Below are 72,089 nucleotides of genomic sequence, written 5' to 3'. Positions count from 1 at the left end.
TTCATGCTGGTGCAGTTGGTCATGGTAGGTTTGCGCAATGGCCAGTTGGTTGTTATCGTTTGGTCGTAAATGACCAACTGCACCAGCATGAACACTTAATGACTTTTGTTGTTGGTGTTGTTTAGCAGTAGGTGAAGGAACACAACTTAAAACACAACACATGTCACTTAAGTTCTGTAGGTTTCAACGTTTGCAAGTGTAGGTGAATAGGAGTTATGAATAACAATATTTTAATTACTTTACTAGGAATAGGACTTTGCTTCATTATCTACCCTGAGGCTATAGCCAAGCTGCCCTTTCCTCAACTCTAGGCAGTCCTCTTCTTCTTCACACTGCTTACCGTTGGCATAGACTCTATGGTAAAATATGTGAACACGAAATTGGGTATTTCGATCACAATAGGCATTGCCAGTTTGTTGATTGACCATGCATGCTTTTGTTTAATACAAGTGTTGTGTCAAATGTCATATCCTACTGTAATACCAAGGTTGTAATACCAGCTGTTTCACAACTTGATTTGGCCTACATCAACGTGCTGTATTGTGTTTTCCCATTCTCTTTCGATTGTGTCTTCCCCACTTCTTCAAATTACGCAGTGGAAATACGATAATTCAATTGTTATATTGAATCGTAGGTACATCATTCGATGTACGTGTGATAAATATGTTTCCAATCGTCTTCTTTTTTATGTCTACATGCAGTATAAGACAAGTAAAGTCAATATCTTTTCTTACAGTTCGGCTTCATAGAATGCGTAACCTCGGGTATTTTAGAAGCACTTCCTCCGACTAACCATCACAAACGAGTGGTGGTCACTATTCCCTTTGTAAATGGGGTAAGTGCCCCTGTAACTACACTGAAAGGCATAAGAAACGTCACTTCTGAAAATACTGATAAAACTTAACAGACACTGGCAGTTACATGTTCTGTAGTCAATAAACTCAATTTATCGTTCCACTGCTTCTTTTTTTAGTTTAAAATGGAGTGCTTTGCCCAAACGCAGCCTACAAAAGTGCAATGGAACTCAGTTGCGGAACAGTCTTGTCAAAAACGTGATGCACGTGCATATCGTGGATGGTATGGGTATAAAAGACACCCAAAACTGTTAAGCTGGCTCTCGTTATTTCAATGAGAGAAATGAGAGACAACAAGCGATCGGAAGACTGCAAGCAGGCCAGGATGCACAGGTCGTTGCAAACGCATTCAATGTCAACGTCAGAATGATTTATCGTTTCCAACATCGCCACAACACCACCAACACCACCACCGACGACCGACCGCGTAGTGGTCGTCCTAGAGTCACTACTCCCAGACAAGATCGGTTCATGATACGCCAACATGTGCAGAACCGATTCCGAATGGCCACTGAAACAGCTCAGCAAACCATTGGCAACCACCAGCGTGCTATCAGTGATCGTACAGTCCGACGTCGCCTAACTGCCAACAACATCTCGTGCCACCGTCCTGTTCGTGTACCGACTGCAATGGGCCAGGCAGCATAAAAATTGGCGTCAACAGCAATGGAGAAGAATCATCTTCACTGATGAAAGTCGCTACTGTGTTTCAAGGTGGATGGCGAAGGGGGGGGGGGGGGGGGGGGGGGGGGGGCGAACGTTATGCTGATGCTTGTGTTAAGGAACGAGAGGGCGGCCCAAGCATCATGGTTTGGGGTGGAATCGGACTGAACCAGAGAGTGGGACCTGTGGTCTTTCAGAATATTGGTCCAGGCAGGGGGAATGGCATCACAGCTCTCCGCTACATTGACCAAGTCCTCAGACCCCATATCGTGCCTTTTTTGCCCCTCATCAAAACCACACCTTTCAGGAAGACAACGCCCGTCCCAACACTGCCAGAGTCACCAGGGACTTCCTCCAGCAGCACAACATCCAAATCATGCCTTGGCCTGCCCTCAGTCCGGATTTGAATCCCTTTGAACACTTGTGGGATGAGATCCAACGCCGACTCAACGACGTACGCCAAAGGCCGACAACTGCAGCAGAACTGCGTGTAGCGTTCCTGAGGATATGGGCCCATATTCCAATGGCCTTCATCAACAGGCTAGTCCACTCCATGTACAGGAGATGTGTGGCTGTAGTCAACGCCCGTGGTGGCCACACCAGGTACTGATTTTGAACCCCCCAGCTGTGATGTCTTCTGGTGCCTCCCCAAATTCACAATTCGCAAAAAAATTCCCCAGACTGTTAATTTCATGTGGGTCAAACACTGACTTTCTCTGATGTCTTTACTTACATATATACGCATTTGAAAATAAAGATATTTATATGATACATCCACATGACGTTTCTTTTGCCTTTCAGTGTACCTATAATGGAAACTCCTGATTCAGGTGAATGTTTTGTGAGTTATACAAATATATCGAAAGCAATGTATGGCTAGGAAAGTCAAATGAAAATGAATATTTGCGCTGCCGTCGCTACCAGATGCAAGTTCAATTACTGTTACATATCCAATTATTACAAACTTGGCATAGTCATCAAGTAGACATTCTTGAAATTAACTTGTGTTGCAGAGTTCCCCAACCAAATGTTAATTGGGCTTACCTTAAATGTTTGTGGATATTTGTTACATAATGACTTGTTCTGCTCTAGTAGGAGTTTACCTCTTCCAGCTGTTGGACTGGTACTCTTCTTCCTTCAACACACTTGTGATTGGCTTCCTCGAATGTGTGGTCATCTACTGGATCTATGGTAACTGACTCCAGTTTGCAGACTGATATGCTGCCAAATTCAGTGTTAAACCCAGCCTGGTCATTCATTTCCTCAAAACGTATGAAACTACTTATCATGTAGAAGTACTGAACAGCAAAAGAAACGCAAGTTTGATTTGTAAAACATGAAAACATGAGACATAAAGATCCATACATTTTAATTCATTTTCCTGACAGGTCAAACTTTGAGGGCATGTGTTTGATTACCATATAAATGTTCATTGGAAATTGTTATTCTCAACAAAGTACCTCTATTTGCCAAAATGAGAAGTGTCTTGCAGCCTCAATAACATCCATCAATAGCGTGTATGATGGTCTCCCTGAACAGCTGTACCAGCCATGCAGCGTTGCCTCATTGAGTTGATGTATCTGGAAGAAAGCCTTAGGAATCTGGTTAAAGACTTGGAGTTGAGGATGAGCCATGAAAAAAACGTTCTCCAAATAGACCACTGTTGTCACATGTTGATGGAAGACGCGTGGAGGAGTCCTGTGATGAAAACTAAATCCTCCCCACACCTTGACAGTCCCTGTTCCCCATCGGTTAGCGTTTAGATACAGCAGTCAGCATAACGCTCGTCGCGACGTCTCCATACACGTATGCGACCACAAGACTTTGACAAGTAGAATCTGTAGTCACACGAAACAATATCGTATTTCGTTTCTTTCCGGTTTGCCTTTTCATGTTTCTGAAAACCGGAAGTGTGTCTTTGCCAAAAGTGTTTGAAGGCACGTATGATGCTCGGTATCACGTAAAGATGTTTGACGAAGAGGTTGAAATAAATCCAAAGAAGTCGGAAAGCATAACAAACCTTAGAAAAGCTGGTAAATCTGCAAGAATCTTCAGACAGACGTTTCACGGCGATAGAACACGCAATCAGTGAAATTCGCGCAACTGACTGTAGAGTTGAACCTAATGTCAGCCATTGATCTAGTATGTCGTTGAATAAAAACAGGGACTCACATACGGATGAGCATGATTCTAGTCCATTTGTACATCACAGAGTTTCTGATAGAGATGAGAGAACATTTTATCAATGATCGAAAAGGTTTCGTTCGTGGCTTCGATCACCGGAGTCCCGGGAATGCGGGCCTCCAGTCTACCCGTTTCTACGATTCGACAATGGCTAGCAACACACGGCGATTAGGCGTCGTCGCAAGATCCTGGTAATTTGTACATTATTCTGCAAGCAGAGATAATCTGTATTTAAAGTGAATATGCTGGAATACCTGTGAAAAGTACTTTTGATTCTGAAACAGCGCGAGTATATAAAGTGCTAGAGCGCAATGCATTTGCACATCGAGGAGAATCCCTAGAACTTTTACGCAACCCAGATGAAATTTCAGCCGCCAGAGCCCGTACATCATCTGGTGTGACACCAAGAGAACGTAGTGGTTACCAGGGGTTTTGTGCTTACAGTGGCAATAGAGGTTTCACAAGCTACCAGCGAGACCGAGGTCGAGGTCGTGGGAGTTGGGACTCATCAGGTAACGAAGCGACACAACATACCTACTGTTCGAGGACCTGATGACACGTAACCCACTTAGACAACATTTTCAGAAGTGGAAAGATATTAATGCTTCTGAACAAGTGGTCAGTTGGATATCAAAAGGTGTGACTCTACCCTTCCAAAACGGTCCAGAAAAGTCTGCCAAGAGAACAGGCATTTTGATAAACCCGATGAGTGTTTTATTGTACAAGAAATCCATAGACTCTGTAAATGTGGAGCTTTGACACGTCTCACTGACAATTACACTACACCTCACAGTATGTCGCCTATTAATTGCGTTCCAAAGAAGAAAATTAGTTTTGGTTAGTTACAGATTTAAGCTATTTTAACCAATATTGTGTTTTCAAGATAGTTCAAAATGAAAGCATTGAAGATGTTGTTGACATTGAGAAGCCAAATGATTGTTTGGTTACTAATGACATTAAGGCTGGGTTTTTCCATGTGCCTATGAGTGTTGAATCTCAAAGTTGTTGGGTATAAGATTTCATGAGAAAACATGTTTTGACGTGTTTATCTTTCGGTTTGTCAGTTTCACCTTTCTGTAAAACTGTAAGACAAGTTCATAAATATTTTAGGTCTGAACAGTTAGGTTCTTGTGTTTGTGTAGATGACTTAATATTTTAAGCAAAAGTAGCTGATATTGAAAGACATAAAGAGTTCATGCTGAAGGCTCTGCTTGGTTTGGGTTTGGAGGTTAAGTTATCACTGGAGCCAGGGACTACACAATTGTTTGCTGGCTATATTACAAAAACTGACAATGATGATGGAATTGTACATTTTCCTATTCCTAGGCAGAGAATCACAAGATTGAGACATGATATTCGTTTGTGCCAAAAGCGAGGCCGATGTTCTGCAGGGCGTTTGGCGTCTGTTGTCGGGTCTCCATGGCTTAAGTAGTTGTGCCAGGAATATAACTGATTCATCATGTGTACAGATTACTGAAAATTAGACATAACTGGCAACATGTATTAATCCTAGACACTTGAACAAAACATGTCGGCCATGCTGGTTGCTGTTGGTTTCTGTGATGTGTCAGGATATGTCGATCGTGAGCTGCAGTTGTTATTCGTGGCCGACCGTAAACACATCGGTCCTATATACTTCCTCTCTGTTGATGACGAGATACTTATCATACTGGTCGTCACGTGACATGCAAGGTGACTGGCTACAGCTGTATGCGTTGATCTGCGATTTCTGTCTGTATTTGGTTCAGACGGGGCATGCATCTCAGATCGATTAAAGTCGCAGATTCAGCTGGTGGTGTTTTTCCTTTTACGTAGCTTATTACGAACTGGGGCGGTCGGGTAGCCTAGTGGTTAAAGCGTTCGCTCGTCATGCCGAGGACCCGGGTTCAATTCCCGACATGGGTACAATGTGTGAAGCTCATTTCTGGTGTTCCCCGCCGTGATATTGCTGGAATATTGCTAATGTGGCGTAAAACCACACTTACCCACTCATTATTACGAACTTTGACAACATTGCACATGCAAAATGTGCCAAAGGAGATGAAACTGCAGCGTTTCTGCAATGTTTTTAAAATGAATACTGGAAATATAATTCATTTCTGTTTTGAAAGTTACACAGTGAAAATATAATTTTGAAATCAACCATAATCAACACTTGCGTTTATCTTGTTGTTCAGTAGTTTAAACATCAGTGCCGGAGAATGGTAACACTGCTCAATAGTGGCGAGAACTGTATGTTGTGCTTTCATGTAAGGTTGTGTCTAATGCTTTTAAAAAAAAATAACATCCAAACAGATAGACAGTATAAGTCAACAGACACAGGACGTACATGTTACATCTACATGCAATAGACCGTTTCCTTTCTTGCAGGTTCTGATACGTTCAGCAATGACATAGAAAGGATGGTGGGCCGTCGTCCTCCACTTCTCTTGAGACTTCTGTCGTCTTATGTGACGCCCGTCATTCTGTTTGTGTGTACCGTTTGTCTGTTTAGATTTCCAATTTAAACTAATATTGATATGTGGCTGTGGTCCTACATAATTGCACTGTGAAATTTTCGACAGATTTAGATAATATGAAATATGTTTTTGTATGTACCCCCAAACAAGAACGCATAGATGGTCTACATGTTTCTTTCTTACTGATAAAACGGTTTTATTGTCTTTGATAGAGTTAATATAGATGGCCTTTGACATTTTACGTGTTTCGTGTACTTTGCAAACTGAATAGAAGTTTTCACGTGCAAGTCACGGAATTTGTCATGGACGTCTTGGGGCAGTTTTTGAAACATGTCGTTTTTACAAATCTTACAATTAATGATCTGAATTAGAAAATCGTCATTCCAAGATTCAATTAAAATGTAAGAATTAAGGCTTTTGGTAGAGTCTAAGCTGGTGCTCTTAGCAAAATGAAACAGGGTACTCACTGTAACGTATACTGCAACACACATTTTAGGATTACTTCCCACATCTGCAGACTGCCCGTATCCGTGTACGAGCTGCCGGAACCCAAGCAAGAAGGCCCTGGCATTATTGTACCTCAATGTAATCGACTTCGGTGGCTACAGTGGGGTCACATACCTCCTCGGTGTTTTCCCAACGTTGGCTTTACGTTTGGCGTAGTTATGAATCCCACATGATTCGTGGAGCTGTGTGTATCGTCGATAGAATGACTGCCTACAAGGATTCGGTGGAGAAATTGTCTTGATGTGGGGAGCCATCTCTTAAGGGCAAAAAACTTATTAATAATTTACCAGATATTTTTCGTCCTGACGAGATCGTACGTCCTCACATATCCCGACTCCGACACGCTATTTTCCCGCATGTCAATGCTCGTCCGTACTGATTTCCTGAAAACTCAGTGCATATATACAACATATTGTCGTGACCGTCATGGTAACCGGATCTCAAACCAATTGCACATTTGTAGGAAGAGCAAGACAGACGGTTACTTTAACTCTACGTTCTTCGGGAATGATCGGCTGCAATCCGCAGGTTTCTTGGTTCCTTGGGAAGGATGTCTCAGGCGGTCATTTAGGGAATTGTGCACACACATTGTACTTGACTTTGCGACTGCCTTGCTTTGGGTAGTGACGAAACAGGCACGTGCACATACATCTCCGTTAATGTTTGCTATACTCTGTTTCACTTTGTAATCTTCCAAAAACTCACAAGTCCCAGGTACACTCATTAAGGCCTTGTCGACGTCACGGAATAAAACACTTGAACGCCACATCTACGTTTCCTTTTGTTGAGTATATTAACTGAGTGAAAAAACAAGTTATACCGAATTGGATTATGTCTACTTAACCATCACTCATTCCTGCAACAGATTGTAAAATGTACTCTGTTGCTGGTAACCCTTGCTAAGAATAAATTAATAAACAAATTGAAGACTGGGGTAAGAAAATGAATTTACAGCCACGTGACCGCTACCATGTTTGAAATGTATATTCGTGCCGAAATTATTTTTTTTATTGATTTTCAAGCTATGATGTCTAAAACAACCATCAGCAGCGACCATTTTCAGGCGAAAATTTAAGATATTTTCAATTTAAAATGATATGATAAAATCATGAGGTATAGTTTCTTTTGCTCTTCAGTATATATCGAGTTCAACTCAATTTTTTCGGTTACTGTGTCCTACCACTGTTCTCTTATACTTGGTTAATTGTCAGTACGAAGTGTTCGCATCCTCGTAGTGAATGTCTTTATTTCTGTGTCGGCAGGCCGCTCTCATCCTTTCCGTGTTTGAGTATGAGCCGCCCAGCTATGGAGAATACATGTATCCGGAATATGCCAAAATAATAGGAATTCTAATGGCAGTCGGGATGTCATTACCAATCCCTATCATATTTCTCTACCAAACACTCAAACGGAAGGGAAGTTTACAGCAGGTAAAGTACACTCTACCACCCTTCACCTTCATATAACTGCTTATAGTAATCAAATAGGATTATATAGGACTTCAGCAACTAATGCTGGTCGTAACAGGCGACTATGCTTGTCGTAAAAGGCGACTAACGGCATCGGGTCGTCAGGCTCGCTGACTTGGTTGATGCATGTCATCGATCCCAATTGTGTACATCGATGCTCATGATGTCAATTACTGGATTGTTAGGTCCAGACTCGATTATTTACAGCTCACCGTCATATAGCTGGAATATTGCCAAACAAACAAGCAAACATATTTTCGTCCCCAAATTAATGGCTATGAGTTTCTAAATTCGTAGAGCTTCTCCGTGGTCTAGTGGTAGAGTGTCCGCCGGAGAGCGGAAGGTCCGGGGTTCAATCCCCGGCCGCGTCATACAAAAAGACGTTAAAAGATGGTACTTGTTGTTACCCTGTCTGGCGCTCGGCATTTCAAGGACTGTCGGCTCGGAGTCAGTATACTGTGTCTAAGTGGGGTATTCATGTTAAACTGCGGCATGGAATCTCAGTGGGCTAGCACTATAAATCGGCAACAGTCCGGACTAGTACAAACACACACACACACACACACACACACACACACACACACACACACACACACACAACATGCACGTCGCTATATAAGTGCAATAGCCTTGGACGCGACGTTAAACCCCATTTCACCTCACCTCTAAATTCGAAAGGCAAGGGGACTATTCACATTGCTGCAGCGTCATATTCCTTTTTATGATCTATTAAATATCACACAAGTCACAAATTGTAATCTAAAGAATGAATACACAAGTTCGTTAATCTGCTGTCAAGTAGGCCATCAATGACCATCATATTTGCACCTCATGGTTTATTCTCCCTGCAGTGTTTTATTGTACGATAAACAACGGCCACGAGTCGTTTATTTCTTATATGAGATATCAACATCATGTACAGCCTCTTTAGGGATGATAATAAAATGTACAAGCTTTAAAAATATGTACCTGTATTTTAATAATGACTCCCTGAATAGAATATGCAAGTTCGTTAAGTGTGACGATTTAGTCTGCCGTCAAGTATGACCATCATATTTTCAGCGCCTGCGTCTTGCCAGCAGACCGACACCAGACTGGGGTCCCTTGTGTGGGGAGGGTCGCTTCCAGCATCAGGCAGACGGACAGTCAGAGAACACAGGCATTGGACTGATACCCAAGACAAGTGCCTTGACAGATACAGATGATCATGAACCAATTGGAAATATATAAAGATATCTCATCGATAGTATCATAGTGCTTACCACAGATGTAGAAAGTCAATGTTTTTTTACATATGGGCATTCAAGGTGAAGGGAAATATTCACTATTATAATACATTCATTTTGAATATCTCTTTTTCACTTCCAACCTTATTTGATTTCTTTTCAGAAGTATTCTTGTTCAGCTTGTATGTTAGCATGATCAGCTTGCAAATCTTGGTCTAATAATGTCTTTCTAGTTAGTAATCTTTCTTGTTAATAAATTCTTTGTTTGTCGAAGAGTAATATAATGTTTTACCTCTGATCATCAATGATAGGGCTTCCCATAACAACCCATCATTTATAGTATGCTGGAATTCCATCTTTAGTATTAGTAACTCCAATGTTAGTCTTATCGTATCTTTGGCTAGTTTAATATATTCGTTATCTGGCAACAACGAATTATTGAATGTCCAGAATCCTTTTCCTTTACATACTTCAGAGTAAGATAATGATAATTCAATCACGGAATGGTCAGAACAGATACTTGGTATTATGTCACATTCATCAACAGATCCTAACGAATCATGACATATTAAAACCATTCCAATCTGACTTGCTTATTGCTGTATCTTCTCATTGTAATGTTGTTTTCGCCATGGATCTTTCAGGTCTAACTCTACTATTATTCCCATTTCTATTTTTTTGCTCTGGAGTTATTTATATGTTTGTAGTTATATGCAACCATTTTAGAGTCTAGCACAAAATTTGTCACTATGTAACTGTTGATGATATTTTAAATATTCCCAAAACATGGCGGGAAATCATCATTTGTGGCATACTAGTGAGTGAGTGAGTATGGTTTTACGCCGCTTTTAGCAATATTCCAGCAATATCACAGCGGGAGACAACAGAAATGGGCTTCACACATTGTACCCATGTCGGGAATCGAACCCGGGTCTTCGGCGTGACGAGCGAACGCTTCAACCACTAGGCTACCCAACCGCCTCCTGTGGCATACTAACACGGTATGAGTGATTGTATCAACTTCCACTGTTAATGCTGCATAGCTTCCAGCTTCTTTCACAAATGAATCTAGAATATTGAAGTTGGAATTAGTGCATGTTGAGTAGTATTGATGAGCCACGAGCATTGTTTGTGCCAGGAAATAAAGAGTGTGTTATAGCCACATTCCTGCTTTATCAACTGACATGGTTCACTAGTAAAATTAGTATCCTGTAAATGTGTGCCTTTTTCCTTCAAAAATAAATACCTTTTTTCTAAAACTGTATTTCTCATGCCTCTGTAGTTTAGATATGAGAATTTTACTTTTCCCGCAATTTTGTGCATGTGTTAAAATACATAGGATGACAATCAAATTGCCTTTCAAATGATAATAATAACATGTGTCCTCGGTGCAATAAACGACTCGTGGTCGTTGTTTATTGTAAAATAAGACACTGCAGGTAGAATATCCTTGAGCGCCTCATGAATCCGATCTCGGAAATGTCGGTCAAGTCCATTTTATGAACAGGTGGCTTTGTATTGGTATTTCCCACAAATTTTCATAATTCTCACGTCGATTATCTGTACGTTTTCTCCCAATACCCAATACCAATAGCTCTCCCACTTTTGGATACGATCGTTCGGCCACTGCGTTTGTCCGCGTTGCCCAGCTAAATCTATGGGGAACAGCACACCAGACACTTCCCTCTAAAAAATAACGTCGTTCAATGTACGACATCATCAAGTTGCGAGCGCATGTATGGCAAGCCGTTTTCACAGTTATTACGGAATTACAGATATCTTCAATTGTTTTAAAGATATCGGTATTTTATTTAAAGATATCAATAATGTTTTTAAGATATCAAAAAAAAATTAAAGATATCTTAAATTCATTTCTGATATCCATAATACAATTACTGATATCTTAAAATGTTACGGTGATATCAACAAATTAGTTTGTGATGTCTCTAAATGTAGTTAAGATATCATTAAACAATTACCATCCTACAGTACATAAATATATTAGAAATAAATTCAAGATATCTTGAAATAAGTTATGCATATCCACATATGCTTTACAGATATCTTTAATTCAATTAGAAATATTTTTAATTCAATTCAAGATATCATTAATTCTGACCGTTACTGATATCAAAAATCCAATTAAAGATATCATTAATAATTTTGATGATATCTTTATATCAATTATTGATATCAGTTATCTAATTTAAGTAACATTAATGTAACATCTTTAATAATGGCAACAATTGAAGATATCAATAATTAATTATTGATATCTGTATTTAGTTTCAAGATATCAGGAATTGAATTATTGACATCATAACAGAACATGACATTTTGATATCTTTAAATCATATTTTGATATCAATCATCGAATTTAAGATATCAGCAATTCTTTTCAAGATATCAGTAATACGCTTCACCATATCCTCAATTCATTTCGTGATATCTTAAATTTTATTGCAGATATCTACAAATATCTGCATTTAAGATATCTTCAATTCCATTCAAGATATCTTCAATTCGATTCAAGATATCTTCAATTCAATTCAAGATATCTTTAAAACAGTTTAAGATATCTGTAATTCCGTAACAACTGTGAAAACGGCTTGCCATACGCATGTTCGAATCTCCAGAAATGACGTCACGATAGAACAATGTTGTATCGTGAAATAAACCACGCTTCATTCTTTATTGTTCTTTGTCATTTATCGCGTAGCTGTCTTACATAGTAGTATTTGGGTAGATGAGATAATTTTACATATATTTTAACACATTTAAGGAAACATATGTCGATATGGGCCGCGCGGGTCAGGTGACACGGAACACTTGTGAACTTCTGACACATTTGACTTGGTTGAGATGAGAGAGAAAAATGGCTTCCTTTAACTACCCTGCTTGTATACGGTTTCGTCTTCGATTATTGTTAGATACACCTATGTCGGACAGATGTAAATTTGTATCACGATTGTTGCAAGTATTCGTTAACGATTCCTCTTCTATTTGTAATCTTGTTCAGGCTGCTGAATTGCTAGCGATGTACTCGCAATTACTGAATCATGTGCAACATTGTGATGGATAATTGCTGATGATATCGCATGTGCACGTTGCATCATTAACGCGAAGGTATGATCGCCGAGGATGGAACATTTGGCCGATAAGAACTTTGGTCCCGGCCCGCCCGACTTTTAAGCAATTCCTTATGGTTGCATGTAAAAATAGGTTCGGCGAGGTCAGTCATCATATGGCTTTCAAATTTTTCTTAAAGTTTTAATCTCAGGCCGAGTGCATCGGCATATCATGCACAAACAGTAATTTACATGACGGTGGTCAGAGGTTAACCGGGAGTTTTACAATTTTCATCATTATGTTAACAGTTTTTAGTAAATATCTTATGACAGTTAAATAATTTTTGGAATTGTAAAATACGTTTTGAATAGCGTATTGGATTGTAATTCCCCTTTCACCATCAGACTGGAATACCACCCAAACCCCCATCATCAGTCTGGAATACCACCCAAATCCTCATCGTCTGTCTGGAATAGCACCCAAACCCCCATCATCAGTCTGGAATGCCACCCATACCCTCATCGTCTGTCTGGAATAGCACCCAAACCATCATCATCAGTCTGGAATACCACCCAAATCCTCATCGTCAGTCTGGAATACCACCCAAAACCTCATCGACAGTCTGGAATACCACCCAAAACCTCATCGTCTGTCTGGAATAGCACCCAAACCCCCATCATCAGTCTGGAATAGCACCCAAACCCTCATCATCTGTCTGGAATACCACCCAAACCCTCATCGTCTGTCTGGAATAGCACCCAAATCCTCATCATCTGTCTGGAATAGCACCCAAACCCCCATCATCAGTCTGGAATAGCACCCAAACCCTCATCATCAGTCTGGAATACCACCCAAACCCCCATCATCAGTCTGGAATACCACCCAAACCCTCATCATCAGTCTGGAATACCACCCAAACCCCCATCATCAGTCTGGAATAGCACCCAAACCCTCATCATCAGACTGGAATAGCACCAAACCCTCATTGTCTGTCTGGAATAGCACCCAAACCCTCATCGTCTGTCTGGAATAGCACCCAAACCCCCATCACCAGCCTGGAATGCCACCCATACCCTCATCATCAGTCTGGAATGCCACCCATACCCTCATCATCAGTCTGGAATGCCACCCATACCCCCATCATCAGTCTGGAATAGCACCCAAACCCTCATCATCAGTCTGGAATACCACCCAAACCCCCATCATCAGTCTGGAATAGCACCAAAACCCTCATCGTCTGTCTGGAATACCACCCAAACCCTCATCATCAGTCTGGAATACCAGCCAAACCCCCATCATCAGTCTGGAATAGCACCCAAACCCTCATCGTCTGTCTGGAATACCAGCCAAACCCCCATCATCAGTCTGGAATAGCACCAATAATTCCATCATCAGTCTGGAATACCACCCAAACCCCCATCATCTGTCTGGAATACCACCCAAACCCCCATCACCAGCCTTGAATGCCACCCATATCCTCGTCGTCAGTCTGGAATACCACCCAAACTCTCATCGTCAGTCTGGAATACCACCCAAACTCTCATGCAATTTCTATTTGTTCCCCGAACAGTGGGTCAGTTTGCATCCCAGTTACCATTCTCAACTCCCTGGGGAGTAAACAACATAAGCTGCCTACGAGCACAAGTTTTTTTTCACATCCACTTCAAAAATCGACTACCCATTCCCAGCTGAGGCAGATTTGACCTAAGTCACTTGCCCAGGGTGACACCACACGTTGTGTTTCGGGTGTATGTGCCTATTGGTGTTTGCACCATCTTGTCTTCCATCGGGCAAGAGTGTTTTTTTGAGTGCACAGTGTGTATGTACTGTACACTAGGAGCAGTGACAACACTGTAAAGACCTGTAAACATTGTTGGTACCAAGGCTGAATGAAAACCAGGTCACCAGCAGACACGATCTCAGCACCTGGCGCTTGCTAACCTGGCTCTTTTGACTGTTTGTCCACTTTGCGTGTTGGGTATCACAATTGTGTGGATCATTCTCCAGAACACCAATCAGAATTGTCTGCTCCAGACTGATAATTTACAGAGTGCCATCATAGTTCTGAAATATTGCTGAGTGTGGCATTAAGTAACAAATAAACACACGTTTTTTGCATAGAGAAAACAAGATGTGTTTGTTTTCAATATTTTCTTTATTTAGCTTGGACAACACATAACATAAAAAAAGTTAGCAACATATGTATGAATGAATACCATAAATGAGAAAGTATTTGGCAAACACTATTCTGTACAGTTTTGCATCACTGTAATAATGCTTAATCAATTTCACCAAAAAACTCTTGCAAACAAGAATCCTAATGATTTTAAGTATTCTTCGAGATTATGCTAGTAGGCTATTGCAAATTATTTTATACTGATTTCCTCCTAAATGTAGAAAACTGATTGCTAACAAAAATATCTACACATGACATTTAAAAGTTCTCTTATTTAAAATAAAAATCTGAAAATTTAACAAATTTTCACTGGTTGTATTCCATCTGACATGGATTACATGTTCATGTCGGGTAGAATAACCACGGTAATCACAAGTCCCTGTCACGTGACCAGAGACCGATGTGACACACCATCAACAACACCTTGGTGTAGTCTGCACATCACAACACGTGTAACAACATGGTGGAAGTACAAGCAGTGTCACCTAGGGATACTGAGCCACAACTAGATCAAACAATGTGTTGGAGATTAAAACTTTCTTGTCAAGTCACTGATGCATATGAATAGTTTCTTTGACTCCTCTAGGAAACGTCTCACCGAGGTTGCCATGCCGATTCTGTCATTTTCTCAAAGAGCTTTTGACAATGTTGTGTGCTTGATGTCTGTGCCCACTTGTTGGTCTGTTACAGGGAAGGAGTGCCATGAAGCTAATTAAACGTCCATGACACGACCATTTCTCAAAACTGTTCATGGGGTTGAACATACAGAACCTGTATTAATGATCAGAGGAACACATGGTACTCAACCCAACAGATTAAAGTGCCAAATAGTAAATATTTTGTTATTTTGGAATTGAGTTAGATCAGATATTTTAAAATTTTTTTTGGTGAGAAATCTTTAATAAAAGTATTCAAATCTATCTGAAGAGGGTAGACATCAAAGCTTTCACACATTTGTCAGATTGGGCAAATATATATTTACAGTAATCAGCCAAATCTAATGCTATGATCAAATGATATGATCAATGTATGCACACATATTTTGATTACACTTGAACAGATACAAACACAAATAACGACATCCGAATTTTATGAGTTCAATCTTGTCAAATGTGCCATGGATGATAAGACATCTAGTTGGACTACACAGAACAATGGTCAAATGTTAACACAAATGTTACATGTCAAATGACACAAGTCTCAAATTAGGTTCGTAATCAACAAGTTGAAACGACGTCAAACCAAGCCATGCTGATTAATACTGGACATGATGATGTTTATGCGTTCATTCACGAGTTATTCTGAAGATAGTAATGGGTTCACACAGTTGTAGTTTTAGAATAAGGCACACTAGTTCTTTGTCAGTCGTGTTTGTATCTGTCCTCATTAGTTAATTCATCACAGATAATGCATTAAAAGTATAGTCCTATGACAAACATGTAATACTCGTTCACTCAGGTAGAAAACAAAGTTGCACATGTTAAAATAATTAGCATATGCTTCATAATCAATATAAATAGTTTCACATCAATTTGTACACACGTGTGGCTATGCTCCGAGCCAAGGTAACCATGTTCCATTTATTTCATCACAAAGCATAATATCACTTCTTGAAGGTAAATGTTAAGTTTTATTTTGCCCTTTACGCCAAATGGAATCTGTATCGGCGGATAATCTAGACTGGTTATTCTCTTGCATTGCTAATTTATATTTACATTTTCTAAACAGTTGAAATCCATCCTAATTCATTGGTTAACACAATTTATAAAAGAACATGGTCCCCTGTATGTATACACTTTCATGGAATTCATGATGGCTGCCTGATAATGTAGTTTTAGATCACTTTCAGATATGTTTTTAAGATTTTTTTTTTGTATCATTGTCCAAATTCTTTACATTTTCAAACACTGGCAATGACTACTACACCACAATAGGAATACATCTGAAAGTGCCCACTACAAGAATGGCCCCTTTGGACTAGATAATGGAACTGCTCCTTGCAGCCTACTAATTGTCTACAGTCAATACTTGCTGTCGGAAGACAGAATTACTGTTGCATGTTGCTATGTACACTACATCTTTCCTAAAGATCTAAAAACTCTTCAAATATTACAACCAAATCATCAGTTTGCTGTACAGTTGCTTAATTATGTACATGATTCAAATTTTATTTTGTATCTGCCCTAAAGTTTGTAGCACCCAAAGAAATATGATGTTAGTTTTGAGATATATTTTCCCTTCATGTGCGGTATGTCAGTACTGGGTTGATATTTGTCTAAACAATGTATACAATACAACCATCCAACATGGTTGAAATTCCAACAAGTAACATTACTTTTGTTTTGTATATAAACACCAAAAAAATCATCTTGAAAAAATTAAAAAACTTATTCTTGAGTATTAGGGAAGTGTGAAGGAATACATGCTTCAAACTCTATCAATGACAATAAGCTAGTCAAATGGCTCAAGGCATAATCCTTAAAACCTCCTCGTGAATTGGTTATGTGCAGATAAAGAGAGACAGACAGCTATCCTTATCACATCTACTAACTGACCAGAAAAACTACCCCAACTTTACAGAAGGAGCCATCTCAACATGTATGAATACTCCTAGTTTACAGAGTATGAGATTCAAGTTTAAATATTTGCAAACCAAGAGAGTTTATGCATGAAGAAAACAACACAATCACCGACGTAAGCTGGCACACAACTTCAACCCAACAAGAGGCAAGTCATAGAGTCTGTAATGGTAATATATGTTGTGTGTTCAAACAAGTTTCAGAGATTTATCTTCGATTTTAGTATCTGTGGCAGGTAAATTGGATTAAACGTGTACTTTGTGCCCACATTTGAAATAGTTTCCTAAATTCATAAGTATTTCAATAATGCATTCAAGGCAATGGTGTAAACTTAATTTGAGAGCCTCTTCCTTTAAACGGGTAATGTGAGATACAATTACAATACTTAAACATAATCATCAATGATAAAAAGAATGAGGAAATGTTTCATTCCAATAAGGGATAAATCCCTGGGTCTGAAAGCTCAACTGATTAATGGATTAAATGGTAGCACTAACATTCTCGATTGCATTGCTGTATCACAAATTGTTACACAAACACGTACATGTCAAACATTCAGTAAAACCTTTGTCAATCTGAATAATTGAATTATCTCAAAATGAATCATGAATAAGAAAATATGAAACAAATCATACAGTACGAATGAAAAAACGCAAGCAGATGTACAATTTAAACATTTCCAGTGAAGGATCACATAAGTGTTGCATGATTTCACAAACGTTCTACTACTAATCCAGTTCTCTAAACCAACTACTGTTTATTGTCAGTTACACTCTATTGAACTCACAAATCTCGTGGTGTGATTCCACCAATCCCATCTTTGGTGATTAGATTAGGATTATTTAGATATACCACTATAGTAATTAAATGGGAGAACATATGTTCTAATTACCATGGACTATCAGTGTACACACACCGGTAAGATATACAGCATTCGCTGCTTCATAGTATGCATGAGTAAAACAATGAAATCTCTTTGGTAATCTGCTATTTTCTCACAAATGTAATCCTTATTTTTTAGAATAATAATGAAAGCATACACATCTCTCCAGATACCAAACTCTTAATTCCAATATTTTTTATTTGACAATAACAAGCTTTAAACTGAAAAGTACTACAAATGATATATCTTTGTCAAAGAAACACTGTTCATGTAAAGAAAAATATTACAAAACAATGCTGTGGGAGGGTGACAACCCGAGGGAGGACATCTTTGATATGACATTTCTGACTGACTATATGAGTACACAAGACAGACCAAGCACTGAAATATATACCTTCAATCCTGCACAGCAATGTAAACACTAACCTGAATATCTTATGGCCATTTGTAATATAAATCGAATTAAGCTTTAGGTAATCAATCAAACAAAATTCCCCTCTTACGACAAGCAGCGACTGACGGGATCGGGTGGTCAGGCTCGCTGACTTGGTCGATTCATGTCATTGATCCCAATAAGGTAAGTGAAAGCTTTTCCTTAATGACACTTCTATTTCAAATATTATCTACAGTTCTTAGTCATTCCTAAAATATAAAAATGGTTTAGAAATAGATATTTTGCAGGAAGTGAGGTGTAATTAGTACATCTAATATTTCCGTTTTTCTGAGATGAGAACATGGTATTTGTTTATATTCCTTGCCACATTCATGTAAAAAATGACCATAAGATATTTTAGATAAAAGGAGAACCACAGAAGAATGTCACCGCAGAGCACTAGGTGGTGTAACATTCTGCAGCTCGTCACCCCAGAGCACTAGGTGGTGTAACATTCTGCAGCTCGTCACCCCAGAGCACTAGGTGGTGTAACATTCAGCAGCTCGCCACCCCAGAGCACTAGGTGGTGTAACATTCTGCAGCTCGTCACCCCAGAGCACTAGGTGGTGTAACATTCAGCAGCTCGTCACCCCAGAGCACTAGGTGGTGTAACATTCTACAGCTCGTCACCCCAGAGCACTAGGTGGTGTAACATTCTGCAGCTCGTCACCCCAGAGCACTAGGTAGTGTAACATTCAGCAGCTCGCCACCCCAGAGCACTAGGTGGTGTAACATTCAGCAGCTTGTCACCCCAGAGCACTAGGTGGTGTAACATTCTGCAGCTCGTCACCCCAGAGCACTAGGTGGTGTAACATTCAGCAGCTCGTCACCCCAGAGCACTAGGTGGTGTAACATTCTGCAGCTCGTCACCCCAGAGCACTAGGTGGTGTAACATTCTGCAGCTCGTCACCCCAGAGCACTAGGTGGTGTAACATTCTGCAGCTCGTCACCCCAGAGCACTAAGTGGTGTAACATTCTGCAGCTCGCCACCCCAGAGCACTAGGTAGTGTAACATTCAGCAGCTCGCCACCCCAGAGCACTAGGTGGTGTAACATTCAGCAGCTCGTCACCCCAGAGCACTAGGTGGTGTAACATTCTGCAGCTCGTCACCCCAGAGCACTAGGTGGTGTAACATTCTGCAGCTCGTCACCCCAGAGCACTAGGTGGTGTAACATTCTGCAGCTCGTCACCCCAGAGCACTAGGTGGTGTAACATTCTGCAGCTCGTCACCCCAGAGCACTAGGTGGTGTAACATTCTGCAGCTCGTCAGTCCTGTCAGCTGTTCAGCAGCGACTTTAGGATACATATACATGGTACTTTATTCACATACTACTTTCTTATTGACTATAACTTACCACAAAACTAAGATACATACTTCCATTATTCTTAATCTGATCAACCTTTATAATTTGCCAAATATTGTATCCAGTTCATACTTAAGCAAAAACGCATCCCTCTATATACTTACTGCAGCATTATGTACATTATATACAAGCACTATGTATACTCATTTACAAATATCTACACGTCGATAAAAAATCTCTCCACATTTGGGTCTACTTCAAACGGTCATATTAAATCAGGTTCAATGGCTTGAACCATACAAACAATATTTTGAACTTGTGATAATAAAACAGAGACATAGGCTCTGTAGCTCACTTTAGAAGAATACAGTATATTTGTAACAGTGCAAACTGAAGTTACCAACAGACATACCAACAGGGTGATATAGATTGACAATTGAATAATGTCCTGAAGTGATCTCTAACGGCTCCATCATGGTTGCCATAGCAGCCACAGGGGTCTATCCATTTCTGCTATATTTATGGTGGTTTATATCCTATGACAGTCAGGAAAAAAGATCATAAATGAAAATATGTGACGAAACATTAACTATGTTATTACACATACCAATTACTTGCTGTAACCTAAACTTCACCACGTGAAATGCTGGAGAAATTTCAATATGGCTGGTCTTGTCAAGTTTGATTCAACCAAATTCAGCTTTTTCAGGAAATGAAATATTTATATATGAAAGGTTAATCAGTTGAGATTGAACTACATAAGAATCTGAAAATATCATGTTGCCATAAAAAGTAGGTCATCTTAACACAATTTATCAAGAAAGGTTATATTCCACAGCAACAATCTTAACTGTTAAGCTTTTGAAATAGCAAAGTGACAGCCGACGTTCAGTGGTCAAACTGATATCAATTAGTAGGAAGTATTAACTAATACCAGTACTGGTAGTGACCTTGTTGAATTTGATGGTATATACTGGTATTTCAATACTTGAATTACTTCCTCACATTTACAATGTCACATGATTGTGTTTAGGTAGACCTATTTCTCTTCAGCTGTCATCAAGGTCACATGACAATATCTATAAAGAGTATCAAGTATTTTCTATTTAGCATGTGGCATTCTGATCAAAGCTTGGTCACTCCAGTCAAATGTTGGAAAATTTGTAATGCAATGCCCATTTTCAGAGTAGACACTAAAAAATATAATATGTGCTGTTTTCTGGTACTTGTTTAGTAATTTACAAAACAGTTTCCTAAATAATATGTAGCTTAGGTTTAGGATCGTGAGCAGATTATTTTAGAGATGGATGTGTAAAAATATCTAGGAAAAGCATAACATCTATTTACTCATCAATCATTAATCTACCAATCAAGACATCTTGTGTGAGAAAATTAACCATTGACAACAAATGTTGAAGTTTCTGCCATAAAAGACAAATTTCTATCACACAGTATTGAACATGGCATTCAACTAGAAATGATATCAGCAGTGTTCATTTTGACAATACTGAAGTCATCCAGTGAAAACACATCAAACATCTATATTTGTGCTTTCGGTGAGAAAAGTTGGCAAGATAAAGTGAAATCCATGCAACAGCTGGAACTAAAGCGTTACCACATGAATGTAAGATGTCGGGTGAAACTGACTGAATGATAATGAGCAGATTGTGACCATTAAAACAATACTGGAAAACAATGAGAGGGGAAAAAAAGTCCCACTAAAGAGCAGTTCACAAGTTTCTACAACACTACGTATTACAAACAGGTCAAACACTTGTATTAAACCAAAATTGGGTTTCACTGGGATATATAAAAATATCGCAAAACCTTATTACATTTCCTAATATCAAATCATGCCCTATTATTACCATACAAATCATCTTCCCGAGGCAAGGGAGTTAACTGACTATAAAAGTCCAGTTTCCACCCTTGCTGAACTAAGAATTTCTGGGCTCGATCGTAGTGCCATCAGTGGCTATTATGAGTTATGTCCCATCTATGTCCCTCTTACTGACCAATCAGATTTCACCTCTCATAACACTTGCATTTGCTTCAAACAAAATGGCGGCACCCAGTCAAGATGATCTGATAGATAATCAAAATCTATATTGTGATAAAATGAAGTGCATCAAATCAGGTGAGCACCTTCATGAAAATATTTTGGAAATAGCTGTTGACGCCAGGTTGGTGGTACACATGCTTTGCAAATCCTGCAATCTACCGAAATCTGCACGACAATTTACAAATTGATTTGACTATGCATAGACTCGTTAGTCCAGCTAAAAAATAACTCCATAATTCCAGCCTAGTTCACCAAGGGTGGAAACTAGACTTTGATAATAATGAGTTAACTCCCTTACCTTGGGAAGATGTGCCAGTGACAACACTGGAAACAGTTAGAGCACTTCAACAAAATCAACACAACTGGACAATGTCATATGGAATGAGTTCAATGAATGTTTTTTGCAACAAACTGTAATGAGACACAAACACATTTAGGAATATGAAAAACTGCACATGCATATTTTGACATGCTTTTATGAAAGTGGAATAAATAAGAAAAATGTTATGCATTTGAATCCGGACATTGAAAATATAGTCTGAGTATCCTTACCTTGTCAGTACACCAGCCAAAACAATAATTTGAACAATAACAATTTTGTCAATATTTTAACCACTTGTTGTGATGATATTTGTATGGTTCATAATTCATGTTTACGCCCATGTAGTTATGTCACAACATATAAAATAAGTTGGGAGAAGGAATTTCTCCCACCCTCTTTGGCTGTGCTGGACTGTGTTAGTGCGTCAGTTACACACTGCCAATACTTGGTAAAAAGTATACAAATATTATATAGAAAGTATTGGGTAAAAACAACAAAGTTAATAAGTGAAGCGCTATGTGCTTTGAGCACTACAAAACAAAAAGTTGTTTTCCCACAGAACAAGTACAGTGTGTATTAGCCAATGATTGTGTTTACAGACAAATACATCAAAACACACAAACAGAAAGCAACTGCTTCATACAAAAATTATGCATCAAGTCTATTAAGCATGATATGATTAAATTCACAAAGTAATATTTCCGATGTTTACGGTTTGATATGATCCCAATACTTGTCCATCAGGATAATGACATGATAATCTGCCAGAGACTTAGGGCTATTTCAACTTCATCCCATATCCCAGTTGGTTTCAATACACCCCATTATCTGCTGCATGCATATATGTATCCTCAAACTGAAAATCAATGTTGTATTCCGTCAAGTAGTCGATCCAATGTAAAGTAAAGACAAGTGTGTAATCTTCTGGCAAGTGTTTCTGAACTGTCTCTTTGGCAGTGATGAAACGGTTACACTGTAGTACCAAGCTCTGGTAAAATACACCATTCTCACATCCCCAAAAAGATTACATTCTGCTGACTGACGAACAAATTTATTTTTGGTAATGTTCCCAGCTACTATGAACATTCAATGGGATATGATATCAAGATGTTCACATGACTGCATTGTTAGCATTCTTTGTTATGTCGTCACAAACTTGGTGATGAAGCATTAACAAACATGAAGTCGCACATTCAACAACCCTAACATGAACTCAAAGGTCCCTTAACATTACAAATAAAAGGAAATGCTGAAAACATAGCTGCCTATGAACAGAGAGCTGGCAGTACCAGGCCCTCTATGTAATATGCAACAAAGCTGCGTTGCCCCGACAGACAGTCTGTGGCATGGACTGCCCTGACCCACCTCACCAGGATACTTCTCCAAACAATGGTCACTTGTTGGTCAGTCATGTCCGTGAGGGCCAAGCTGTGCAGGAACCTTGATAGTCTCTATGTCAGACCTCCCTGATGGCCAAGAAGTGACTTCAAGATTGACTCCACTGGCAAAAGAAGAGCTACTCGTTAAAATCAAAACGTTGCCAGTTCGCATAAGATCACTACTAAGACCATGGGTAGATTAAATGCATTTTTGTGCTTATCATGCTTATGACCGCCTTGAAATGTAGGCAGATCCGGTAAAATGTGTAGCAAACTTTTACATGATATCTATAATGTAAACGTGTTGTTTGTCTTCTTGGGCGTAAACTGCACACTATGAGGTTAGGTGAAATGGGGTTTAACGTCTCATTCAAGATTATTGAACTTAAATAGCAACGTGCATGCACATGTGTGTGTTTGTCTGCTTGTACTAGTCCGTACCGATGAAATTTGTTTAACAGTTTAACATAAATACCCCACTCAGACACAGTATATGGACTTCAATGTGACCAGTCCTTGTTTTAGCCCTTAAAGCAGAGCGCCAGGCAGGGTAACAACAAGTATCATCTTTTGGTATGACTAGACCACGGAGGTGGTTCAGCACAGATGAAGGGTCAGTAATGTAAAAGGTGTGAAAAGGGAGATCATGTCTTATGTCCAGTAAACTGCATCAATAAAACACAAAAAATTACAGGTTCCCATTCCATAATTTGACTAATTGTTACCACCACTGTCCATGTTTTCATACGTATGTGAGCACGACAGCCACACAGGTAAGATCTCATTGAGGTCTGGGGAACACAGAACAGCATGTTCACCAAAATATATCCTGTGCCTGGGCCATGTAAACCAGTGGCTGTCAGCATAGCAATGATGAATGCCTTCTTCAGAGTAGGATGGCACACAACTGATTCCTCTTCCCCCATTCCTTCCCTCGTATCCTAAGATCTTGCAATCTACCTTATGAAATGAAGGGGCTCAATTACTCGCCTGGTACATTATTCAGTGTAGCCTGAGCCTGTATTTGAGCTGCTGTTGCTGCTGCTGTGTTGTTGGAGTTTCCTGGGAGGATGACAATCATTGGTGAGGACTGCATCATGCCCTGTATCTGCTGGTTGGCTACGTTCGCCTCTGTAGTGACCGAGTTTGGCTGGCCATTGTTACTCACAAGAATGATCTGAGAGTTGGGCTGGCTCGCTCCTGTCTGCAGTGCTGGAGGACAAATCAGATTACAAGATTACAAAATATCAACATACAAATATTTGAAGAATGTTTAATTTTGACACATATAAAAATAACATAAAAAATTGATTGCCAAACTGCCAGTTTCTTGTACACCAGAATCTTACTTTGTGGAACCTGTTGGTTTGAAGCATTCAGTAACTCAAACAGGGTCTTGCTGAACACACTGTTGGCAACCTGTGGCTGCTGTTGTGGCAGCTGCTGCTGTTGTTGCTGCTGCTGCTGTTGCTGTTGCTGTTGTTGCTGCTGCTGCTGCTGCTGCTGCGAGGTCTCCATGGGTGTGGTGACCATCTCCTGCTTGACAAAGGGCTGTACTGCCTGGGTGGGGATCCCCTGCTGGACAGCTGCAATGGGGGTGATGCCATCAACAGTCCCCGGGGGTAGTTGGAACAGGTTGGCGTTGGTAGTTGGGGTGCTCTGAGTCCTTTCCACCAGTCGGTTCAACTCCAGAGCAACTACAGTAAAAAATACATGTTCTACATGCTTCCAGTGACTCTATGACTCTATGTTTTCTGCAAGTTTTTCTTTTCAAAATCAATTTTATCATTGTTCATGAAACATATCATGCCATTACTACTAAGCAAATGAAACACAATACAAATAAAAACTTGGGGCTCCTCTAATATATTTTTAAATACTCATCTTTCAAAAAGAATTGATGGGAAAGGATGACATTGAAAAGAAAACAGGATTCACCACAGATTAAAAACAGTACCCACATTTCACATGCTCAACGCACATTCTAACCATGCATGTTCTAACTATGCATGTTCAAACTGAGCATGTTCTAACTATGCATGTTCAACTATGTATGCATGTTCTAACTATGCATGTTCAAACTGAGCATGTTCTAACTATGCATGCTCTAACAATGCATGTTCTGACTGCAAGTTCTAACTATGCTTGTTCAACTATGCATGTTCTAACTATGCATGTTCAACTATGCATGTTCTAACTATGCATGTTCAACTATGCATGTTCAAACTGCAAGTTCTAACTATGCATTTTCAAACTGAGCATGTTCTAACTATGCATGTTCAAACTATGCATGTTCTAACTATGCATGTTCTAACTATACATGTTCTGACTGCAAGTTCTAACTGCATGTTCAACTATGCATGTTCTAACTATGCATGTTCAACTATGCATGTTCTAACTATGCATGTTCAAACTATGCATGTTCAAACTGAGCATGTTCTAACTATGCATGTTCTAACTATGCATGTTCAACTATGCATGTTCAAACTGAGCATGTTCTAATCATGCATGTTCTAATCATGCATGTTCTAACAATGCGTGTTCAACTATGCATGTTCTAACTAAGCATGTTCTAACTGAGCATGTTCAACCTAAGCACTGAGCATGCTCTAACAATGCATGTTCTGACTATGCATGTTCTAACCATGCATGTTCAACTTAGCATGTTCTAACTAAGCATGTTCAACCTGAGCACTGAGCATGCTCTCACAATGCATGTTCTAACTAAGCATGGCAGAACTACTCACCTGGTGAAACACATGGCAAGGCATTCTTGCTCTGACTCTGATCTGTTTCCATTGGAACTTCCACTTGTTGGGTCGGCACTTCAAGTGGACAAAGAAACAGATTAGTGCGGGTTCCCAGACTGCTATGGTTATCAACACACAAATGTCAGCATCAGGGGGCAGGAGCTCATGAAGTGTGCTCTCACTCATCCCACAAGCTGTGTCCCATATGACATCCCCTCCCCTCCCACTACCTACAACTTGCATCCTGTGTGACATCCCCTCCCCTCCCACTACCCACAAGCTGCATCCTGTGTGACATCCCCTCCCCTCCCACTACCCACAAGCTGCATCCTGTGTGACATCCCCTCCCCTCCCACTACCTACAACTTGCATCCTGTGTGACATCCCCTCCCCTCCCACTACCCACAACTTGCATCCTGTATGACATCCACTCCCACTACCCACAAGCTGCATCTCGTATGACATCCCCCCCTCTCCTCCTACAAGCTGTGTTCCAGATGACATATATTTTTACAAAAACTACCATATAAGCAAACGGATAATCTACCCTGAATGACATTTTTATGCCCCTCCCGGCAGAATATATAATTTCGAACAATTCCCTTCTTTTCCTACACCCCTACATCAACAGAACACATTTCACTTGGGTGGGCTGTGTGAGTGCTGACATCATGCTAGTTACAGTATTATACCTATCACTTGTTTTTGTGAAGGACACAGTTATGAAGCAAAACCATTTTCATTACATGTATATTTGATATTTATCAAGAACATGAAAGGTCAGTTGTGTCATTAAAGTTAGACATCCTCAAATTGAACAAAGAGCTGCTCCCTGATCAGTGACTACCAACACAAACAACCAATTGTAACAATGAACACAAAGTTTGATATTTGCATTTTTATGAAATAAAAATCATTTCATCGAAGCGCAAATGACCAAAATAACTTGTTAAAATTAGTTTAAGAGTTATTGGAACTCACATAGCAAAAGCAGTAAAAAGCTGACCACATAAACATGTGTTACGAACAGCTGCCTGGTTACAACTTGCCATGCTAGGGCCCCGTTCCACAAAGCAATTGTAGCGTTAAGACGATGATCGTAACTTCCATACTTTAACATAGACATACGACTGTCGTGGTGCTAAGGTCGCTTTGTGGAACGGGGCCCGGAGTCACAAAGAGAAGGAATTTGGTTTTGATCAAATCAAAAAATAGAAAAAAAAGTTCATGTAATGAAAGATAAGATTCAGGATAATTAAAAGAAGAAGAATGCAAAGAGTATCAAATCGGTTTCCAACCAAAAGCGGTCTGACTACTGAAACATCAAATGTAAATTTCAAACCTTGTCATTGTTACCATAGGAAACAAATAACCAAGAACATCTTCTAGTGACAGGACTGATACACAATTAACCAATTAGAGTCAGAGTGTTCGTGTCAATTGTAGCATGTTTAGTATTTCTTGAAATTATTGAGAATTCTATGCAATGTCTCTCTGAAAAATGACAAAGTCTGGCAACTTATTGCTCACTGCAAACACTCGTTTTAATCCACTTCCTTCAAATGCTATAAACTGAGCCGCTTTGACAAGGGAGACAACTCTAGTTACTGCAGGTAAGTTAAACTGCATCACCTAATATATTGGATGTGTACCACTACCAACACCACAAATTCTCAATAATTTCTTGAAATACTTTTGTAATGTGTACAATGTGTGTGTTGTGACAAACATCGGGTGTCATTGGTGTACTGCAGAGCGGGTGGGTGGGAAAGAGAATTGCCAATGCTTGTGGAAGGGGCCTGGCGTCCAACTGTGGAGACACAGAATCCTGTCCTGACTTGCATCATATTGGTTCCATTTGGAGCACCTCTATAGATTAACCTGTTTCCAGCACAGACGAAGGTAAGCCAAAGATGAACGGACTGACTAGAAAGGTAGTACACATCCATAGAAGCATAGGTCACATAGACGAGGAAAAGGAGTGATTTGGATTTAGTTTTTGAAAAGACATTTCGTTAAGACAGTTAGACCTGACAGACTAAACAAAATGATGTTTGTTTCCTGTGATCGAAAGTTTATCTTAAAGAACGTGTTGATGAGGTTTTCTCTGCGTTTCCATAAAGAGGTGATGTTAGTACATGGTTTGAGGCAATGGAATAGGGTATGTGAGGAGATAGCATCCCTAGTGATCCACCTGCATCCTAGTGAGGCGACTCACATGGAAGAAGAACAACGAACACTTGCACTTTCACCTTTGACCTCAAGAGGTCAGAACACAAAGGCAATTCAGCCTGGGATCCGGAAGTCTAAGGGAAGATTACAAGATGATTAAGATTCCCCTTTACCCCCCATATACAAAGGTTTGGATATATAAGTAGCATGAAACACAGTGGGGGGCAGGGGCAGGTTGTGTAGCAAGCAGAGTCCCGTCATAGCAATGTACTTGGCAGGATTGGCTGGAACCATTACCTCGGAGTAGTTTGGGTGAACACAGCATGTTAGTTGGTTACAACATGCCACAACAGACATTCAGAGAAGATAACATTCAGTGTTTTGGATTCAGATGCGCACACATGCTAATAACATCATTTCCTCGGACAACAATGTTTAGCATTACTTATCACTTGCAGGATATTAATTTTTACCTGACAGTCAAACCCCATATCTCTTCTAATGAAACTGCTGTTCCACAACTGCCCTTAATGCTCAGACAATCGCAACTCCTACCTTACAAATGAAAAGGTCTCGGGTGGATAATCAGACAATTTTATAATTTGTTGAGTTATCTCCCTTGCTCCTTGCAATGCAAAACCAATCTTGAAAAACATACCAACATTTTAATGTAGAGCTATGTTACCTGTATATTTGACAACGCTAATTTGACTTTTGAAACAGAAAGTGCAGGGGCTTCAAATGTTACTTCGGCATCAACAAATCTACTGGTGACATAACTCCACAGGTGACATTAGCCCAATGCTTTGAGTAGGTTGTCGTTGTGAATTAATAGCCTTTAAACAAATTGTGTCCATGTATATACTCAAAGATTTTTAACATGAATATACTTTACTCCATATATATAATATTCTTAAACTCTTAACATTACCGTGTTTAACAATTTAACCTCAACATCCCATTGAAAATCTCTCACTTTAAATATGTTCAAATCTAAAAGTTTCCGGCTATAGAATTTTCTTAAGGACTGGTTATTTATGAGTTATCACTGTCCATGAGTGTAGTGCAAGGAAGTCCACCTGTCTTATGCCATGTTTATTAGACAATAATATTTACGGACTTGCAATTTGAATAGATCTTTGTAAAATCCTCAAGCAGATACAATAAGTTGAGAAATAGATGTAGCTAAAGAAGAATACTATGGGGTTTGACTGACACATTATTATTCTGCATGTTCAGTAAAGTTTGTTTAGACAACTAGAGTAAAGTATGGCACACTATTTGAGAAATCTGGTTATTAGATACTCATATCAAGGTTATGATATAGTTGTATTAACAGTTGATCAGAGACATTGTTTCAGGTAACCTCTAACTACCTGCATTCCACATGCTTACATTTAGTATTTAGAGTGATGTGTTTCAGACAGAAAAACAACATGTTGTCAGAGCCAAAGAATATGACACTGTCATGCATATGTATTGTGGTGTTTCCCCTTCCCATGCTCTCAGGAGGAAACCTCAGCTGCTTCAACATCAATCATGGCTAGGAATGAGCATGACAGACATCACTCACCCATTGCGACCACTGCTTTAGTACACATCACCAACAGGATTTTACATAGATCACTTGGCTTCTCAAAATGGAGTCACATTTACATGGAAAGTCACCTTTTTTTGAAAATATGGAATAGTTGCTTCACAACAGAGCCATGTCAATGAGACACATGGTTGAAAGAATTGCTTTCCATGAGTGAGACCTATTTGGAAGATTGTTTTCGAGGTGGAGGCCAAACTCCTATAGTCCCCTGCCCAACCACATGTCTCACGCTTCAAATAAAGAATAAACAACAAAATCTGTTCTTACAGTACCTCCGTAGCATGAGACTCCCATCTCTCCAATGACGCTAACATCAACGTCCAACTATCGATCTTTTAATAAGATCAGATCAAGGCATCCAAGAGCTCAGCAACCTAGACTGCCAAGTCTCTCCCTTTTCTTTAAAACTGGTCAAATGGCAAATTTGCCGTTCCAAATAGTCAGTTACTGTCTACTGTTGTACACGTGAATCTGCGAAGGTGTATTCAGAAAAAGTATGTCATGTAAAACATTTAAGTTTTATATTTTCCATTTATGGCATAATTTTATGTCAACAGAGAGTCCACGGAACTGTTCAGGAAACTGATTAATTTATGAACCTTATAGCCAAAACATGCTCCAGCATCCAGAACAATTCCCTTGTCTTAATCTGTGTGAAAAGTACCAAAAGTGTTTTTCCTATTTAACAGCAAGGGAGATACTTAGCAGCTAGAATTTACAGGCTGAAATCTAACATTTCAGGTTAACATTGTATAACATGAGCATATGAATTGCTTAAGCAATGGATGCCAGTTTTGTTTTGTCTGGGTACACATGATCAGCTAAGGCTCAAGCAGACTACACAACCGATATCTTGAGATAAGATACATTCACAAACGAAAACAATTACATGGTCTTATGAAGAACTTTTCACCTCCCTATTTCAAACTGACGTGCGGTCGACTTGTTTCAAGATCTGATTACGTTCCAAACCATTGAAACCACACCCAAGCATACAGTGTTCTATAGCCACAACACATGCTGAAGACCTACCCAGTGATGGATGCATCCCCACTTCTCCTGACCTTACATCTCGATGACGTAGAACCTGCCTGAGCCTTGCTGGGACAAACTGACCTTGCTGACACACGCATAACCTTACCAATTCCGATGCCAAACAGTTGTCCTTGTGCAGGAAAACATTGCAGAAGGATTACTTTGGAGCCAAAGTATGGCGGTATTTAGCGCCATAGGGGGCAGAAGCTCATGCTTGTATATGGCAATGCTGTGATAGCAAGCATCCCTCATTAATACTGTAAGGGCATACATGTGTCTAAAAGAAGCTGTCTCGGAATGGATTCATCTTGGCATCAAGTGCCTGCTTTATGGCAAAAGTATTTTGTTGCTATGGAGACCCCTGTTATTTGGGTACCAATGGGAGTGTTGATAACCAATCCTACCCCACACACATATATAGAAGGGGGAATTTCATAGCACATAGATACCAACATGAATTCATTCCAATTTCAAACCCCATGATTTACAAATTACCATTTGAAAAATAATTAATTGAAAAGTCAATGGGGTAAGGATGTCACACGTCTAGGATAGTACACATATGTATGTTATCACATATGCTCAACGTTGAATGGTCAACACTACATTTAGATTTACTGTGTTGATAGACAGAAATGTTTTAGATCTATTTTAAAAAGTAAGACAACAAGCCGCTCACAGTATGAAGGAGGTTATGGCCAGTAGGGGCTGGGAAGAACAAGGGGAGGTAACTGCTGTACTTACATGGGTTGTAATAGAACTCCTGGGGGTCACTGATCTTCCCTCGACAGTGGATGATGATCTGCACCAAGATGGGTTTCGAGATGCTCTTCAGGTGGTACTCAGGAATCTTGCAGATTAAATGTGTCTGCAAGTAGATATTGGCATAGCCACAGGTGCTTTGACCTCACATCTATTATAGTTGATGTTTATTAGATAGATGGTTTTCTTTGTTGTTTAACACCCCCTCAGCAATATTCCAGCTATATGACGGCTGTCTGTAAATAATCAAGTCTGGACCAGATGATCCAGCGATGGACGTCATGATCATAGATCCGCACAATTGGATACAATGACATGCATCAACAAAGTCAGCGAGCCTGACCACCCAATCCCGTTAGTCACCTTGTACGACAAGCATAGACACCTTTTATGGCAAGCATGGGTTGCTGAAGACCCATTCTACCCTGGATCTTCACGGGTTAGACGCCTCCTATGACACGCACAGGTTGCTGGGGACCTATACCCAGAATTCCCAGAGGTCATTCTATTAGATGCTAGTGTATACATTTTATCCATGGCTATCGGGGGAAATATGTTTGGTAAGTATCACTAAAACATTTGCTTCATGCTGTTTACCTACTTCACACCTATGTTCCATTATCTAACTCATTGGAAGCAGCCATGAGCAGCGTTATGTCATATCAGTGCAATTATTGTGAAAGATTGAACAGACAAACATGATGGTTGCATCTTAAATTCTTACCAAACAATATTTGTTTCTGTGCCTACCTGTTGGAAATACTCTTGGTCGATTTCAGCCTCCCTCTCCCACAGCGTCTTGCCATCCTCCACAGAGATCTCCTGGAACTTCACCTGGGTGCCCTTCAGGAAGTTCTTCCCGATGATGAACAGGTCCTGACCTCCAGTTGTCGGCACCTCTTCCAGACTCATCCGGCTGATCTCAGGCTGACCCACTGGCTGGGCTAATAATAACACACACCCACATGTAAATCTCACATCAAGATTCAAGATTCATCAAGATCACATCAAGATTCAGTAGTTGTCACACATACTTCTCACATATAGCATCAAGATTCAGTAGGGCTAATCTGCCTGATTTTGGAATGACTTGCATAGTGACTGAGGTAAAATGCAACTATTTCAGTTAGATCATAGTGCATCAGCTTAACATTGGAGGAAACCCCAAAGTAATAAAGGTCTTAGATGTTGGCTACTTTGGCAAGGGCTAATCACTTGAAACACACACTGACCAGGAAACTGTCCCAAGGGCTCCTCACAGACATGACACACACTGCACTGTCTTACAAAGATCTGGCATACATGGCAACTAGCAGTAGCTGCTCAAAATAATATATGTACCTACTCTTACAAAAACCAAACGATCGATCCAGGGCTGAGTTGCCTTGCCGATAGTTACTCTCAGTCTATTCTTACAAAAACCAAACAATCGATCCAGTGTTGAGTTGCCTTGCGGATAGTTACTCTCAGTCTACTCTTACAAAAACCAAACGATCGATCCAGTGCTGAGTTGCCTTGCCGATAGTTACTCTCAGTCTACTCTTACAAAAACCAAACAATCGATCCAGTGCTGAGTTGCCTTGCCGATAGTTACTCTCAGTCTACTCTTACAAGAACCAAACGATCGATCCAGTGCTGAGTTGCCTTGCGGATAGTTACTCTCAGTCTACTCTTACAAAAACCAAACGATCGATCCAGTGCTGAGTTGCCTTGCCGATAGTTACTCTCAGTCTACTCTTACAAAAACCAAACGATCGATCCAGTGTTGAGTTGCCTTGCCGATAGTTACTCTCAGTCTACTCTTACAAAAACCAAACGATCGATCCAGTGCTGAGTTGCCTTGCGGATAGTTACTCTCAGTCTACTCTTACAAAAACCAAACGATCGATCCAGTGCTGAGTTGCCTTGCGGATAGTTACTCTCAGTCTACTTTTACAAAAAACAAACGATCGATCCAGTGCTGAGTTGCCTTGACGATAGTTACTCTCAGTCTACTCTTACAAAAACCAAACGATCGATCCAGTGCTGAGTTGCCTTGCCGATAGTTACTCTCAGTCTACTCTTACAAAAACCAAACGATCGATCCAGTGCTGAGTTGCCTTGCGGATAGTTACTCTCAGTCTACTCTTACAAAAAACAAATGATCGATCCAGTGCTGAGTTGCCTTGCCGATAGTTACTCTCAGTCTACTCTTACAAGAACCAAACGATCGATCCAGTGCTGAGTTACCTTGCCGATAGTTACTCTCAGTCTACTCTTACAAAAACCAAACGATCGATCCAGTGCTGAGTTGCCTTGCCGATAGTTACTCTCAGTCTACTCTTACAAAAACCAAACGATCGATCCAGTGCTGAGTTGCCTTGCCGATAGTTACTCTCAGTCTACTCTTACAAAAACCAAACGATCGATCCAGTGTTGAGTTGCCTTGCCGATAGTTACTCTCAGTCTACTCTTGCAAAAACCAAACGATCGATCCAGTGCTGAGTTGCCTTGCGGATAGTTACTCTCAGTCTACTCTTACAAAAACCAAACGATCGATCCAGTGCTGAGTTGCCTTGATGATAGTTACTCTCAGTCTATTCTTACAAAAACCAAACAATTGATCCAGTGCTGAGTTGCCTTGCCGATAGTTACTCTCAGTCTACTCTTACAAGAACCAAACGATCGATCCAGTGCTGAGTTGCCTTGACGATAGTTACTCTCAGTCTACTCTTACAAAAACCAAACGATCGATCCAGTGCTGAGTTGCCTTGCCGATAGTTACTCTCAGTCTACTCTTACAAAAACCAAACGATCGATCCAGTGCTGAGTTGCCTTGCAGATAGTTACTCTCAGTCTACTCTTACAAAAACCAAACGATCGATCCAGTGTTGAGTTGCCTTGCCGATAGTTACTCTCAGTCTACTCTTGCAAAAACCAAACGATCGATCCAGTGCTGAGTTGCCTTGCGGATAGTTACTCTCAGTCTACTCTTACAAAAACCAAACGATCGATCCAGTGCTGAGTTGCCTTGACGATAGTTACTCTCAGTCTATTCTTACAAAAACCAAACAATTGATCCAGTGCTGAGTTGCCTTGCCGATAGTTACTCTCAGTCTACTCTTACAAAAACCAAACGATCGATCCAGTGCTGAGTTGCCTTGCCGATAGTTACTCTCAGTCTACTCTTACAAAAACCAAACGATCGATCCAGTGTTGAGTTGCCTTGCCGATAGTTACTCTCAGTCTACTCTTACAAAAACCAAACGATCGATCCAGTGCTGAGTTGCCTTGCGGATAGTTACTCTCAGTCTACTCTTACAAAAACCAAACGATCGATCCAGTGCTGAGTTGCCTTGCCGATAGTTACTCTCAGTCTACTTTTACAAAAACCAAACGATCGATCCAGTGCTGAGTTGCCTTGACGATAGTTACTCTCAGTCTACTCTTACAAAAACCAAACGATCGATCCAGTGCTGAGTTGCCTTGCCGATAGTTACTCTCAGTCTACTCTTACAAAAACCAAACGATCGATCCAGTGCTGAGTTGCCTTGCCGATAGTTACTCTCAGTCTACTCTTACAAAAACCAAATGATCGATCCAGTGCTGAGTTGCCTTGCCGATAGTTACTCTCAGTCTACTCTTACAAGAACCAAACGATCGATCCAGTGCTGAGTTGCCTTGACGATAGTTACTCTCAGTCTACTCTTACAAAAACCAAACGATCGATCCAGTGCTGAGTTGCCTTGCCGATAGTTACTCTCAGTCTACTCTTACAAAAACCAAACGATCGATCCAGTGCTGAGTTGCCTTGCGGATAGTTACTCTCAGTCTACTCTTACAAAAACCAAACGATCGATCCAGTGCTGAGTTGCCTTGACGATAGTTACTCTCAGTCTATTCTTACAAAAACCAAACAATTGATCCAGTGCTGAGTTGCCTTGACGATAGTTACTCTCAGTCTACTCTTACAAGAACCAAACGATCGATCCAGTGCTGAGTTGCCTTGCGGATAGTTACCCTCAGTCTACTCTTACAAAAACCAAACGATCGATCCAGTGCTGAGTTGCCTTGCCGATAGTTACTCTCAGTCTACTCTTACAAAAACCAAACGATCGATCCAGTGTTGAGTTGCCTTGCCGATAGTTACTCTCAGTCTACTCTTACAAAAACCAAACGATCGATCCAGTGCTGAGTTGCCTTGCGGATAGTTACTCTCAGTCTACTCTTACAAAAACCAAACGATCGATCCAGTGCTGAGTTGCCTTGCGGATAGTTACTCTCAGTCTACTTTTACAAAAACCAAACGATCGATCCAGTGCTGAGTTGCCTTGACGATAGTTACTCTCAGTCTACTCTTATAAAAACCAAACGATCGATCCAGTGCTGAGATGCCTTGCCGATAGTTACCCTCAGTCTACTCTTACAAGAACCAAACGATCGATCCAGTGCTGAGTTGCCTTGCGGATAGTTACTCTCAGTCTACTCTTACAAAAACCAAACGATCGATTCAGTGCTGAGATGCCTTGCCGATAGTTACCCTCAGTCTACTCTTACAAGAACCAAACGATTGATCCAGTGCTGAGTTGCCTTGCCGATAGTTACTCTCAGTCTACTCTTATGTTCGATTAAGTAATTCTCACACAGTTGTCATAATTCATAGACTGTTGTTTGGCAATCTGTGTGCTGGAATGTTCATGCAAGAGGCACACACACTGCCTGATGTACTTACTGCAGATGATGGGTGATGATGCCACTTGAAGTGTCTGGAAGTTGCCGTCAGGTTTTTGGAAGGTAACTCGGAATATCAGCCGTGCCCTTGTGCTGTTTTTCTTCTTTGCCCGAGCTTTAGCAACTCCAATTCTCTTCTCCACATCCGCATTACGGAGTTTAAGGATGCCAACACAGTCCACACTTAAGAGAAGAGAGTTGGTGTTGTAGAAATCCATACCAACAGTTTTTACAACATTAGCATGAGTCATCTGTCGATTGTTCAGTGAATACATGAAAGCTATTTTCTACAGTAAAATTATGTAAAATTTGTTTTGTTTTGCTTGTTGCACAATCAGCAATTTATTCTGTATTGCATCTGCCTGTAAAAGATCGGTCTACCCAACACAAACCAGTGGTTGATCTAATGAGCTACATCACTGGGGTCAGAATGCCACACAATCAAACAAGTCACTGAGCTATGCTGAGCATGACCAATGCATCCAACTTAGTCACTTCTTATGAGTGAGTGAGTGAGTGAGTGAGTGAGTGAGTGAGTGAGTGAGTGAGTGAGTGAGTGAGTGAGTGAGTGAGTGAGTGAGTGAGTGAGTGAGTATGGTTTTACGCCGCTTTTAGCAATATTCCAGCAATATCACGGTGGGGGACACCAGAAATGGGCTTCACACATTGTACCCATGATGGGAATCGAACCTGGGTCTTCGCGGCGTGTCGAGCCACTTCTTATGAAAGACAACAGACAGAGTGCTGGGGCCCAATTGTAACCATGTCCTCTGTGGGGACATCTAGAATCACATGTTTATTTCATATTAGAACCTGGCATACCCAATACATGCAATAAGCAATACTTCCTGTTGAACATAAAACAAACTTAGTACCTGACTGTCATTTCACTTGCTGGTGTCATTTCCGTTTCTATAACCACAGTGCCATCTATTTCCTTCTCCCTAGAGGGGGTGGAGTTCTTGCCACACACTTTGCAGGCTTGGTAGAAGCCATGAGGCTTCACCCTCCCAGTCTCATTACCCACAAACACCTGGAGACTCACAATGTCGCTGTGGCCAATAAGCTGCAAGGTCAAAGTTCAAGGTTAATATCAAACACCAAGGACAAAATTAGTTCGCAATAGCTTAAAGATTTACAGGAATTACAATCTAGCATCTCAACTGTAAGTGCCAAGAATGCTACTTGGAAATATATTTAACTTGAAATGGTTATTAAGAGCTCATAAATAAAGTATTTCTTTCCCAATACTGTTGTGTCATTGCAGTCTGTCACCAGTTAAAATCTTTGTATTCAGGTGTGTTCACTTTTATCTGGTCATTTACATCTGGCTTGTGTTTGTTTGTTATTTAACGCTGCACTCAGCAATATCCCAGCTATATGACAGCGGTTTGTAAATAATCAAGTCTTGACCAGACAATCCAGTGATGGATATCATGAGCATCACTCTACAACTGGGATCGATGACATGCATCCACCAAGTCAGTGAGTGTGACCACCGGATCCCACTGGTCCCCACCTACAACAAGTATGGGTGTCTGCAGGCCAATTCTAACCCTGATTGTCACAGGTCAGCTTGTGAACACAGGGGAAGGATTCAGTCTGGTTGAAGATCATTGAAGATTTTTCAGGAAATCATATCATCTTAAAATTGTTCTTATAAAGTTATTAGATCCATACGAACACAAGAACACAGCGTTGTCACTATCCCCATAGTACAAGGTAGATCCTTATACCGTTGTCAAGTGAAGGTAGACACAGTTTTTATCGAAAAGAACTTCTTTAATACTGTAAAAAGCGACGTTTCTTGACAAAAGTATAAGGATCTATACCGAAACATCTCTTTTTACATTATCAAAGAAGTTGTTATCCATAAAAATTGTATCTACCTTGTCATCCGTCAACTTCTAAGTAATGCCTATCAAACAATTTATCCCTATAGTAGTGATATATATCATAAAGCTGTGAACATATCTAAAAAAAGGGTCCATTAAATCCTTAAGAAGAGATAGGCCCTACAGTCACTTTATGCCATCAGAAAAAAATGATTAAAAGGGAAATTAATACACACTAAAGTCCTCTTCTCTGGAATAAATAATTAAGGGCACCATTCTTAAACTCAGTCTTGAGTATCTTTTAAGTTGTGGACTTAACTCACAAACAACTATGGGATGCATGGAGCATCATAGTAGATCCCCTACTGTGCACGCAAGCACGGCGGTGGGAACAAAAAGACCAACCTTTATGACAGGATGTGCCTGCTGGGAACGGTCCTTGACTGCCCCACGACTGCCCTCGGTCAGGTAACGTGCTCGGTGCTGCTCCTCCGGCTGCGATATTATCCGCAACTCATACTGCTGGGTACGAGCAGGGAACTGTGCCCCCAACCCAGTGTCCTTCACCTTGCGAGGCCTCTGTATAGGCGGGGCCATAGACTTGAGGGAACCAGTTTCTGTCGGTGCTGGAGTGAGGTGCTGAGCTGGCCTATAGAGACAAGAGAGGAACAGATGATAATAAATATTGGTGAGGAACCAACCAACATAGGCATCAATTCTGGACTTAGTTTTTAAAATGACTCATCATGCTTATGAGAGGCAAAGATGCTGTTAGAAATCATCTCAAGATGAGAAACTATTACGTCATCCATCCATGCATTTTAAGCATTATCTAAGAAAATAATTACCTTCATTATTAAAAGAGTTATGAAATTATAGTCATTTGTTATCTTCTAACCTGATCACTACATCAACTAACAACACAATAACAGAACAAGCGAACATATTCAACAGCTTTATAGCACAAACTACGAAGTTAATACAATCTGAGGCTGACTATGGCGTCACTGCAATCCTTATGCTACACAACTCTACACAAACAAATGCCCGACAAATGCCCAAGCCTATAATACCTGGCGTCTGCAGGACTCGGGCTAACAGTCTGAGTGTTCGAACCAAAAGTAAACAAAGCTTGGTTTTCCTGTCCAAACTTGGTAAACTTAAAGTTCATCGTGGATTCTGCCCCTCCTGCATCAAACAACTTCTCAACCGATATCTCCGACTGTAGACTTGTGTGTGCATCAGAGTTGTGTGAGGACTTCTGGACTTTGTTGGGGACGTCAGCTTCGACAGGGTCCTGCTTGAAAGTTGCTGTATTCCACAAATCATTGGCAGCATCGTCATCTTGTAGATGCAGTTCGGCAGACCTGTTGATGAGTGTCAGCTGACTGGTAGGGTCATGGAAAACGCTATTGGGAGATGATATTGAGGAAGCTGATTCCGGGACATTTTCTTCAGGGCTCGACACAGGGCTTGGGCTCAGACTACTATTGTCAACTTCGTTATTAGTCAACATTTGTCTCAGCATCGAATGCTCACTTCGGCCAGTGTTCATTTGTAGCGATAAATCCTGTTTACTTGTGTCCATCATCAGTATCTCCCGAATCTCACTGGAAATGGTGGATTGCTGCTGGTCCGGGATTTCCACATTGAGAAAGTTTGTGGTGTTAGTCGTGACTAGGTTGGAGCTGGCTGTGAAAGGACTCTGGCTGAAGGAGGCAGGTGGATCAGACGTCGGGGCCTCTGTATTGGTTTGTCTGTTTGTGATGGACTCAAGGACAGATTGCGGACCTATATTACCTGATGGCAAGGAGGAGACAGGTGAGAACATTTGTAGTTTCACGTTCGCCAGGTCAGCGGGAAGGTCCATACGTTGCTGTTGCCCCGGCATCGGATCTAGAAGGAAGAAGAAGGGTAACAATAGTTTGAGACATCTAGAGATGGTTTGCAAGCTATTCCTTTCTCTAAAACTGTCTTATTGTTTTACATGCTTGAACAAATATACTGAGATGTGTTTGTTGACTCAAAATACAAACAGCAGCCATCTAAAGTCATAGTGATATAACAATAAGACAAACAGTGAGCAAGGCTCAAAACATGAAAACATACACCTATCTAAATCAAACTTTGCACTGCACCTCTCCTATAGGTATAGAAAGTGTTCACCCAATCTATGCAGTAGTTTTCAAGTTATAGGTCACACAAAGAAATGTCCTTGGAAGGACCGACGGAGTTCAAACACATTTCACTTACTGGGAACTATTTTCATGTCGTTTGAAGATGCATTATTAACCATTCTAGTAGTAATAGTTGGCTGCTGACTCTGGTTCCCAGTTTCAGTTGATGGTGGATGAGGAGCTTCACAGGATTTCACAGTGAAATCACATGCAACCTGGCCTCCTGGTGGAACAGGCTCACTTTTCACAGGTATCAAATTAGCATCACTAGGAAGTACATTTATAATACATGAATTTGTCATTGGCACAGAGGTTGTTGGATTGACCGTGAATGTTCCAGTTGTGATGCTGTTTGTTGTCACCATGGTAACAGCTTCTGTTGAAAACACATTATTTAACAAGCCTGAATTGCTGGTATTGGTACAAGAAAAAGTGGTGGCTATCATTGGTACAGTTTCTGTGTGACCCGTCTCCTGGGTCATCTTGGGCTGGCTGGAGGACAACATCTGCTGCAGCACTTCCGTTATACTCTGTTCAGAGAGATCTGAAACACATGTTCAGTCCAATCTCATTCGAATCAAATCTTAGTTCTCGCTACCGCTAAACAATGTGTGAGGACATCCCATTACAGGTCATGTCAGAACAACCTCTTCGCGAACACTGACCTATCAATGAAAAGACTAACAAGAAGTCTAAAATTAGCCAATCAGAAAGCAGCTTTCTCTAGCTTCAAACACTAGTTTCAAACTGGCGACTTCTATTCCAGTTTATGCTTTGAATACTATTTTGACAAAGTTCTCGATTCAAATTTCAAACTCAAGTAGTGAAAGACGCAATTGAAATCACAACACATCTGAGTTTAATAACAAGATTTCCCATAGGTGATTTTTAACACAAATTTAAATGACAAACTGAAAAGGTGTGGGGTGGGGCACTGGCATCAGGGAGTGTCAATAGGTCACAGACTGACTGTGGTACTCACTGACAGACTGTATGGGTGTTACTGGGTGGGGCACTGGCATCAGGGAGTGTCAATAGGTTACAGACTGACTGTGGTACTCACTGACAGACTGTATGGATGTTACTGGGAGTGTCAGTAGGTTACTGACTGACTGTAGTACTCACTGACAGACTGTATGGGTGTTACTGGGTGGGGCACTGGCATCAGGGAGTGTCAATAGGTTACAGACTGACTGTGGTACTCACTGACAGACTGTATGGATGTTACTGGGAGTGTCAGTAGGTTACTGACTGACTGTAGTACTCACTGACAGACTGTATGGGTGTTACTGGGTGGGGCACTGGCATCAGGGAGTGTCAATAGGTAACAGACTGACTGTGGTACTCACTGACAGACTGTATGGACGTTACTGGGTGGGGCACTGGCATCAGGGAGTGTCAATAGGTTACTGACTGACTGTAGTACTCACTGACAGACTGTATGGAAGTGTTATTGGGAGGAGCACTTGTATCAGGAGGCTTCAATAGGTTACTGAACAGCTGACTTCCATCTTGTAAATCTAAAACATAGGAAACAGAATCGTTTTCATAATAGTTCTTCAAGATAATGCAATTTAGTTTGAACTGAATCTTTCTGGAACCTGTCAAGTATGGCTAACCTATTTGGATTCCTTAAAGATAAAGCAGGATTTTGAATAAAAAGGTATGTATCTGCTACATCATCAGATCAATAATCAATCTCAACACTTCTACTACACAAACAGGTGTAAGGATTGAATAGTGACAATATCTTTAATTCATTTGCACAGAAGACTATTAAAAAATTATGAACAGTAAACACATGATAAACAATCCCTTAAAAACTTCTGTAAATGCGAATCATAAAGACGTAAAATGGTATCTATACAACTGCTATGACTACTGCAAGGTCCCCAGTATTATCACTATGGTGATAATACCTGCACAGATTGTGGGATGTGAGTTGAGGACCTGGGTGTTGATTTGCTGGGGCCTCTGGTCACCGTTAGATTGCTGCAGCAAGTTTGTGATGAGGTCCTGCTCGAGGAGAGCCTGGGGGGCGGCTGTGACAACACAAACAACATAACAACATTGAACACAACATCACATCAAACAGTCATCACTGGTTGGGAATGTACACAGGGTCCTAGGGATCCAGTTGGATCCTATAGCTATTTTCTTGCTGTTATTCACATTTTAGGGACTAGTATTAGGGACAAGGGGTACTATTTTTCTTACCTACCTGGTACTAGGGTCATGTGGGATGGTACTATATATCCAACCTACCTGGTACTGGGGTCATGTGGTATGGTACTATGTATCCAACCTACCTGGTATTGGGGTCATGTGGTATGGTACTATATATCCTGCCTACCTGGTATTGGGGTCATGTGGTATGGTACTATATAGGCTACCCTCCTAGTATTTGGGTCTAGTAAAATGGTACTATATAACATACCTCCTAGTATTAGGGACAAGGGGTACTATTTTTGCTACCTACCTGGTGATGGGGTCATGTGGTATTGTACTATATATCCTACCTACCTGGTATCGGGGTCATGTGGTATGGTACTATATGGGCTACCCTCCTAGTATTTGGGTATAGTAACATGGTACTAAATAACCTCCTTGTATTACGGACAAGGGGTACTATTTTTCCGACCTACCTGGTATTGGGGTCATGTGGTATGGTACCTTATATCCTACCTCCCTAGTATTGGGGTCATGTGGTATGGTACTATATATCCTACCTCCCTATTATTGGGGTCATGTGGTATGGTACTATATATCCTACCTTCCTAGTATTGGGGACATGTGGTATGGTACTATATATCCTACCTTGCTAGAATTGGGGACATGGGGTACTCTGACATGTATATCAGGGTATATATCCTTCCTTCCTAGTATTGGGGATGTGGTATGGTACTATATATCCTAGTATTGAGGTCATATTATATGGTACTATATATCCTACCTCCCTAGTATTGGGAACATGGGATACTATATAGCCTAGCTCCATGGTACTAGGGCCATGCGGTGTGGTACTATATACCCTACCTCCCTGGTATTGGGGACATGTGGTATGGTACTATATATCCTACCTCCCTAGTATTGGGAACATGGGATACTATATAGCCTAGCTCCATGGTACTAGGGCCATGTGGTGTGGTACTATATACCCTACCTCCCTGGTATTGGGGACATGGGGTACTATATACATGATATAGCCTAGCTCCATGGTACTAGGGACATGTTGTATGGTACTATATATGCTACCTTGCTAGAATTGGGGACATGGGGTACTATATAGCCAACTTTCCTGGTACTAGGGCCATGTGGTGTGGTACTGGGCACTATATCTCCAACCTACCTTGTTGTATGGGTGATGGTAGGCTTGTGGGGATGCTGGTGCTGTCACTTTGGTTGATACTTCCATTCTGTACTTGGTCCTCCAGAAACTGATTAAGCATTTCACTGTTCGATATAGGTGTCATTGTCATACTGGAATGTAACACATTATGCCAATCACTCATCACATTACGAACATATTCCATCCAAATACATACAATTATAAACATGCACATCTTAATATACTTTTAATGACATCTAACAGTAACAAGCAGGAAGAGATTTGCTCATGTGGAAGAAAGACCTGCCTAAACATGTTCTCTCGCACAGTTATCTATGGGCAATCACAGTCATAAATGTTATTCCTACATTTGTGTATGCATGCTACATCAATCATAACAAAAATGATAAATATAGGCCTACTATTTAATTCACACTTCATCATAAACATAGCATAATTATCATCCTTTTCATGAAGGTTGCTCAGGCTAAAATATGCATTTCGGGTGACAACAACTACTGTTATCATTCTATTAACAAAAACCTCATATATCATGTATATATATATATATATGTTTATGATTAGGGATGTCACGATACAGGTGTCACATGATACTATACATATCTTGATACAGAAGGCACGATATGATACTATCTTTATAATGCATATACAACATTTTGTGTGGAAAACCCAGAGTCCTCAGACTCACTCATAAAGGTAAAGAGGACAGCTGACTATTACCGGACTATTCTGTAGGAGAAAATAATGTGAAACAAACAAGTTTATGTATTGTATTATGACAGGCAGCAAGGGAAAGCTGGTCAGGCTTGTTACCGGGGCAGTTTTGTATCCAGAAGATGAGCAAGAATGTTATGAGGAATTAAAAAAAATACTTCGTACTTTGGGGGTGCTTGCTTATTGATTTCAATGCGAGAGCAACAATGGACAATCAGTGTGGGGTTAAATGTGAATCGATGCCAAATAAAATGTAACGAGCATCATATCATACAAAGTTTGCCGACGTTGCACAGGTGTACTTGTGATGTTACTATTGTTAGCTGGGATCTTATTAACATTTTTCAATCATGAAAACAGTATGCCAACTATTGTTATGGCAGAATAACTAGTGTGTGTGAATCTAATATCCAGAATTGCGGAAGCATAAAATGTCTTTGTTATTAATCAATTCACTATTGTTCAAGACTTTCTATAAAATTTTGTACTCTAATCATGTGCTAATGATGCCCACGTACGATTCAAACCTACAAAATATGTATCCTACAATAAAATGAAATTTGAAATAAATAAATCTCACTTTAAAACATTCTTGTATTGTGACCATACTATACATGTTAAACCAAACCTGTCTTTATGCAAGAGGTTAACAATTTAAAAAAAATAAAATTAGTGTATCAATTTTGTAGGGGGAAATGGTTATGTTGTTACTACAGACATTTCTGCAGAGTTCCGTAATTTTAGCTGAAGAATTTTTATAATTTCCCTTCAGAATTTGTCTGAGACGACTGTTATAGGATTTATTTAACTTAATGAGTTCAGTTTAATGGTAACATATTCCCCCCATTCCTAGTACTTGTATCAGTATCTGTAGGTTGAGGGAGATATTCATGCTGACAGTCGCATATTAACATGATCAAATTGTGAATATGTTGTACTGTATTAACAGTTTGATGACTAATTACTTGGGTCATTAAATAGTATGTAAGAATAGTGTTACTGATACCATGGATACACATATATTAACATCATTACTGTTCCAAACAGATTGCACTTCATTTAAAGGCGATCCATACAAATATACACATTAACTACAATAATTTGAACTGACAATAGGTTTCTTATCTAATTTGAAAGCACCTGCACCTACCAAAGTTGGTGGCTATTTCTCGTATTCACACGTGTGTCACACAGATGTGTCAGTAGAAAGCCAGTATTAACCAGTGAAGTGGAGGTCAGCAGTTGTGACAAGTCTTATCAGTCTCTAAGTAGGGCATCATGAACAGCTGATGAGGTCCTCTCACTAGAAGAATGTGACAACCAGTCAGCTGTTTACCTGCGTCTAGTTACCTAGGCTGGTCAACTGCCACTATCTTACTTCTACATAAATGTTCTTGGAATCTAATGGTGCCAGCATTGCAAGGACAGCTGCCTACACAAAAGTAGGACATCAACCTCACCTGTCTCATATATCTGGGTGTGGATGAAGTAGATAAAGTTTGGTGAAGAATGGTTGCTTGTAGATTAAGTCACTTATTATACCTAATAATGCATTGCCTTCAACAATTAAAGGATTTAACAAGAGGGACCACAATATGTAACCTACCCACGCCTCCCTAAATTTAATTAACGTAATGCTACAGGTCAGCTTGTTGCTCTATTTGATTGAAATTTGGAAGATAAGCACTGTTTAAAAATGAAGTTATCAAGTAAATAGTGAGTTGGATTTAAGTACTTTAACAGTGCTTAATGTCACTTTTAACAGCATTTCGGTTGCTTCACAATATGTCAGCTACATGAGGAAGGAAAGCTCAAATTAAAGTTGAATGTCTACATGATACTGTTGGAACAAGCCTAAATTAAATCATCATGCAAGATGAAATGGAGCAATAATGACCTCAGGCAAGCACCATGGGGCATGTACAATTTCACACAAGAATGATAAAAAATGATGAGTCAACAGTATGGCAACATGTGTCATGTATGATCTACAACTCAATCTCCACATGGACAAGACGATGGGTGATCTTTGACAGCCAGGAATAGAAACATGTAGCTCTTAAAGTATCAACCAATCAAATGTCAACACAGTAACCTGTAACCCTTGTTATCATGATGATAAGCAGAAGGACCTTTGTCAAATGAAAGCTATAAACAGTATTGGTCATTTGTTGGTCAAACGGTTAGTATTTTAGTGATTTACATTAGGGCTGTGATGAGTAACTTGGGTTGACTGCGTCCTGAGTAGGACACGGGTACCCACAGGACTAGCCATTGGGATACATTGACATACAACCAATCAGGTCACAGAGCCTTAATCAGCCAATCCATTCAGTCACAACTCAAGCATTGGTTGCTGGGGACCAATTATAACCGAGGAATCACCATGGCAGCGTTAGAAATTGGCACTAGTCCTGTAGTCCTTACCAAACTGCCCATTAGTAAAGGTATCCTAAGGACGAGTAGAAATTGGCCCATTGTAAGGGTTTTTCATTATAAGGACTAGTGGACAAAAACTGTTAGTTTCTAACCCTGCATGGATTATGGAGCAAAAGAATCTGTCTCACCGTATGTGTTATGGCTCACATCATAAGGGCGGACCTGTGAAGATCTGCGTTAGAAAAGGTCTTCAGCAACCCATGCTTGCCGTAAAAGGTGTCTATGATTGTCGTAAGATGTGACAGATATATTGATACCAATCCTATAGATCATGACAGATACAGAACAACTTCTTTTGTTTGTTTGTTGCTTAACGCCATACTCATACTCCACAATCTGGACCAAACAATCCAGTGATTGACATCATGAGTATCGATCCACGCAATTGGGATACGATGACATGCATAATTGTTTGTTTGATGTACTCGATCTGTGGTATTCCAGAACCTGTAAATAATCAAATCTGGACAAGAAACACCAGTGATTGATATTCAGAGCAACATTCAATGCTGTCAGGGTACAATGACACGCAATCAACCATGTCACCGCAATCAAAATTCAAGTTATATGGTTTTATGTGTGTGTGTGTGTGTGTGTGTGTGTGTGTGTGTGTGTGTGTGTGTGTAACAGAAAAACTTTTGTTTAAAATCAACTGTCAATCAAAAATACCCTAGTGTGCCAGTGTTGGCCTCAGGCTTTTACACACAAGTAACAAACATCCACACATGCCTATGATAGCGATCTATTTATGTATAAACAGTACTGCTTCACAAATATTTAATAGTTGCTCATATGAGCAGATGAGTGAGCTAATATTTTCTTATACATTTCAATAATAAATGAAACAAAAGTTAAGATTCAATTCTTCTCTAACACTGTTAACATCAATGCAAGATCTGACACCGACTCTTGTTTACGTGTTTCTATTAATAGCCAGGGCACTACGACGGCCTTGACCTGTGACCCGTCGCACCTCCCGAAAGGGCCAAATATCGGTAAGATATATGAACGTTCTGTATGATTAATTGTCTACGAAATAGCATCAGAAATGTTACATAAGTAAGCTGAAGAACTCTTCTATTACTGACCGTAACTGTCATGCCTTCATGTATACATGTAATATATTTACAGCCACTAGACACTCGTTAAGTGGATGTGGCGAGATCTACCAATCGCAAACAGCGACTCCTTCCGTGCAGTATAAATCAACAACTTACTTATAAGCTTTTCCATGTCAGATGTCCCTTACTTATTAACTTAAATAGCACATAACCGATGAAAGTGGTATTTGGAAGACAGAAGTCAAGATCGTCTACTCCGCTGAAAGTCAGTCAGTAGGTCGAGGCCGTACCGTAGAGTCTAATTCATGAGCAGCCGCCATGTTGAATATTTTCACGTACCTTGTTTTGGGAGAAAAGGGTTCTTATTTTGCATTTGTACAATTTCCTATTGTTGTAAACGTTCCACTAACATTCCTTTAATCCAGGATGATTAAATCCAATACTGTCTTTCCAAATTTTAATTGTCCAATTGAAAATCCTTTTCCCTTTTGCGGAGGGTCATGTGAGCTGTTGTTCGTCTAGTCGTTTCTGAATACGCTATCGCTAATACAGCGGGCCTAACTACAAGTAACCTGCAATTTCATTGGCTGAAATCTTCCCGTGTTGTTATACCCTATATCCTACTGGTGGATATTTAGATGGCACTAATAATGTAACCATGACGTCATTGTTTAAAGATAGCCACACTCTCTGGAACTGTATCTGTATATGGAAGCACAGCTTGTGGGAGCTTAATGCCTAATATTTAGTAATTAAGATGTCTTTCCGAACTATTATCTAATTATCGTATTGTAAGTTCTCTCGTAAAAACGGAAACGTCATACCAAGGCAATTGCATCTGTATTATATATTTAGCTTATACTATTTTATATAGCATATTGAAGCATATAATTAGTATCTGTATATGCATAAATAATTACCATGCTTGATTTCCCTGAAATTGGAACTGAAATAGACATGAATACTAGTACATGCATATGTTGAATTAAAGAAACGCTCAAATAAATACTGCGCGTGCATTAATTTATATTCCACGTCCCTTGTGAATATATTATATGATGTACATCAAGGATCACAATTTACTTGTTTAAATGTATTATGTTTTAGCAGAGAACATATACCGACACATGGTCTCTGGTTTTAGCAATAACTAATAGTAGCCGCAAGATAACATTTAAATACAATGCCTGCTTTTCTGCGTTTTTACTGTTTTTACCTTGCAAAACTATATGTTGGGGTGGATCTACGTGAAATATACACCTGTATTTCAGTGACAAGAGGTATTTTTTTCTGTTATTGGTTCCGATACATTATTTGTTAATTTGAATAGTGGTGAGGGGTTTGCACACCGGCCCCCGCCCCCACCCACCGTCACTGCCCATCGCATACCGTTGTGATCACATATAAGTTAATTATACCCCCGTTTACGAAGTAAATCGGGGGTATATATAGCGTTCCGTCCGTCCGTCCTTCCGTCCGAGCTTTTGTACGGCCCATAACTTTTTAACCATGCACCCTAGCTTCACCAAACTTGCTACACACATTAACAACAATGAGTACTTGTGCCTTTTGCTAGTTTGAAGATTCTGAATTTTTTAATTTTTGCCGTTTCCATGGAAACATTAAGAAACTTAAACTTTTAGGGTGGTTTTTTTTTTGTACGGCCCATATCTTTTTAACCATGCGCCATAGTTTCACCAAACTTGCTACACACATTTACCACAATGAGTACTTGTGCCTTTTGCTAGTTTGAAGATTCTGAACTTTTTAATTTTTGCCGTTTCCATGGAAACATTAAGAAACTTAAACTTTTAGGGTGGGTGTTTTGTACGGCCTATATCTTTTTAACTATGCACCCTAGCTTCGCCAAACTTGCTACACACATTAACCACAATGAGTACTTGTGCCTTTTGCTAGTTTGAAGATTCTGAATTTTTTTATTTTTGCCGTTTCCATGGAATCATGGTGAAACATAAATTTTGGGTAGAGTTTTTGTACGATCCATGTTTACAATATTATGTATGCTAGCTTCAGCAAACATGCTACATTAACCACTATGATTGTTTTTTTAATCTTTTATAAGATTCTGAAAGTTTTCTCTTTTGCTGTTTTCATGGAAACATGGTGGAATTTAGAAATTTTGATGACTGGTTTTGTATAGCTAATATATTTTTCAAAATTGTTCCCACACATGTAGATCATCATAAGTATCTGTGCTTTGTGTTAGTTTGAATTTATGAATTCTTTACCATATCTGTTAAGGCTAGATGGAAATTATTAATTTATTGATTTTCTTATATGATATTGATCCATTTTTTATGTGTAAACATATCAACAATTTTTGATCCTTTTGATAATTCTTCTTATGTAACTCCTCAATCAAATTTTTATTCAAAGGTGTTCATGGTGATCTACTTCCTCGTAGTGAACACTGGTAACATGGGAAATTTTTTTTTGGGGGGGGGGGGGGGGTCAATTGTCACTGGAACTTAATCTTAGTTTTTAAAACATTGAAGTTAAAAATCAGTTAGAAATATGTAATATTTCATTAATTAACAAACTATTTACTATTTGTTGTTGACCAGCGGGGATAACGGGGGTATGTGTATCTTTCTTGTTACATAATACATCGATGATAATCGGAAGTAGTACTAATCAGATATTGAAACATGTTATCTAATTATTCAACAGTTAAGCTCGGTATCTTATCGAATAACAATGTGTGGTTGAACCGCTATTGGACTGGGGTGGTTTGTGTCAAAGGTCACCGAGGAACCTGGTCAGACACGTGTTTTGCATTAGTGACACCATGTGCTGTTGATAGGGGCCGTGAGTTGGGTTTTACATGTCGCTTTTAATCGTTTTTCACTTATATTACGGCATGTCAACTTACTGTAGGCGGAACACCAAATGTCATAGACGTGTACCACGTTGGTGATACTCACAAGCTCGGCTATGGTGCTCATAGACCAACACACATCAACGGGTGAATGAGAATCGAACCCACGATCAGCCTATCCCGAGCCGGCGCCTTAGACTAGACCACTGGGTCACTGGCTAACGTGAGATTGATCTCAATGTTCTTTGTAATGATGTAATGGCAGACGATATAACTACTGGTGTAACGTAGAGCTGTGGCGCAGTCAAGTACTACAAAGAAACGACACGACCACAGATTTGAACACAATATTCCTGAGGGACACGAGAACAAGGAATAAGGAATTGTCTACACTGTTAATGTCGAATATGTACTATTACTATCAAGGCGACACTATGTATGTGTGTGTGCGCGCGCGTGCGTGTATGTACATATCTCTGCAAAATCTCGTTTGTGAAAATATACTCACCGCCAAAAGTAACGCGAACCATAGAAACATATAGAGACGTACTTACGTTAAGAAGAGATGTTTCCAATGTGTACCACTTAATGACAAAACTAACAATCAGTCAACTGTTCCCACAGTATCTTTATTCTTATCACAATATGCTCACGTGATTTCCAAACTTTACATGCTAATCATGCAAGAGACAAAAGGTGCATCTCGAGTCAGGGATCAATGACGTCACATGTGATGCGATGATGAGCGTCGGTTCTCGCAACATAACAGTATGTTTGTTTGTGCATCGAGCCAATCGAAATATTTCTTGAATATGAGTAATTCTTCATGTACTAACCAACATGTATTGTATTCGTGTTTCTTTTGTCGGTGAGTATATATACATTTATGCTGGCACGTTTTTAAGAAACAGGATATTCCCTATCGTAATGGAAACAAAGTCACACTCATTTAACAACAAGCAGTGGTGACGGTGACAACTCTCCGCGTACATCACCGTCGTCAGATAGACGCGATTTCCAATAAATACCAGCCACAAACCCTTTCCATAATCATAAGAAATCTGTGGTTAAAATGAGAGTCCATTGTACGATTCCGACTATATCATGGGCCTGTGCTTATGAATCACTATCAAATAGTGACGATACCAGGTGTTCGCGAGAAGGTGAGCGTATCCTGCCCAACTGGTGGCAGCGGTCACAAAATAGTCACCTAAAACACACGGAAATATATGGTATAAGTCACAGTTTATTGATATTTTCATCCGGCAATAGTTTAGTTGTCAGATGCGTCAGTTTTGGAAATGTCCTCCAAGTTTTTAAAGGTGCATCCACGTGAGCTTGAAGTAAAATGATTTGTGCTGACTAATTATTAGCTCATGTACGTGGTGACTCAGTGGGGATTCCGGGCAAGAACAACCCCTCCGTGCCCAGTGATTGTGGTAACACCAGACTGAATTAGATTCAGTGGTCACTGGTCAGTGAAGATCCGGGTAGAGAATAGGACTTCAGAAACCCATGCTTGCCGAATGAGGCGACTATGCTTGTCCTTAGAGACGACTAAATGGATCGGGTGGTCAGGATCGCTGACTTTGGTGATACTTGTCATCGTATCCCAAATGCGTAGATAGATGCTCATGATGTCAATCACTGGATTGCCTGGTCCAGACTCGATTATTTACAGACCGCCGCCATGTAGCTGGAATATTGCTAAGTGGAACCTTAGACAAAAAACAACAACAAACAAACAAACAGTGGTCAGGATCGGTGACTCGATGGCATATTTCTTTGTTCATTCTTTCAGTCACCGGTTTGCCTGGTCCATATTCTATTGTTCATAGGGCGTCCTGATATAGCTTGACAGTTTTTTATCATCATTCACTCCCTCATTCAAGCTGAATTGGGAATTCAGCAAAAGAATATGTGAGTAGGTTTTGCTCAGATTGACCTGCTTGTCCTTTCAAAGAAGATCTCCGTGCGAGGGGTTACCAAACAAGCACAGTCCTGACAAAACGCCATCTGCCGGTCTCTGTCGGTAAATTGTGATTGGAGGTCCTGTGTTTAAGTAAAGGCACTGACATGCTGTGGGGAAGTAATACATATTTTTCGAAAGAAGGGGAATCTTATAATGCGTTCAGTAATCCCTTGGAACTAGAGGATGTATAATTTCTCAATGATTGTATAAAATGATCTCACAGTACAGGTTCAACTTTGTATCAACAAATGTCGGTTGAAGTTATTAGGATTCAGGAATACTTCATTAAGTCCACAGTGATCCGAAGTTTTCTCTACATAAGATATGTTGTATGTTGGATGTCTGTTGTGATATGAATACTTGTATGAAAGAATAAACATTTGGAGAAACTTTCATTGTTTTCTTGACTTATGTCTACAAAGTGGGGTATCTGTGGGTCATACCATTTCAATGAAGAGGTAGAAAGGTAGTAAATTGCTGTGCATTCAACTTTTTCTTTTGTTTGTTTAAGCCGTCTGAAAACTGGGGCGTCTGCAAAATTGGGGAGTCACTGTTTACATTGGACATTTCAGTTTAGCCATTTTATAAAATGAGTTGATAAAGGTCAAATAATGGATGCGTCTGCCCAGTGAGGTTATATTCTAACCTCATATCCAGAATGCAGATTCCCTGTCTCGACAAGACCTCAAAGCCTCACGCGCCCAGTGTTTTCTGTGTGGAGCAGATTGCTGGGAAGTTGTTTGGGAGTTAGGGAAGATAGCTCTGATTAATGTCTGATAAAGTGTAATGAACGAGACTCGTACTTACAATTTAAACAATAGCTGGAGGTGTTAATCAGTTTTGATTTATTGTATTGCATCTAACTAAACTATTCAGAATCGCGCTATTGATGTGTATATATTGATATTTCGACACGAAGTCCAGGTGTTGCCAGCGTCTTATATGAAATGTGTCGATAGTTGGCTCAATCGCGAACCTCTAGCATCAGCTACGATCAGATGATAGTCATGTAAAGATTTTGATAAGTAACATGCGTTACACCCAGCCAGTGTGTCTGTACCGATATCAGTCATTGTCTGTAACAGATGTATTAATAGTGTGATTCTATACGTCTTCTATATTTGTCACTGCAGCTTTGCCGCTGATGTTGCAGGAAGCTGATGATGGCGAGTTACGCGTTCAGTTCTCCGACTGTTGATGAAGTAAAAGCTCGTTTGGAAAAGTACGACGTCCGGGCCTCTCAAACCTTCCCAGAATCTGTGTACGATCATCTCCGACGGAGCAGCGTTCTCTTACCGCTGTTGTTCCGGAACGACACCCTACACGTGCTGCTGACGCTTCGCTCGTCCAAACTACGTCATCATGCCTCGACTGTAGCCTTCCCGGGCGGGAGAAAGGAAGAAGGTGATGTCGACGACGTGGCAACAGCGCTGAGAGAAGCTGAGGAAGAGATTGGACTTCCTTCATCAAAAGTAGAAGTGGTCAGCTGCCTGGTGCCATCCTTCTTCCGACCAGATTATTCCGTATTCCCGATAGTCGGTTTTATACCTGATGATTTTAAGCCGGTTCCAAACGCAGATGAAGTTGAAATTGTATTTACCGTCCCCCTAGCGAGGTTTCTGCAGAATGACTTTGTGACCAAAGAAACGAGTTTGTTAGGCCGTAAGATGCATGTTTACTTTTTCCCGTGCGAGACTGAGATGGGGGAGGTTTTCGTATGGGGAGGCACGGCAATGATGTGTGTATTGCTGGCTGCCATTGTTTACCAAGAAACATCCAGTGCCTCCTTGTTTGGCAAGAGCAGATCGAGCGAAGAAATGGCGAAGGATATGGAAGATGTCTTTTTAAAAATGTGTGAATATACAAAGCTTCAACCCAAACTTTGATTGTTACGAAGTAAAAGCATCCAAAAATATTACGCAAGGTTTATGATCGGGAGCACGGGTTGCGTTCACTGCCGTTATGCCCCTTAGCCATGCCAGGGTGTGCTGATCGTAGGAATCCAGTTATCACCTTTGGTTTATGGTCGGTCAGCTATTCTGTTGTATTCTTGGGTTTCCCGAGGCTGGCAAACGTCTACGAGCTGATGTTACTGAAATATTGTTGAAAATTAGTACGACCCTGGTGAATTATAGGTAATTGCGAATTGGCTACGTAAAACTTTGGAGAAGTTATCTTTCCCTGGAGCAAAGACTCATCTCACTAAATTGATTATATTTAGGTTCAGAATAACACAGTCTCATCGATTCCTGGAGTAAAACTTCGTTGTACTTAGCCATGAGTGATTTATATAAACAGAATTTTAGTTGTAATTTATCACATATGACACAACTAAATTGATGTGCGAGAAGAGTTCTGTACTTATTATATGGATATTGTGGAGCATTGTTTCTACAGCTATATTTATACGGTTATTGATGTATATCTTTGTATCTGAAGGAATAAACGTGTGTCTTTTCAGAACTTATTTGAAAATGTTTGTTTCAAGTGGGTGTGTGCAGGTTGAGACGACATTGCTTTACGAATTCGCCCGCTGCAGTGCATGTCGTTGTGTGATCCGGGCATCCGGGTGGACGATGGTGTGGGTTTTGTGTTTGACACCTGACTGTTCAAGTGAGTAAGTGAATTAAAGTTTAACGTCGCATCGGCATTATTTTAACCATATAGCGATAAAAACAAGTGGATATATACATGTGAGTCATGAATACAAAGTTATATTTAAAAACAAATTTTCCAAACATATTTTGGCATAAAAATATTATTTACAACTGTTTACAACACGGGCTAAAAGCCACCGGTAACCAAACAAGGCTACCTCTGCTTCCTGCATGATACCCCACATGGATTTACGTCACCACTTAAGCCACTGGTGGTTGTACGCAATATTAAAACAATGCTCAGCAATGAGTTGACTTAAAACACTGGTTGATGATAGTTATATCGATGATGATAGGAATTAAACGTCACAGAGAGGGACAATCATGTTTCGGTACTTTGACCTCCCGGGAAGAGCCTTCAACAATCTCTGTTGATAAATACTTCACTATTCAAGTTTGATATCGGCGGCATGTAAATAATCGCTGCTGGACCAGACAAACCGTATTTGACATGGACCAGGCTGCTGGCAGAGACTCATGCAGCCAGAAGGCAACTGTTATCAGCTCAACTATCTCGAATCAGCCAGACGGTGACTGGGTGTGATCAATTGCCTGGAATCAGCCAGAAGGTGACTGGGTGCGATCAATTGCCTGGAATCAGCCAGAAGGTGACTGGGTGTGATCAGCTCAACTGTTTGGAATCAGCCAGAAGGTGACTGGATGCGATCAGCTCAACTATCTCGAATCAGCCAGAAGGTGACTGGGTGTGATCAGCTCAACTGTTTGGAATCAGCCAGAATGTGTCTGGGTGTGATCAGCTCAACTGTTTGGAATCAGCCAGAAGGTGACTGGGTGTGATCAATTGCCTGGAATCAGCCAGAAGGTGACTGGGTGTGATCAGCTCAACTGTTTGGAATCAGCTAGAAGGTGACTGGATGCGATCAGCTCAACTATCTCGAATCAGCCAGAAGGTGACTGGGTGTGATCAACTCAACTGTTTGGAATCAGCCAGAAGGTGACTGGATGTGATCAGCTCAACTGTTTGGAATCAGCCAGAAGGTGACTGGGTGTGATCAATTGCCTGGAAACAGCCAGAAGGTGACTGGGTGTGATCAGCTCAACTATCTCGAATCAGCCAGAAGGTGACTGGGTGCGATCAGCTCAACTGTTTGGAATCAGCCAGAAGGTGACTGGGTGTGATCAATTGCCTGGAATCAGCCAGAAGGTGACTGGGTGCGATCAATTGCCTGGAATCAGCCAGAAGGTGACTGGGTGTGATCAGCTCAACTATCTCGAATCAGCCAGAAGGTGACTGGGTATGATCAGCTCAACTGTTTGGAATCAGCCAGAAGGTGACTGGATGCGATCAGCTCAACTATCTCGAATCAGCCAGAAGGTGACTGGGTGTGATCAGCTCAACTGTTTGGAATCAGCCAGAAGGTGACTGGGTGTGATCAATTGCCTGGAATCAGCCAGAAGGTGACTGGGTGTGATCAGCTCAACTGTTTGGAATCAGCCAGAAGGTGACTGGATGCGATCAGCTCAACTATCTCGAATCAGCCAGAAGGTGACTGGGTGTGATCAGCTCAACTGTTTGGAATCAGCCAGAAGGTGACTGGGTGCGATCAGCTCAACTATCTCGAATCAGCCAGAAGGTGACTGGGTGTGATCAGCTCAACTGTTTGGAAACAGCCAGAAGGTGACTGGGTGCGATCAATTGCCTGGAAACAGCCAGAAGGTGACTGGGTGTGATCAGCTCAACTGTTTGGAAACAGCCAGAAGGTGACTGGGTGCGATCAATTGCTTGGAATCAGCCAGAGAGTGACTAGGTGCGATCAGCTCAACTGTTTGGAAACAGCCAGAAGGTGACTGGGTGCGATCAATTGCCTGGAAACAGCCAGAAGATGACTGGGTGTGATCAGCTCAAATGTTTGGAATCAGCCAGAAGGTGACTGGGTGCGATCAGCTCAACTGTCTGGAATCAGCCAGAAGGTGACTTGATGTGATCAGCTCAACTGTCTGGAAACAGCCAGAAGATGACTGGATGTGATTAGCTCAACTGTTTGGAATCAGCCAGAAGGTGACTGGATGTGATCAGCTCAACATTGGAATCAGCCAGAAGGTGACCGGGTGTGATAAATTGCCTGGAATCAGCCAGAGAGTGACTGGGTGCGATCAGCTCAACTGTTTGGAAACAGCCAGATGATGACTTGATGTGATCAATTGCCTGGAATCAGCCAGAAGGTGACTGGGTGTGATCAGCTCAACTGTCTTGAAACAGTCAGAAGGTGACTGGGTGCGATCAGCTCAACTGTCTGGAATCAGCCAGAAGGTGACTTGATGTGATCAGTTCAACTGTCTGGAAACAGCCAGAAGGTGACCGGATGTGATCAGCTCAACTGTCTAGAATCAGCCAGAAGGTGACTGGATGTGATTAGCTCAACTGTTTGGAATCAGCCAGAAGGTGACTGGATGTGATCAGCTCAACTGTCTGGAAACAGCCAGAAGGTGACTGGATGTGATCAGCTCAACTGTCTAGAATCAGCCAGAAGGTGACTGGATGTGATCAGCTCAACTGTCTGGAATCAGCCAGACGTTGCCTGGGTGTGATCAGCTCAACTGTTTGGAATCAGCCAGAAGGTGACTGGGTGTGATCAGCTCAACTGTTTGGAATCAACCAGAAGGTGACTGGATATGATCAATTGTCTGGAATCAGCCAGAAGTTGCCTGGGTGTGATCAGCTCAACTGTTTGGAATCAGCCAGAAGGTGACTGGGTGTGATCAGCTCAACTGTTTGGAATCAACCAGAAGGTGACTGGATATGATCAATTGTCTGGAATCAGCCAGAAGTTGCCTGGGTGTGATCAGCTCAACTGTTTGGAATCAGCCAGAAGGTGACTGGGTGTGATCAGCTCAACTGTTTGGAAACAGCCAGAAGGTGACTGGGTGCGATCAGCTCAACTGTTTGGAAACAGCCAGAAGGTGACTGGGTGTGATCAGCTCAACTGTTTGGAAACAGCCAGAAGGTGACTGGGTGTGATCAGCTCAACTGTTTGGAAACAGCCAGAATGTGTCTGGGTGTGATCAGCTCAACTGTTTGGAAACAGCCAGAAGGTGACTGGGTGTGATCAGCTCAACTGTTTGGAAACAGCCAGAAGGTGACTGGGTGCGATCAGCTCAACTGTTTGGAATCAGCCAGAAGGTGACTGGGTGTGATCAGCTCAACTGTTTGGAATCAGCCAGAAGGTGACTGGGTGCGATCAGCTCAACTGTTTGGAAACAGACAGAAGGTGACTGGGTGTGATCAGCTCAACTGTTTGGAAACAGCCAGAAGGTGACTGGGTGTGATCAGCTCAACTGTTTGGAATCAGCCAGAAGGTGACTGGGTGTGATCAGCTCAACTGTTTGGAAACAGCCAGAAGGTGACTGGGTGCGATCAGCTCAACTGTTTGGAAACAGCCAGAAGGTGACTGGGTGTGATCAGCTCAACTGTTTGGAATCAGCCAGAAGGTGACTGGGTGTGATCAGCTCAACTGTTTGGAAACAGCCAGAAGGTGACTTGGTGTGATCAGCTCAACTGTTTGGAAACAGCCAGAAGGTGACTGGATGTGATCAGCTCAACTGTCTGGAATCAGCCAGAAGGTGACTGGATATGATCAACTGTCTGGAATCAGCCAGAAGGTGACTGGATATGATCAATTGTCTGGAATCAGCCAGAAGGTGACTGGGTGTGATCAGCTCAACTGTTTGGAATCAGCCAGAAGGTGACTGGGTGTGATCAGCTCAACTTTCTGTGATTTTGTGGAAAAGTATAAATTGTCCCAGAAAATGCTTGAACAGATATCTATGCTTCAGACTGTTGAAAAATATTTATTTGCCTGACACGAAAAATGCCTTATTTGCAGGGTGGTTTTTTTTAGGCTCATGGTTTTAATTAAACAAGTATCTGGTTTTGCAGACAGTAATAGTCACGACGGTCTGTATATAAGCCTGGATCGGGCAAACGAGTGACTGAAAGCAAAAGAAACATTGTATCCATGTGAAGAATCGAACTCGGGCGTGACGAACGAACACTTTAACCACTAGGCTGGCGCGCCACCCCTCTAATGATTGGGAAGCCTAGGCTTCGAAGTCTGATATAACACAATTGATTGTAGGGATGGGAATCAGCGTGTTTCTACTTGTCATCACCGCTGCCATTGACTTATCAAATTTTCAGAATGGCTTCAATGTTTCAGTGAAGTGTTTATCGGTCAACATTTTACAAAATCTATCATGAACACAGCCAAAGAGAGCGAATTAAAAGAGTACGTTGTTTGGAATGGATTTAATATGGACTATTCATTCCATGCATTACCACCCCCAAAGCATGTCCTGTATCATATATCCTTTGTTATTAACGTATCTTGGATACCCCCTGACAGGAAACTATAAATACAGGGTTCCACTCATGTAGTTGACAATGCACAATGTACTGTTACCTATAAAGTTACACCAAGCGTTGGCAAACACAAGACGACAACTATAAAGTAGTGTCCCCAAGGGAGGTAATCTAGTGTATTGTGCACTCGTCTCAACTCTTAGCATTAGGAGGCATTCATACTGGACCTTGATTCACTAGTTTTACTGCTTCACGTTACTATCGCTTTACACAACACAGGCTGGTGGCAGTCAGGACCCTTATAAGTTGCTTAATTAAATTGTATACAATTTTTTTACAACCGTAATAAGCTTTTTAATAAAGTCGGTCATTATGGTGTACAAACTAATATATGCGGTCTAAGTAAAATCATTGTCGTAAAAGGCGACAAACGGGATCGGGTGGTCAGGCTCGCTGACTTGGTTGATGCAAGTCATCGATCCCAATTGCGTGGATCAATGTTCATGATGTCAATTACTAGATTGTCTGGTCCAGACTCGATTATTTACAGACCGATGTCATTTAGCTGGAATATTGGTGAGTGCGGCGTAAAACAACCAACCAACCAACCAACCATTGAATATTATTCCTTCATTGCTGCCCGAAGTATTACGCAGGATTAAGCAAAGTGGGGCCGAATGCATTTTGACTCATGGCATCCTTTTCAGGTATCACGGTATCAGTACGTGACAATTTTATCGCTACCCCCACCACCACCCCCACGCCCCTGTCACGCGTTTCTCCCTACATTATTAAAACACATTATCAACATGAAAACACTAATAAACATCATAAGGTACTGTACTTTTCGTTTTGTACATGAATAAACAAAACTTAGCAATTGTTTATATATAGTCATTTGCTAAACCCATTGTATGGTGCCTCATTTAGCACTGAGCAGTACATGTATCGGGCATCCCCACCTTGTGTGTATACCGTTATATTTAATGAGAAAAGCACGCCCAGCTATGACGGAGGAATCACGACAACTAAGGAACGTGAGTAAGTATTAATTATTTATAGCGGGTTACAGAGCCAGTGTATTGTGTCTTTATATCCATGCTTCTTTATAACGGAACTTCTTTTGTAGTGTTGATTTTATGTAAGGATTTCTTTGTAACATGTATCCGTCTCTCAAGACATAGGGAACACTAGCAGACCGTGCTAACTATGAGGAAAGCCATGTCTGACAGAAGGCAGACTTATAGTATCTCCATGTCGTAATGCATTATCCATTCACGACTGGAAGCGAAACACCATGCTTTTAAAGCAACGCGGCCTGTTTGTGCGCTTTTATTTACGCAATTTATGGGAAAATTAACTTTTTGTTCATTCGCAGACATAGCCAATTACCGGTAAATGTTTCTGAGACCTATACCAGTTGGCGCGGTATTTTAAGCCTCACCGACATTCCGCGACGGTCGTTTTGCCAAGTAACATTTGGCTGCCAAATGCTCCCGAGAACGAATTGTTGTTCCGCTGATAAAATTTAGCCGGTGGGTTTATTTATATCAGACGCAAGGTCAAATATATAATTGCTTTCGTGTGTAACCACCGACAATGGATAGACGGTGACATGTTTAGCCCATTGCATGTCAGCAGATAGTAAGTTGAAGGTTCGACTTACAGGTGTAATGAGTGCAGTTGCATGCCAAAGTGCAGAGCGGGGTTCCGTTGTGTGACACGGCAGTAAGTAGGCAATGGTATTGACATGTATATATGCACTTGGGTCATATGTTAAAATATATTTCTAGGGAATAACAAGTTGATAATTGTTACTCGGAATATCTTCACATAATTTGAAGCTGGTGATTATTCTTTTCATGAACATGGCACTAAAAAGCAACCTTTTACTCTTTGAAGAAAATGTATGTGAACATTTAAAAAACCCAAAAACATTAACCATCCTTACCTTCAATACATACAAAGTACAAACCAAACATGAATATATTACATTAATAATCTATCATAACATGAGCAACTTGAGCAAGTCTTTGACCCAGGATGAAAATGTATATAGAAGCAGTGAAATCATGAGTCTTCGGTGCCGGACTTGCTGACAATTGTTTTTCTCTAGAAGCTAGCCATGCTTATATATACGGAACAAAAGAAGTTAGGGATCGTGAATATTTTAGGGGATATTCGTTTTGAAGACTGAGCTCACAATTGTATATAAATACACCATAACTGGGGAATATTATCTCAAACTTCTGTTTCTTCAGTACACATGACTACGCCAGAAGTCGAAATCCTGGAGGACCTTTACGGTAAGAAACAAGAACGGTTAGGTTACAGCATTTGGAACATGTGTGATCATTTCATACTATTTATACTTATACATACATAATATTTTACATTTTCAGTGGGTCGAAAAGTGATCTTACAAAGTTGGCTTAGATTGGTTTGACCTGCACTTGCTGCGTCTGCTGACTGACCCCACAGCCCCCCTTTAAATGGTAGTCAGAGATCTGTGTGTATTGTCCCCCATTTCATCAGTCTCTCTGGGTATCGGTAGTTTTCTTTGGGCATTCAGTCCCTATGGCCCAGTCTATTGTTTATTTGAACAAATGTGTAGACCTTTCTTAAAAACAATTCTGCTTACAATGTTGTTCCCAATGATATGATTCCCAATGGCGGGCAAGTCCACAACAGTGATGTATTTGTCTGAGTTACGGACTGGTCATCATTTGTCATCCTAACATGCACACACCTTGTAGTTGTGATACCCTGAATCTAACCGGTCCCCCGGTTTAAACAGTGATGCCTGCATTCGATCAGTAAGTAAAGATCTGTAAGAAATACAGGTACGCACGTTGAAAAGGACACATTGGGTAATTAAGTTATTTGGTTATTGCGTTCTTATGGTCTTGGGTTTTTAAAATCTTTCCTGCGTATTTGTACGCAACTGAGAATGAATTGGGTTATGATTATGTATTTTGCGTACGTTTTGCGTAGCTTATCTCAAACTAAGGGTAGTTGTCCGTTTCCCACAGATCTCGTGTCATTCTTGTTTTTTTTTGCGGCATTTCGAAACATGAAATATTTCCCCCGTCTACAGCGTTGTGTTTACATCCTTGCTCAAACCGACAACATTGCAACATAGCAGTTTGTGCATGGCACGGGTAGTCACGGATGTCGACTATCAGTATCCATCGGTGTAGGGAGACTCTACAGATGTGGGAGCCCCGGGGTCCTGAAACCACGCCCAGTTGCTACACGGTATCCTCACAATGTCGCACTCCGCATAAGACGTCGCTGATGTGTCCTCAATGTGGTTTAATGCCGTAGTCACCAGTATTGAAGCCAAATGGGAACAGCCCATAGATGCGCAATGTGCCTTTCCATTAGTGGGAACCTTCCAGTAGAAGATAGCTACCTGCTCGACATTTGCAGTCAGGCTATTGGGCCCCGTTTCTCAAAGCGAGCTTAGCGCTACGTGTGTCGTACGCCTTCGTAAGTATGGCAGTTAAGATCAACTTCGCGCTTTGATCGCCTTGTGGAACGGTGCACTGGGCCCATATCACAAAGCAATCTTATCCCTAGGTCTGTCGCATCTTCCCGAGGCAAGGGCGTTAACTGACTATAAAAGTGCTGGGGAAGATGCGTCTATCATTAATCTACGTCGAGTATGGGAGTTACGATCGTCGTAGCTCTAGAGCGCTTTGTGAAACGGAGCCCAGGAGACACACATGAGATCCCTGTAGCTGACAGTATCAGGACACGCCCATACAGATAATGTATTGTACTTTTGTTTGTTTGTTGTTTAACGCCACACTCAGCAATATTCCAGCTAGATGACAGAGGTCTGTAAATAGTCTAGTCTGAACCAGACAATCCAGTCATTGACATCATGAGCATCGATCCACGCCAATGGGATACGATGACATGCATCAACCGAGTCAGACCACCCAATCCCGTTAGTCGCCTGTTACGGCAAGCATAGTCGCCGTTTCAGACAAGAAAGGGTTTGCTGAAGACAATTTCTAATCCGGACCTTCACGGGTGTTGTATTGTACTGAAACACCGAGGGAACGGCGAAGCTCGGGAATGGCGTCACCTGGGGTATCGCAGTACTACATATTGATCAATACTTTCAAGGGGTGGGGGCAGTTGGTTTGTTGAAGAATGCAACGGAAAACCATCACCATTCCAACCCAAAATAGGTCAGGAGCTAACGCGGCATTGTCGTTCATTGTGTTATTGCAACGACATCTACATGCTTGGCATTGTTCGGCTGGGTTTGAAGCACGTCCTAATCGGTGATCCAAATCACAGCCTATTGAGATGCACATTTTCATATCATTGTGGTGACAACTGTTTATTGCAACATCATGTTAAGATAGACTGATATGACCCGTCCTCAAAACAGTGTTTATACACATCCTATTTAGGTAATAAAGCTGGTGTCATAAGTTCGCATAACTACCAGACGCTAATGATGTCTAGATACTTCTGCACGCGTTGACAGTATATGCCACTCAGCGTTTCATAGGATCAATACCACCACTGCAGAAGAAGAACTCCGGTTTAGATCGCATGCGCATGTAGGTCAAAGTGATATGGATTACATGACCTCAACTTACGCACCGGAGGGAACGTTCAACACAGCGATCTTGAACGTTGCAATTATCGCAAGTCTATGTTAAAGTATGAAAGGACGTTGCGACAGTCGAAGCGCAATGATCGCTTTGAGAAACGGGACAATGGGTCTCGTTGCGTAACACTCTCGTCTCTTTTACCACCTCAATCCTGTCTTAGCCATTGGAGTTTGACAGACATGTCGCTAAGTTTGCTTTGTTGAAAGGAGCCTAAGTCTTAGTGATACTAAAGTCAAGACAGTCGTAAGGCTATATTAAAGTGTTACGACAGTCTTAGCCCGGTTCAGGGAATGATGCATTAGCTCACTCTAAGACAAAGAAAGACTTTCACGTCTGTGTCTGTAAAAATAGAATGATCATGCGCAGTAGGTTTATTGATTTCCGTTACGGTCAACGCATTCAATCCTGAATTTTACATAAATGTTACATGAAAAGGCTAATATCAAATGTTGTTTTCGCGTTATTAATATATGTGACATTTTACATTACTTGCAACGTGAGGTGTCACGACACAATGAAAAACGTGGGCCGTAGTGGTCTACAAATGGAACCACAGTTTGCTTATTTACTTTATATTAGATATATATCCCCTGGAGACCCGGGTGACAATATATCCCCAGCACTATAGATACAGCGCTAGTCGTGAGAGGCGACGTGTCGGGGATCAGGCTCGGAGACGTAGTTGATTGTATGTCATCGCATCTCGACGGCTGGATTCTTGCTACTGCTTTGTCAACCTTAGACGCGATGATTTACAGGCCGCAGTGACATAGATCAAATACTTCTACGGCGTAAAACACACAAAATATATGCATATATAGTAGACAAGACTGATGTCCAGCGCTACATTTACTGCCATTGTGATTGAGCCGACAGTGGGCATTGGTCATTGGTCAGTCATGACTGGTCATGAGTTCTAATCTCAGGGGCGGTCGGGTAGCCTAGTGGTTAAAGCGTTCGCTCCTCACGCCGGAGACCCGGGTTCGATTCCCGACATGGGTACAATGTGTGAAGACCATTTCTGGTGCCCCACGCCGTGATATTGCTGGAATATTGCTACAAGCGGCGTAAAACCATACTCACTCACTCCCTCTTATCTCATATTTACTTTGATTTCGATCCCTGGTCTAACATCGCCTTCACATATTAATTTGACACTATTTGAAATACATTTAAAACAAATTCAGACACGAACTAACTATTACACAGTCCACCAGTCATCTAGATCTCCCAGAAATGTTTGAAATGGATTCAAATATTGCAAATTACAAATTTTCCTTTACCACATCTGCAAACATAAAATACAATCCCCCGTTGCCTTCCGGGTTAGACTATGTGCCCGGCAACCTGTAGCCGGTCGTAAGAGGCGACCAAATGGATCGGTTGGTCAGGATTGGCTGATCATGTGACATCGTAATCCGAAGGCGGGGATCGTTACTCACAATATCGATCACTGGATTGTCTGGCCCATATTCGATTATTTACAGGCTGCGTCATATAACTGGAATATTGTTGTGTCGTGGAACAACAAACAACCAAATCAAAGAAATCACAGTTTTAATACATCACGAGATCCCAAATCGCCGACACACATACAGTAGCAGTGGAGCAGAGCCAAACACACATTGACCTCACACTCACATACGCCAGGGTCAGCTTGTCCAGGAGATGGGCCACCACAAATCACCTGCACTGGCGAGCAGGGTGGAAGTTTGGTACAGCGAGAACGCCCTATTTTTATTTTCGGACATCACACGTGACCAGTCTCACCATATGTGTTATGGCTCACTTCGTTAGGGCGGACCCGTGAAGATTCCGGGGTAGAAAAGGTCTTCAGCAACCCATGCTTGCCGTATAAGGTTACTATGCTTGTCGTAAGAGGCGACTAACGGGATCGGGTGGCCAGGCTTGCTGACTTGGTTGATGCATGTCATCGATCCCAATTGCGTGGGTCGATGATGATGATATTAATCACTGGATTGTCTGGTCCAGATTTGATTATTTACAGACCGCCATCATACAGCTGGAATATTGCTGAGTGCGGCGTTAAACAACAAACCAACCAACCAACGTAAGGGTGCTGTGCACACAAACATTACATCACCTTATACATCTATATAAACGCACCATTACCATGCACACACCCTTGCGCGACATGACATGACACATTTTCAAACACAAAAATGCAACTTGCTTCATCAACTGTTTTTTTTTAATGAAAAGACATGTGAAGATCCGGGTTAGATAAGGTCTTCAGTAACCCATGCTTGCCGTAAGAGGCGACTAACGGGATCGGGTGGTCAGGCTCGCTGACTTGGTTGATGCCTGACAGCGTATCCTAATGGCGTAGATCGATGCTCATGATGTTAATCACTAAATTGCCTGGTTCAGACTTGATTATTTACAGACATCCGTCAAAGAGCTGGACAATATTGCTATGGTTTGTGTAACATCTCTCATCCGCGTAGTTTTCCGGCGAGCGCTGATATATCCTGATTTGGTCGGGTTATCACTTAAACCCAAAATAGAGCCAACCTTTATTCAAATGATTTTATCAACACTGACATTCAGTCGTATCCCCTTCTAACACACGGCTTGCCAAGTACCCAGTGACTGCTGCCATTCTATACACCACATCCTTGCTTATGCCAGGCATGACATTTAACAATACTTATCATGTTGACACAGGCGCCTTACACCCAGGCCCAGTAGTGGCTAAACATTTGCACAGACATCGGGGAGGAGGGAAAACAGGAGGTGGGATGTCAGAATGCCCAGCAGCTCTCACCGAGCACGATCGCAGCCAGATACGCCATAGCCTCCAAAAGCCGGGTCAGCAACGGTATTCGGCATCACTCGTACCTATCCGTAATCGTTCGGTTTATCCCGGAATGATACGAATCGTCACGAATAAAACGAAGCTACTGTGCAGCTCGTTCTTGATACCACCTTGATGTGTTCTGCACAGCTTGGAGAAAATATGTGTATGGTTAATTTAGTCTGGAAATAAAACATACGGTTATCAAAAGATGCCATAGGGTGAGAGGTGCATTGCAAACGGTCATAGTTTTGTAAATGCTATGCGCCGAATGCAGGCTTCCGAGTTTGTACAGAACATGCCATTTCTACGGAACTTGCCAACATAGATGCCAAATAACAAGTCGTATTACTGACAAAGTTATAATTTATTTAAAACAATTTATTTGATACATGACTCAGATATTTGTGGTTTCAGTATAATAATGGCAAGTTAATGTTGTGTTGCAATATTACATCTACATTGTATATCTCAGCGGCCTGGAAATAATCTGGCCCGGTAAACGGTAGTCTGATCCCGGTAAACCAGTGGTTGATAGCATGATCAACTGTCCGAAATATTCTGGATGTTTCTAGTAAAAATGTACATGGAAACATATATTTCTTCAAAGAAATATGTTTTGTAAAAAATGATAATAAACTACAAAGTACTTTGATACCTGAATGGTTTTTAATAACGACGCGCAAATTGTCTTCAACAGTTTTTAATGAAATAGCTGCCAGCTCGTTTTAGTGAAGAGAAACAGTTGTTAAAATGATTTCTCTTTGAAAATATAAAACAAATCTAACGAAAAACCATATGAGCTTGAAACTGTTTCGGTTTCTAAAATACAGATAAAACACTACTTCCCGGCCACGCTTCCTACCACACCCCCCCCCCCCCCCCCCCCACCTCCACACCCCCCCCCCCCCCCACCCCCCACCCCTCCACCCCTCTAGGGGTTCATACTACGATCTCAGGCATAACCTAGGGTCGTTAAACATAACGATAACTGACGCAGCATTAACAGAACGCCATTGTTTCTCATTCCCTAAAAATCGGCTTGACCATTAATTTATTTCATTTTAGTATTCTAAATGTAGTTCTTTTTCCCAATTTTGAGGGTATTAGTTCGTTCCGAAGTCGTACATGGTATGTACTTCGTGCTGAGGTATTTCCTGATATTAAAAGCCACATGTACGTGCCTTCCACTATGTTTTCATTATTTACATTTACTTATATTACAATTGTGATTTTGAGCGGAGGTATTCGTGATGAGAAACAAGACCGTTTTCTATGTGGCCTTATTTATCAAATGTTGTTTGTGTTGGCGCTGTCGTCGGCCGTTACAGATACGAATCGAACTATTGCCCTGGGATAAGCATTCTTTTCACGCGAGACATGAAACTGTTAGGTGTTAGTATTGCTAAGACTTCTGTTTTTACGTTTACCCGATATTTAGTTCCTGTATTTAGCTCAAAGAAATTATCGTCCCAAACCTCACGTCTCGACTTGTTTTAAGGTTGTTTAACCGGGAAGACGTGTCTCAAATTCATCTGCCGTTAATGGCAATACGCTAGACATCAATGTTAGTAATATGTATGCGAAAATGGATTTTAACGGGCTCCTAACAACACCGAAAGCATTTTATGTAGTCGTGTTCTATATAGAACAGGCGCCCTTTATGCCTTTGCCAAACAAGCACTTATATGCATGCGTGCACTTGCATTGTTCCTCGTGACACGGTGAGCTAGCTGTTCGAGAATATATATCTGCTCGCTGCAGAAATCCGCACAGGGTTGTTTATTAGCTCAGTCGTTGATGTTGTTTCTGTCTTATCGATGTCTGGGTCTGACTCACGATGTCTGCAATGTTAAATGACGTAACTATGTATCTCCGCGTAGCTGTGTGCCCTGGCGTGTGAGATGTCTGTCTGCATGTGCGGATGAATACAAAGAGTGTCTGACTAGAACTTAACATGGCGTATGGTTATATTCATTTTAATATCGCGTCAGCCGAATAATATATCTAAATCATATTGATTAATTTTATTGAATATTCATACACAATTTTCACGTTTAATGATATCACATAGTGGATCATTATTTTTTTCAGCCTAAGCAACATTTGAAACAACAATGTGAATGCTGGAGATGTCTCCTGAACAATGTATACTGCTCGCCTAGATAATTAACCTGACAGGTGTGTCTATGTCAGCAGAAGTTAAGGGGTACTTTAAAACGACTCGAACGCAAATCGTGTGTCAGAGGTCCATTCCATACAAACCAGCATTGTAGGTTGTAAACACGCCTTAAAGTTCATGAAAAGTGTTCAGATTGTATAGGCTTACATGACAGGATAGGCGCGGCCATGATTGTGAGCGCTTGCTTAAACATCACACCTAACAAACGTAACTAGGTCACAAATTTTTTTACGAAGGCCACGATATATAAATTAGTTGACTAATGTACATGTTGCATATATCATTTATTCTTCTCTTTTCTAAAGGTACGTTCTTCATTAGCGAATAATCGAGTTGGTCCGTTTTCGATGTGTTTTATTGTCCGACAAGGATCCGTGAGTAGATATAAAGTAGAGACTGTGAAGCGAGACCTTCCCATCTGTTGCTGTGCAATTTCACCGAACATTTACGCCCACGTGTTCCTCGGAGTGCACTTATTTTCCCAAACGTAGTTTTGGCTGGAGACTGATTTGTATAAGTCCACACGAAATGCCGAAATCTCTGTCTTCACATTTTTAAGAAATTGTTATGATTTTCTCACCTGGACATATTAACTCACAGCTTCCATACAATGGTATTTCAGCAGTCATTTCAGCAGTTGTCTGCTTTGTCAGTAATCACAGAAGGGACTTAGTCGCGGCATCGCATTTTCGCGTTGTCGCCCTTGCAAAACGTAAAGTGTCAAAATTAAGCAAATCGCGACAATGCGACAATGTCCCTTTTAGCATATCATATAACTTTGAGGAAATATCCATTTTTTATCATCGAAACAATTTATCTTTCCAATTTTTTAATTTGTTCGCCGTATCCATAATTTGGGAATCCGTAGAATAACAGTAAATAAATTGTACCTCCAGGATATCCCTACCTGTATCCTGTTGTGGGGATTTAGGAAAGCAGGCCTTTTTGAAAGGGTAGCATGTTTTACCGGGGTTCGAAACTTTTTGGAGGTGACCCACCCTTGAATTGTACACTGCTATGTCGCCACAAGCACAGATCAGTAGTTTGCAGCCACAATGTTTAACTGATGATGCTTGTAGTGTTTTATGGAGAAGGAAGAGGGTAGGTACAAAGTGTATTAAAGTAAGGGTAGAAGGTAAAGTAAAGATTATTAAAAAGAAACAGTATTTAATTATAATTCTTGCAATGTTTGTATCATACATACAACCAAACGACAGGTAAACAGTTATTAGCAGGGCGATGACAACGTCTCTACATCTTTTAACTTCGGACATGTGAGGAAATGCAAGTGAATTATTCCTGTGGAAATGAATAATTTAAAAAATAAAAAGCATCTGTAATCGAAACCAGAAAAGCAGACAATTCTGTATTTGAGGTTGGATTTTGTCGAAAAAGATTGTCCCCTATACATTGTTGAAAAAATATAATTATGCTTCTGACTGTTGAAAATGTAATTGTGGGTATCAGGCTCATGGTTTTAGATAAAAAAAAATATCTGGGTTTGTTGATGTAGCTTAAAATATATCTGATCTCAATACAAAATCCCAGCCACATTAAAATCTTAGCTTTAAACAATATGTGTTTTCCCATGCTATTTGAATATAATTACCTTGCTCTAAAGTATTTAAGAAATGTTGGCGTCATAAATTGGAGGTGTTGGTATATTGCTCGATATAAAGGGGGAATTCACGCTTTGAAAATCGAAGATCATCCTTCTTGACGTACAGGTTTGTGCAGAGGCTGCCGTCACAGGTCCACACATCCAGATCAGACACGGAATGTGGTTTCTCAGTTGTTTCTTTGATTTACCACTCTGCACATAGGAGGTGAAGATACGCGCATTTATGTTGGCATTGTTGAAAGATATAAGGTCAGCTTTATATCGGAAAGTGAGATGGAACGTTTTGGCAAAGTGTCTTTTAATTTGACAAAAGTAAACTCGTTTTCAGAATATATGGAAACCATTGCATTTATGTGCGTATTTCTCTCGTATTTTTTGCTGTACGTATAAACCGATAGTATCTTTTAAAAAAGATTCTTATTCAGTCACAGAATGTCGAACATATATCCACTTGCTAGAAATACCAATAATACAGACTCAAGTTTAAGGTTAGCTCATTGGTCCCCTATCCTCTGACACCACCGGTGACCCACGAGTGATGTTAGGAGTTATTGAGTGGTTATGATAGGCTAGGCAGAGGTCACCATGTTGTACAAAGACGTATGCCGATTGATCATTACACGATATCAGGTGTTGCACGCTGTGTGTCAGACCAGGTGATAGATTGACTGCCGTATCAGTAACATGACACGTGTCTCTAGGCCCTATACACAAAAATACAGTTGTTGTGGACGCAGTTGGAGTAGTGCCGACACAATGACACCAGCAGTGTTTGTCAGACCTTCTGCTGGCCTGGGAGTGTCATATCTTGTGTTGGTGTGTGCAGGCAGCATCATATCTTGTGTTGGTGTGTGTAGGTAGCGTCATATCTC

The 72,089-nt window shown here is 40.8% G+C and overlaps 2 protein-coding genes across 6 annotated transcripts; one reads left to right on the top strand and one right to left on the bottom strand.

The window, feature by feature from the left end:
• Positions 1–22,043: 22,043 nt before the first annotated feature.
• On the bottom strand, positions 22,044–48,707 carry LOC124138940 (nuclear factor of activated T-cells, cytoplasmic 1-like). 4 transcript variants are annotated; one of them, XM_046505852.2, is made up of 16 exons: positions 48,510–48,707; positions 45,821–45,973; positions 43,957–44,087; positions 42,527–42,649; positions 42,038–42,127; positions 40,684–41,151; positions 39,504–40,326; positions 38,836–39,079; positions 37,471–37,661; positions 36,597–36,778; positions 32,636–32,829; positions 31,868–31,991; positions 26,317–26,394; positions 24,919–25,266; positions 24,560–24,781; positions 22,044–23,691 (listed from the first exon to the last, which is right to left on the bottom strand). In XM_046505852.2, exons 3-16 carry the CDS (start codon positions 44,084–44,086, stop codon positions 23,642–23,644), a joined length of 3,267 nt encoding a protein of 1,088 aa, XP_046361808.2. In that variant the 5' UTR covers position 44,087; positions 45,821–45,973; positions 48,510–48,707; the 3' UTR covers positions 22,044–23,641. The 4 variants fall into 4 exon arrangements, with proteins under 4 accessions (XP_046361808.2, XP_046361807.2, XP_046361809.2 ...); XM_046505851.2 differs by lacking the exon at positions 45,821–45,973; XM_046505853.2 differs by lacking the exons at positions 45,821–45,973; positions 48,510–48,707 and adding an exon at positions 48,327–48,494.
• Positions 48,056–55,441, top strand: LOC124138941 (peroxisomal coenzyme A diphosphatase NUDT7-like). 2 transcript variants are annotated; one of them, XM_046505855.2, is made up of 2 exons: positions 48,056–48,104; positions 54,115–55,441. In XM_046505855.2, the coding sequence occupies exon 2, from the start codon at positions 54,142–54,144 to the stop codon at positions 54,865–54,867; it is 726 nt and encodes a 241-aa protein (XP_046361811.2). In that variant the 5' UTR covers positions 48,056–48,104; positions 54,115–54,141; the 3' UTR covers positions 54,868–55,441. The 2 variants fall into 2 exon arrangements, with proteins under 2 accessions (XP_046361811.2, XP_046361812.2); XM_046505856.2 differs by having other exon boundaries at positions 48,057–48,104; positions 54,135–55,441.
• Positions 55,442–72,089: the final 16,648 nt, after the last annotated feature.

The sequence above is a fragment of the Haliotis rufescens genome, unplaced genomic scaffold (assembly GCF_023055435.1).
Source record: "Haliotis rufescens isolate VD_foot unplaced genomic scaffold, xgHalRufe1.0.p SCAF_19, whole genome shotgun sequence".
NCBI classification, from domain to species: Eukaryota; Metazoa; Mollusca; class Gastropoda; order Lepetellida; family Haliotidae; genus Haliotis; species Haliotis rufescens.
This window is presented reverse-complemented; position numbering and strand designations above follow the sequence as displayed.

What these genes read in the sequence shown, in the direction of transcription:
- LOC124138940 (XM_046505852.2), bottom strand. Translation starts at nt 44,086, where the DNA reads ATGACAATGACACCTATATCGAACAGTGAAATGCTTAATCAGTTTCTG. An exon ending in CGACATGAAAATAGTTCCCA is followed by an intron (nt 40,327 to 40,683) that starts GTAAGTGAAATG and finishes TCTTCCTTCTAG; the next exon opens with ATCCGATGCCGGGGCAACAG. An exon ending in AGGCACATCCTGTCATAAAG is followed by an intron (nt 37,662 to 38,835) that starts GTTGGTCTTTTT and finishes TTGACCTTGCAG; the next exon opens with CTTATTGGCCACAGCGACAT.
- LOC124138941 (XM_046505855.2), top strand. Translation starts at nt 54,142, where the DNA reads ATGATGGCGAGTTACGCGTTCAGTTCTCCGACTGTTGATGAAGTAAAA.